At 35.6% G+C, this 72,089-nt stretch overlaps 1 protein-coding gene across 2 annotated transcripts; it reads right to left on the reverse strand.

Annotated features, from left to right (window-relative positions):
• Nucleotides 1-3,111: 3,111 nt before the first annotated feature.
• Nucleotides 3,112-41,889, reverse strand: LOC125650950 (limbic system-associated membrane protein-like). Of its 2 annotated transcripts, none has more exons than XM_048879529.2 (9): nt 41,482-41,889; nt 22,210-22,313; nt 12,347-12,551; nt 11,172-11,321; nt 6,549-6,677; nt 6,144-6,327; nt 4,902-5,011; nt 4,507-4,680; nt 3,112-4,276 (listed from the first exon to the last, which is right to left on the reverse strand). In XM_048879529.2, the coding sequence occupies exons 1-9, from the start codon at nt 41,525-41,527 to the stop codon at nt 4,161-4,163; spliced, it is 1,218 nt and encodes a 405-aa protein (XP_048735486.1). In that variant the 5' UTR covers nt 41,528-41,889; the 3' UTR covers nt 3,112-4,160. The 2 variants fall into 2 exon arrangements, with proteins under 2 accessions (XP_048735486.1, XP_048735487.1); XM_048879530.2 differs by having other exon boundaries at nt 4,528-4,680; nt 41,482-41,825.
• Nucleotides 41,890-72,089: the final 30,200 nt, after the last annotated feature.

Raw genomic sequence — 72,089 nt, forward strand, 5'->3', positions numbered from 1 at the left:
CTGGATATGTAATTTTGTAAAGGTGAGTCTTTATACACTTTTTAAAACGAGCTTGATTTGTTTGAAAACAGTGTTTCGAGAATTATTTGCTTATGTACATAGAAAATTTTATAGCAAGTTTTATGCAAATGTTCTACCAAGCCCCTATATTTGCTCCTAACCAAATTATTAATCAAGTTGAAGGAGAAACTTCAAACGTATTGCACCACAACATATGCGGGAAGTGGTGTAAATTAAATGTGGATTCTTAGAAATTTCAAAGAACTTTTAGTAATGACAAAAAATTTCCAAATTCTACAACATCAAAACGTCTGTCTTTTCGACACTTTGCACGACCATTCCTTACAATAAATTAAAGACTATGTGTTTTGAGATCACGGACAACTGCTTCTTCTATAAAAATGGAACACAGAAAATTCTTGTCTGGTGATTAGACATCTGACAAACAATAATATTGTTATAAAACTACTCTGATTCTACGCACAAGTACTCTGAAATTGGTATTAAAAAGGTGCTGGATTTCCTCATTGAAAATATCTACATTATCTTTGGTGATCAGGTATTCCAACAGTGTGTTGGAATTCTCATGGACACGAATTGTGCTCCTTTATTGGCTGACCGCTTTTTATATTCTTACGAGGCAGAATTTATTTAAAATCTTCCACGTGAGAAGAAAAAACGTCTTTCTGTGACCTGCAACTTGACATTTAGATATATCGACGACGTCTTATATTATGATAATAATCGTTTTCACCCATATGTCGAACTCGAAATAAAAGACACCACAATCTTCAACGATTGCTTTATACCTGGGTATCTTATTGAATTTAGATGTTAATGGCAAATTAACAACTCAATTTTATGACAAATGGGATGAATTCATCTTCTCCATCGATCGTCAACATATTTATGTGGCAATATACCATTATCACCTGCATGTGGTACTTATGTTTTTCAACTGATTCAATACGCACAAGCCTGTTCTGCGTACAAGTTTTTAAATCCAGGTAGGTTAATGACAATACATTGATGTTATAAGGGTTTCCACAGGTCTCGTTTAAAGTCAGAATTTTGCAAACTCTATGGTTGTTATAACGATCTAATTTACAAATACAACACGTTATTAGCTGGAGTGCTGTCTGACGTGTTTCATGCGAAGTTTTAAACCGCTCTTAACATACTGATTTTGACTACGGATTACTCCGTTTACCTGATCAATATATGGGGCTTACGGTGGGTGTTTACATGGGATGCTTATTCCTTCTAATCACCCGATCCCACCTCTGATGTGTTTGTCTGATGTTCTTAATTTTGCATTCTTTATAGGAATCATGAGATTGTTCACTATTTGTTATCATCACTTTTTCATGCTATGGAAATTCTAGCCAGTTTAAGTTATCAATATCCTCTTTCTTGCCGAAGATCAGGAACAGTGAGATACCGTATCATTTTTTGTCTTGATCTAACGACGTTCATATCTATTAATTAAATCTTTTTTCACATTTACATTTTTTGTTGTTGATGTTGAAGATGATTTTAAATGGTTACATAAAAACTTTCAGAAGGATGTATGATGATTCTAAACATAGTGCCATCCAAATGAAAGGTGAAGATAACGAACAGCGATCAATCTCAAAACTCCTATAAGAAATACAAAATAAAGAGTTGGGCAAACGCGGACCAATGGAAATACCAGAGATGGGATCAGGTGTCTAGGAGGAGTAAGCATCCCCTGTCGACAAGTCACACCCGCCTTGAGCCCTACGTCTTGATCAAGTAAACGGAGTGAACTGTAGTCAGATTCAGTGTGCCAAGTACGGCTTAACAATCGGTATGAAACAGTCAGACAGCATTTGACCCAATGGTAGGTTGTATTGACGAACTAGATCGTTATAACGACCATTGAATTTGCGAAATACTGACTTTAAACGAGACTGTTGAAACCCATGTAACATCAACTTGTTTGTCAGTAGCCTAACATATATCAAAATATAGCATGGATATAGATATTAGAATTCTTTGTCAATTTGATCACGTCACAATGGAAAATACAAAACAATTCCATCTTCTGCTTGAGATAATTGCAACCTTTGCTGAAGAGGAATGAAATGCTATAATATTGCTTAAAATGGCGCCTAAAACTGAAATAGTCCAATACATGTGTATTTCCTTAGATCAACCCACAGCGAAAAGGTTTATCGTGTTTTGATGCATTCTGGGACGTGACCTTCATAATAACTTTTGACAAAGGATCATGTGTCCATAGCTTTATACTAAGTTACTGTATGAAAATCTTTGTTTACAAATTTTCATCATATTTTGTAATGTCTGGCATTTTCTTAACACAAAACGAAGCAGCGTGTTTCAGATATTCTGGTTTGCTTTTGGTTTGTGTGTGTGATTGTGTTTGTTTTTGATTGTTTGATTTAGAAGTGATTCTGTCAATACAATTTCCAATTCGATGTTCGATAGAAAGTGGATTGTTGCAATGATGCATGTGCTCTTGATTAATTAATTGAACTGAAACAAGATAAAGGTCTCTACATGCATATATGTCATACAATTAATATGAGCTGTGTGCGTTTGTTTTACTCACCCTTGGCAAATTTTGAAAAGAATACAAGTATAGTTTGAAAATAAGTATTGCACTGTCCCGACATTTTTCACTCGTAATATTCAAAGTATGTCATTTTTAAGAAAAAAGAAAGAAAATGTATCAGTATAAACAAAAAACAATAGTTGATCATCTTATTGACTCACTTGCTCTTTATTCCACTATGTCACAATGAATTTGGCTTGATTTGCCTTTCATACAAAAGGAGCATCGATAAGAAATGGTTTCCAGGATGGGGACGTACGGTTAACTTAATTTATCATCCTTTACTTAGAAATTTGAGCAATTTATCAATTATTTGATGCACCAAATATCATGGTTAAAACGTAACATTGATCAAAAGGAATCCGTGCTGCCGGCCAATTTGACTGTTGTTGTGAACAAATTTTACTGCACTAAGAGCAATCAACTGATGAACAAGGGTTATCAAGACCACATGGCCATGAAATGGTGGGGGGAATCAAGCTCTTGTCGTAATATAAACCATCAACTTTAAATTCTCATTCAGGACCATTTATTCATCATGTTAACAAACCACCACTATATTGAAAATGTACGTGTACAAAAAAGCTGTTTTACACATTGTTATATTGTACATGTAAAATATAAGTTCACACTGTGAACGGACACAGAAAACAAGGATAAAGTTTACCATGCTGCAAAAATATCATGAAATAAGACCTGTATAGCTTTCATTTTAGTTCTTACATATACTCGTCAAAATCAGTTTACATACATATAAGATATACATTTATGATATGGATCGGCAGTAATTAATTGGTATAACACATAATCTAATATCAGGACGATTACTAGTAATTCTATATCTAATTTGTTATCTTAATCTATCAGCGACGAACTACAATATTTTATTTCATAATTCATGTTACAATTTTGATTATGTATTACTAGATGTATCATTCAGGATAATAACTAAACAAAGTAAATATGTAGACATATACATACATGAACTATATATTGTATGACTAAACGTGCTTCTAATGCCCGTACCTGTAACTGGACATCATACTGAGAAATATACATGTAGATATAAGTATTCAACAGTTGTATAGATATCCTCAGATAACTTATCGGAGGCTTCAAAATATTCAAGCAGGATATAGACATGTATATTGATACAAGTTATAACAGGTCACTGGAATGTAAATACAGTAGCGAAGCGTATAACCGCCTCAAACACTTCTTATTCATCCGCGAAGAGTATAATCCCACCAAACTCTTCTTATTCATCCGCAACACTTTTCCTGACATGTGTTAACAGAAATCTAAAATGCTGGATACGCCGCACTAAGTTTTCTATTATTAACTTACTATAAATTTCCGAGGTTTTAAAGTTGATGCATACGGACTGTCTTTTATGCATTTTTCTATGACATAATTTTTAATCATTTAATTGATATCAAATCGGCTTATTTTCCAAAATAAACAGTTAATATTCGTTGATCATGTCAGATAGGAAGTTGAACTTCAAACAAGTTCCTAATTTTGGCTGTTTCACTTTCATAAATATCCACAGCAGTTCTTCTTAATCAATTCCGCTCAAATTTGACACAACCTTCAGTAACAAAATGACCACTACTTCTGTCCACAAAGCCGCACGCACGGTTCCTTGGCTATTTGCTTCACCGCTGGCTCTCAAACCTTCAATAACAGAAATCAGTTTGAAATGAACGGGAGTTACAAGTGATGGGACATACATATTGTGTTGACCGAAACATATAGGTACAGATTGTGTTACTGTCGAGTTTACATGTAGTCTGAAGTTAATAAAGAAAAAAAGAGAGAAAGAGAGAGAGAAAGAGAGGAAGAGAGAGAAAGAAAGAGAGGGAGAGAGAAAGAAAGAGAGGGAGAGGGAGGGAATAAAACCTGACCATTTTGGGGGCCCTGCTTACGGAAGTCAAATATTAATATTTCCGGATCCTCGCCCTCGCGGACTCGGGACACTGTTTCTGGGTGCGTTCTTTTCATGGAATCCGAAAACGTGAGGATGTGCGCCGTTGTACTGGAACTATGGAAACTTGGCTTTTGGGTAGGCACTGTGTATTCTACAATTACATAAAGATCAAATCAATTAATTAATTAATGCTTACATTATTTAATTTAAGACGATAGAAAGAAAATATATAACCTACCAATACGATAGTTTAAAACAGATACAGAAAATAAAGAGTGTATTTTCAAACAGACGTTAGATTACCTACATGTATGGGTAAGTGTATAGCTGCTGATATTTTTTTCAAATTTATAAATTACACGTAAAACATACCGTGCAGTAGCATCGTCTTTTCACTATGGCCATAGTTATTTTTAGCTTCACATGTATAATTCCCAAAGTCCTCTTTACCAACACTTAAAATTCTCAACAATAGAATGAGTCTGTAAAACAAAAGAGCATTACATTATTACTCGTAAAAGAACAATTACTTCAGAACAAATATTCCATATATATTTCACAAAGAGATTACATTAATCAACAACGATAAACATCAAAGAACTCTATATTACGACATGCATTAATCGATGTCAGAAAATATTACGGACTGGACATCTTTAGATAGTGTATCTCTGAATAATTGCTAACTTAATCTTAGTTCAAAAATACTTAAAAGTGTTCAAACGATGACGGTCATATTTCAGTCTTGCAGAGACACAATTTGGAGTTAGTGATTCTCCATTCAAGATTATTTATCGCTTTATGTCATTCCAAAAGTTCTTTACTTAGAAAAGATTGCTCTTAATCAAACTGAAAACATTGTAAATATATGCATGACAGTCCGTGTAATTAAATGTACAGTACAAAAGTAGCAGATCAGTAAAGTGACAATTAAAATGTGAGAATTGCAAGGAGTTGGATTCCCCTTTTGTCTGAAAATATTTCAGTTTTTTTTAACTTAGTAGATTTTTGGAAAATATTTCAAACACAGAGCTGTGGTTGGTCTATCTACCTTCTGTCACAGTTTATAAGTGAGGGCCTTTTATTCATTCGTTGCAAAAGAAAGTATTAATGGCTGTAAAGTTCTACAACTCGTTGCATATTTGCCGTGTTTGCCACTCAATGTCATAAAAACAAATTCTTTATTAAAAACTGCCTGCATCACGGACGTGTTATGTACCGTTTCCGGTGCTTTTGTTATTTAAGATTACTTTGTGAATTAAAAGAATGTTAACTAGCTGTAGAATATTTTAATGCACGGTTTTCCTCGCGTCAGTAGACATTGATTTAGCAAGTTGACATAATATTCATAACTGGGTCAAGTCACCTTTAATTTATAATGAATATCTCATGCTTTTGAGATTGGCTTTGGCCAATTTCTTTGGTTCTGACTAGGGCACCCGGCAGAAATACAGTTGTATTCATGTGTGCGCAATGTCCTGCAACATTTTGCACTATGGTCTCGATTAATTTCCATTTTTTGTAATGAATGATCATGCTACAAGCATTCTGTTATAAAATCCCCTTTTCAGTAAAATGATTTCACTTGAGTGTATATCAATAAATATATGGCACCTCATTTTGTCATCCTTGAACATTTCAGTCCTGTAGTTTTCTCCACTCGGTTGGTCAAACTCACGCTTCCCGAACCTCCAGCCATGGACTCCGAGAGGTGACGCGGACACATTACACTGTAGCATTGTCTCGCGCCCTATCGTCTGCGACTGTTTGTAGTTTATCAATTTCACCTCAGGGGGAACTGTAACATGGACGTACAAAATTACAACGTCTTGCTATATCGCATTACATTCTGTGCTCTTGGCTACTCTCTTCAGAAGTGGACATGATTATTAAATTTATTTTCTTTAACATTTCAAAAATATCATGTGCTAAGGATTAAGAAAATCAGAAACGTTATTATTTTCTTTGGTGGCACTAGTGCAAAGCTGTAAAAATAGTTGCTAATATACTTGGCCTTACAATGTACTTCCACTTTGATGGTGTGTTGTACAGCTCCCCGCACGCCGTTATCCGCCATGCACTCGTATTCACCGCCACAGTGACGAGAAATGTTCTTGATGATCAGCGTGTCTCCTACATCGCCTACCCCTAAAAAAGCAATATTTTATTTCTTACAAAAATACATCGTGTACATTTAATGGGTGGGATAGAAATACATGAAAGGTGAAGATAGCGAACAGTGACCAATCTCATAAATCCCATAAGCAATACAAAATAGATAGTTGGGCAAACACGGATATGCAATTTCATACAAATTCACAAATTACACTAAGCAAGTGAATTATATAAAAAGAATAACGGCAGGCCTACATGTAACTATTATAACTAATGGAACGTGTTTCATAGATTTTCGAGTTCAAAGGTCAGAGTAAAGGTCTGATAGCAAAATAGGATGACAAGAGGACAAAGTTGTTCTATATCAACCATTTTCTTCGTATTTATTGCAGAAGTTGTGGATTAAATATTGTTGGTCTTAGAATTACATACATGTACAGTGCAAATTCATCCAAGAAATCAAAATAGCTCAACAATAGATAAATGTTACAAGACAGAATTAAAACCATTCAAAATAAAGTCTGCAGACACTCTGGCCTAAAATTGAATGGTGGAAGAAACTTACAATTTTTTTTTTTATTGTTGTGTCATATTGTATTTTTTTTTTTAATTTACTGGATGGATGTAAATACAACAATTTCAAAAAGACAAGAATATTTGTATTTACAACCACCCAGTAAATTTTAAAAAAATACAATATGACAGATGTATCAAAGTTCTTAGCATTATCAAATTTGGTTTATACCACCGGTGGTGGTGGCCAAGTGATTAGGTTGCTCGCTTCTAAACCGGAAGTCCTGGGTTCGAGTCTCGATCCCTGCGCCGCGTGCAACCTAGAACATTTAACATAGTGAATGTTCCTTCGCCAAGCGAAAGGTGTTTAAAGTGAAAGTCACGGGTCTTCCGGATATGACCTTTAAAATGGTGGTCACGTTAGGCGTTAGCACTATCAAAATAGCATTGCTACGGTCGTAAGCGCTAAGCAGGGATCAAAATTTGTGGTACTTCACCTATAGCTGATGATGTCTCTACGTAAAATATTTCCGAATGGGACATAAAAGACATACAAACAAAACATTATTACCGATCCCCATTGCTATCTCGGGGGTACCAACAATGCGATTTTCAACTTTATCAGAAATAGAAGGGATATACTGGTTATTATGGGAAATACATTAATTCCCAAGGGGATATTACAGATGGACGCCTTCATGTTATAGATTCAAATGCTAATTTGGATGATTTACAAGCGAGTTTTTTTGGTCAGATTGTTTTTGAAAATGTTGCAAGTTTTAATTACAAATTAATAAAATATCCTCTGAGTAACGCAACCATATAAACGGAGACATGATTCAGACGAAACATTGCCGTGATAATAATCTGTTTCGCAATAAAAAAAAAATATTGATTTATAAATGACATAATGTTATTCTTGAAGGTACATATATCAAATTTAAGAATCGGATGGAAACATATTTTTGGATACATTTATGAAAAAAGTCCAACGGTAACTAATTTCTTATACTGCATACAGGATTAAACGGTGACTAATTTTTTATATGTAAAACTTATATTGTAAAACGGTAGTATGATAATATTGTTTATCATTTTATAGGTATTTTTCTGTGATAAAATTTTCCTGAATTTTAGCGCGCAACACCTGTGCCATTATTGCACGCCAACTAAACATGAAATAATAAGATTCACATCGAAACGTTCCGGATACAAGTTAACGTTATTTCACCCTTGCTATAAACAAAAACGGTTTGTTGAACTCTGGTAGCCGGTTCTAAAATTTTATCCCCTCGCAATGAATTGCGAGAGATGCTCGTGCGCATGCGTGCGTATGGCGTGTACCACTGAGCTTGTAAACACTACAGAGGTTGCATTGTTTACTTGATTAAATTAATACTTCACATATGGCTTTGTTATCAAGAGAGGGAGAACTCTATCGACTTAAAGGTCCAAAGGGTAAGGCCACTAGGGGGACTTAAAAACGCTTTTAGAGACTTTAGAGGCCACCTGATTTGATACTTCACATGTTAACAAAGTAGAAAGTTTGGGATCAAAATGTCTAAGTTCAAGGTCAATAGGTCAGACATTGGGAAACCAAAACAACGTTTAGAGGCTGCATTTTCAAAAAATCTGTATTTAGCTAGATACGTACATTTACTGATTGCCTGCATTATCTTGCAAGGATCTTATATCTATTAAGTTTCAATCATTTTTGTATATTAACCCCGATTTACAGAGCCACCATACATCATTCTTCATAATTTGAAACATTTCACTAGCTTTGATGGATGCTATTGGATGAACATTGAAAATATGCTCAGCTGTCATATTGCACTCATTCATATCAGTGCCAAGGATAGTCGGTTTCTATACTTCACGAAAAAGGTAATAAAATTATCGACATAAATCAACTGCAATATGATTTAGCTATATGATAAAAGGATTTATTGAACTTGTATGGGTGAATATTGAAATTCATTGCGTGTAACAATTCGCTCACAAGTTTACAATATTATATCCTCCAATATGCATGTAAGTTCAAACATGTAAGTTCAAAACATGTAAGTTCAAAACATCCTTTATTATATAGCTAAACCCTATACAATCATTTCCTAGAGAATCATGTATTCAGATATGAAGACCTGTTGAATATGAGGGGCAAGTGAATCTTGGAACAGTGATTTGTGACCCCTTTGTTTCAATGAAATACAATTACTATATAGTGGATTATTAATGTATATTTTCTAGTGACTAGAGTTACAATTACGATTTTATGTCAAAACATCTTCGTCTATTCTAGGAGGGGGGTCCTGGTTGAGAATTTTCCTAGGTTATCATACAGTACGGTAGTAATAGGGAAAATGTGGTGTGTTTTGTATGACACTATATTTTATAACTATATAATCTACATAATTACATTGTATGCAATCTAAGTTAGATTAAAGATGTCAATTTCATGTAATTTTACCATGGCAATACGTTTATGATATTATTTAGAAAAGCTTTTAGTAGTTTTAAATAATAAGAAATACATTTGCATTCTCCCTTTCTTACAAGACAATGTTTTATTTCCATAAGCATAATGATTTTGATAATGGATTCAGAGAAGGCTTGTTACGAATTGACTATATAATGACACTTCAGTAAAACATTGCTTGTGACTCGAAGATTAGAAAAAGTAAAACTCCTTAAGACTCTGCTATCATTGTAAGCCGTTTTTAATCTAGGAAGATAAAACAAAGGATTTTAAAAGCCTTTGATACACACGAACTTTGGGTCTATGACGTGGCCACAATAGGGTTTCTATATTTAGAAATTTTCTTTGAAGATTTTCTTCTCCAGAACCACACAGCGGCTTCAGTTCGAGAAATTAATGTGAAAACATCGTTATGAAATGTAGCTACATTTAATTGTTCACACCATGATAGGAATTTGAAGTTTTACTAGGAATACATGTATAGGATACCTCTTTAAAAATATTTTCAAGAACCACAACGGTAATAATTACAAGCATCCACATGAAGTGCAGATTCATATTTGTTTACATGACCGCGGTCTTAGCGGCGCCTCAAGAGGAATTCAAAGGGATTCAGGTCGGGTCTAAAGAAGGGACGTAACTGGAATTGAATGTGTTACGTGGTAAAATACATTAGATTTACTTGAGCGATGTGACCCATGGGCCTCTTGTATTATACAATTCATAAAGTTTCCAAAACAAGTTAAAAACAACTTCAGAAGTGACATTGAACGTGGTAAAAATCACTTTGGTTCAAGGGCATGACACCATACAGAGGCTGCCTAAATGGCCCGTATCAGAAGAATTATACATGTGCATGTACATCATATTTTATCATTAGGACATCCATTTTGCATAATTTTAAAGATACACTTACAGACAGCGATTCTAATTTATATCTGAAGTTGATATTCAGGAAATACATTTCCTGTTTCCTATGTGACATGTCGTTATATAACATGTACATGTAGGCTAAAGCATTTTTTGTTAGGGGAAGGGGGCGACAGAAAATTTGTGGGAAATTGATACTTCGATTCTAACGTTGGCGAGTAAGTTGGAGCGAGTTAGTATGGGACGGGTGGGCCGTAGAGGAAGTTTACTGGTCACCGCTGCAAAACCCATTGTCCAAAGAACAAATAATCGATATCAATATGTCATTTACTTTCGCATTCATCAATCAAATGACAGATTCGAACTGGTATCTATCTAGATCGATGTTGTGACGAAACAAATACAATGTGTCAGGCTTGTTAGCGGCAGGGAATTTATAAAATTCGTATTTAAAAAGAAAATGTTGATATTATCTACATGTGTATGTATAGACAACAATATACCCAGTATTTCCCTTCCCTTTGGATGTCCATCTTAGTGGAACCACCACCCATATTAATTTCAAAAGGAGCCGAGTGAGTTTTTATGTACTATGTAACTTAATAAGAGTGAAAACCTTTAATCTGTCAGTCTATGTGTTATTACGTATATATGTATCAACTTACGTATTCTGGAGGGAGAATGATTTTGATAAATTCGAAACCAAGTGATGTTGGGTTCTGGAATCCCTGTTGCATTGCACCATAATGTGACGTCACGTCCTTCTTTTACGCTCATGTCCTTACTGGAGGCATAATCTAATATCCGGGCAGGAACTACAGAGATAAAAATGTGAATTATCACACTCTTTTCTGAATAAAGCTATGTATGTGTTTAAAACACATTCTGTCTGTCTGTCTGTCTGTCTGTCTGTCTCTCTCTCAATCTGCGAAGCATAAGGACACTAAGTTACTCTATCTTTTTGTCATATTCCAGATCTTTGTAATAGCAAGAGGTGGGACTTTGATATTTGGCATGTATTTTCTATGTTGAACCATTTAATACATACTATTGATTGTAAACACGTGTACATGTATTTCTTATATAAGGGTTGTAAGTCATTCCAGGCGACAATTATGAAAAATCGATCCGCTTCACTGTCCATAATCATATTTTTACCTGATTAGTCATTCGCTACATCATTGGCCTTTTTATCCATTTAAAGCAACACCTGGTATTTTACAATTCAAATATATTTGTTAATTACACGTAGTATTTTCCCGGAAACATCACTCATCGTCCCATTAACCGACACACGGGAAGTTATTATAACTTAACTGCGGGCTAGAATCCGTAACACGTATGAGAACATACAGGCATGCGCATTTTATCTTTGATTTCCTGCATAATTGTCTTCGTTCGACTAAAACGATGAAACTGCATGTTAATTGATAATTTTTTGGTTTAAAATTGATTTTGACAGTATATGAGATAGAAATCAGCAATTTGGGTGACGTTGTTTTTTCTGATTTTGTTTTTAAATTATTACAACATGAATTTTCTATGAATGTTGTCATTTGATAGTGGTTACTGTATTAGAAATTGTGCTGTTGATACATGTATGGTACAATAATCGTAAATCTCTAATTCTTCCAAACACCTTCATAGTCTGTAGTGTTTGAACTATACTATAATATTTACAGAGCTAATAAAAAAAATCAAAAGTTCCAGCAGTGAGTATACCTATAGTACACCATGTTCTCTGTTGAAGCATCTTATTCCCTCAAGATGTCTAACTATTATCCACATATTGCTATTCGTTTATGATTTATTTGAATCGAGCACAGACTCCTTTACTTACCGTACACCATAAGATTTATCCTGGTGATTTGTACTGGACTTGTGTTGACGGTGCATGTGTACTCCCCTCTATCCTCGTATTTGATTTGTCTAATGTGAAGGTTCCAGTATGCAATGTATGTGTGCTCGATTGATATTCTCGGATCATCCATAAATCTCCTCTGATTTTTGCCGATTAATATTTTTTTAGGACTCATCCATACGACCTATAAAGACAACATCAACAGGAGAAATAAAGTATAGTAAGTGTGCGCTGACTTCAATATGCTAGTTACACTTTAGTAAAATGTCCCAATGAATGCAATAAAAAAAATCATTTGAATTGTATTCATTTTCTGACAGACATTCATTTTACATGGAGGTATAATTTACCAGGTCGTCAAATTAAAAGAACAATCGCCCATTGATAACAAGCAATATTAATGTAACTTAATTAAGGCTTGGCTCGCTTACCAGAGGAACATGCTGCTTTTATTAATGTGACTTAATACTTAGCTCGCTTACCAGAGGACCATGCTGCTTTTATTAATGTAACTTAAGACTTAGCTCGCTTACCAGAGGACCATGCTGTTTTTATTAATGTAACTTAAGGCTTAGCTCGCTTACCAGAGGACCATGCTGTTTTTATTAATGTAACTTAAGGCTTAGCTCGCTTACCAGAGGACCATGCTGCTTTTATTAATGTAACTTAAGGCTTAGCTCGCTTACCAGAGGACCATGCTGCTTTTATTAATGTAACTTAAGGCTTAGCTCGCTTACCAGAGGACCATGCTGCTTTTAGTGGGTAATATTTCCATTTCCATTGTTTTTTTTACCTTTGATATATTTAGTAAAAAATGTAATGATGGTCATTTCTTCATGAATACGATGCAGTTGTGATCAATCTTTATAAATATCTATTTTAATGACTGGGAATTCAAACAGAAATGAAATTTAGAATTTAAATATAAGAACTATTAATAAATATCGTTTTGGACAATAGATGAAGGTATGGACTACTGTACAGCGGCTTCACATACCCTCATGTATTCTAAAAATTAATTGCCTTGCGATGTTACAACATTATCACTGATTATAATGCAGTTTGGCGTTATAACTGTTTGTTTTTGTCAATAACACTATCTCGTATTCCAAATTCCCCCATCTGCGCAGCATCGACATGGACTTACACACATACACGCAAGCGCACACACAAACACGTATGTACATATATGATGTATGTAAAAGGTTTTCGCATTTATATCAATCTATAATATTTATTCAATAACAGTTGACGTATCAATATTTAAGAAATGAATTTCATTTTGAAAATATATTCATGAGGATATGAATTGCGACGCTTTACGCCGGCGTACTTCACGTACAGTGTAGGACTTTTTTTTTTAAAGAAATTTATTATTTCATTCCTGTTGGAATCCCCAGCCATTCAAATAGACGTACTATACATATATATGCTCATTGTTTACAACCGCAGCGCATTCATGAAGAAATGGCTATCATTGCAATTTGTAATGCAAAGATATTAAAAGCATGAAAATGTCAATATTTTTACATGCGTACATGTATGTCAAGTGTGTGAAGTTAGCGCTATGAAAATTTCATGATAAAACGCTTTTGCTTAAAAAGGTTCACTTCAAATAAGGTAAAAAGTCGTATCTGCTAAATACAATTTTAAACAAGATGCGGAGTTACTGGGCTTGTAATTCATAACGTTTTTACCCTCTTTCACAGTTCATTTCACTTCACTGCAATTGCGTGATGGTAATTTCGATAATTTTCATTTCCAATCATTGAAACGTAAGAGTGGGTATTTATTTAACAGTTAATCAAGTGGTGTTATGTATACTTTTTTCTTTACATCAAGATGATGCGCTAAATCTCCGATGAGGATTGTGTGTTTGGAGAACCGTCACGTCTGTGTCAAATAACCCTCAATATCAATCTTTTTCACTCTCCTCGTGATAGCTAACATAGTTTGTGATGGATTGGCCACGAACACAGAGAGCTCCATTGATAAATAAACTTACTTTCTCGATTAGCAAGTATCTGAAATGCTCTCTCTCTCTCTCTCTCTCTCTCTCTCTCTCTCTCTCTGTGTGTGTGTGTGTGTGTGTGTGTGTGTGTGTGTGTGTGTGTGTGTGAAACCCTTCTTTAGAAACACTATATATGTTTTAGACTCGATCTATTACAGTATCACATTCGAATTAATGATTCAACGATTAGTCATCCTGTGTTTGTTACATTTGTAGCGCAAGGCAAAATGTTGCGTTTCTATCTGAACAAACCTGTTTATTTTTTATGTTTCAATTCTTCTTTGTGCTTATTCAAATGTATTTAATATACTGGTATTGCTGATATAAAATGATAGCATCTGTACCAGTCATTAAAATTTTTATTAAGAAAAATAACATCTTGAAAATTGTTCTAAACTTTGAACCAAAACCTTTCACAATATTCCGTTTTCTACACGTAAAAGTGTTGTTTTGCAATCTGAATGTTCCTAGTTCAGCCTTTATAACCGTCTGGAGTATTCGATATACCTCTTGTATCAATGTTGACGCATCACTACACTTATCTTTACTGCAAAATAACCAAGTTTTGTTATGGTTCTGTTTGTGTGACCATATTATGTAAAATCCATTTGACAATGATATTTGACGTTTTTGCCGCCTCTGTAACATGACACAAATGTTTCTGTTACCCAATCGCTAATGCATTAACACCCAATGGCTATCCCATCCAAATGACTGTCCTCTGGTGATTTCAAGATATTTTTTTAACGGATTTTCCTCTACCTGACCGCCAGACGAGACAATAAATTCCTGAATACGATACAGCTATTTACGCTAAAAAAGTTAATTATGAAAAGAACACATTGCTTTGCATATTGGATTATGGCTGATTTCCACTTTACGCGATCTATTACGTGTAGTTTTATAATGACAAATGTTTCAGGCCTTTTATATTTCAAAGCCACGATTTCCCGTTTTCCGCCTTGCAATTTTATAGCCAAGTGAAACGAATTTCCATTTTATACCTTTTCGTAAGGGATGCAAATTAAAAGAAATATTTTCCACCTCATAAGACGTTTGTCACACCGAATTACCTTTAATGAAATCACGTTCATGCTTTGCTAGCAAAATATTCCGGAATATGCTGCGATTGTGGGGTCTTGGGAGAAATTATATGTATTAAGTAAATTGTCCACGACGGTATTTTTCCCTTCATTTACTTGTTTTTTTAAAATGCAGACAAGAGAAAACGTGAAATCGTTGAATACCGGTATTCTGCATCAATATGCACACTGGCATCTTTCGCATTTGCACCCATGATCATACATGTAAAACTATTGTTTTCATACATATATTTTGTTTCACCTTTTTTTTTTTTTTTTTTTTGGAGCTAACACTGTACAGAATTTTGCTGTTCGCGTTTGAACGTGTAGTTGCAGGAATGACTGGCAAGCATATATATACACTGTACATGTATCTTGATTGATACTTACCACATACCACGAAGTACACATGTAATACCTATTTACCTTTAATCAATATACACTTGTTTTACCTTGCCCAAGACAAGACGCAAGTTAGATTTTTTTTCCATCGCCTGTCATTGCCATTGTTAATGTAACTTTCCACATTTTAGCTACTTTTTCAGAGCTACTAGACCAATATCAACCACATGACACATTGTAAGAACTGGGTTTAGCTTTAGTCAAGTTAAAGAACATGTTCTTATCCAAATGGATATAATTAGATAGTGAAAATGGGGTTCGGTGTTTAAAAAAAATAATCTTTATAAGAACCATCTGACCAGTAAACCACAATTCGCATGTAAGCTTCCTTTGATAATGTACAGACGCTATGCAGGGTTCACAACCGTGATTAAAAATTTAATGCATGTATTCATGTACGTGAAAGGTGAAGATAACGAACTATGATGAATCCTATAACTCCTATAAGAAATACAAAATAGAGCGTTGGGCAAACACGGACCCCTGGGTATACTAGAGGTGGGAGCAGGTGCCTAGGAGGAATAAGCAATAAGCATCCCCTGTCGACTGGTCACACCCACCGTGAACCCTATATCTTGATCAGGTAAACGGAGTTATCCGTAGTCAAAACAGTGTGTCGAGAACGACCTAACAATCGGTATGAAACACGTCAGACAGCATTTGACCCAATGACAGGTTGTAATGGCAAACTAGATGATTATAATGACCATAGAATTTGCGAAATGCTGACATTGAAATATCGTCAAAAGCCACGCCTATTGTCTCCGTCTACACTACGTCAAATGCCGTGACTGTATTATTAAAAAAATTCTCGACTTCATGAATATATATGTTCATTAGTCAACTAATCGCTGAGCTTCCATTGGGGGGGGGGGGGGGGGTGCAAAGAAAATCATTCGGAGATCTTTGTGTGCTTGCAGCGGAATAATCCGAAGATTGCTGATTGAGAACAAACTGGACACTTTTAAGCTGATGTAACGAATGGACGCTTCTTTGTTGACTTTACCGATGTGATAAATTTACCATATAACATGCGTAACCACGCCCCTCTCTTTAGATAATTGTCCGATCAACTCTAGTCTTTCAGATTTCTAACATATTCACTTTAACCCGAATTTCCTCATCTAGTTTGAGACTACGATTATCTTTATTTACACAGACTTTACAAGCGTATAATCACTGCTGTTATTTACCTGCGTCTATAAACAGGAATATGTAGTCTTTTTTGTGTGTGTCCGTTATTACTTTGTTTGTCTGAGCGCTGTTTTAGAGTTTTACAGGATTGCCGGTGTTGTAGAATGAGCCTTCCCCCATAATGAGACTTCCCCTGGAAGTCTGGCTCTAGAGTGAGCCTTTCCCCCGGAAGATAGAGCCAGACTTCACCGTGGGTAGACCTACTCTATCACTAGTTGTAAAGTCAGACCCCCTCCCCCCCATAGCAGGACTTGCCCCTTTATTTATTCCTGGTAAACTACTATCACTTTATGGAGATTGTTTAGACCCACACAATACCTATGCCTTGGCTAGTTTTAGAAGTTTGAAAAATGAAATGAGGAAATTTCGAATTTATGTTTCTTCTCATCTGCGTACAAATATCGGTTATGCTTTTAAACTTGTACAACTTCAGGTACATGTAGGTAGGTAGGTAGGTAAGTAATTCCCTGTCCGATAAACTAAGATTTATTTCATAGTTTGCGCAGGAGGGAATGAAAGCGGGGGTGTCCCTCTAGAGCGAGACTTCAAGAGGGTGTTATGGCTCTAGAGTGAGTCTTCCTCCTGGGGGTAGGTTTATTCTACAGTAAGTCTGCTGGGGGAAAGGCTCATTCCAGAGCGAGACTACCGGGGGAAGGCTCACTCTAGAGCCAGACTTCCGGGGGGAAGGCTCACTCTAGAGCCAGACGTCCGCAGGGGGAAGGCTCACTCTAGAGCCAGACTTCCGCGGGGGGAAGGCTCACTCTAGAGCCAGACTTCCACGGGGGGAAGGCTGGCTCTGGGGGAAGTCTGGCTCTAGAGGGAAGTCTCACTATGGGGGAAAATCTGGCTCTATAACACCGGTAGCTTTTTCTCGAATAATGTCAAGTATGATGTTTGTCTGATTAAGCAACAACCTCCTAGGCCAGTTGTGTAACTCCCATTGTCTCTCACCAATAATGACAAAATGATCAGCCATTACTCTAAAATTACTCTCAATCTGGACTCTTACGTGTGAATATTTCAATGTCAGAAGAGACAATCACAGATAGTAGGTCTCCAAATATTATAATGGACAAAGTGTTTCTTAATAGTCCTCCATTGCACAGCTACAATTCCCCCCTCCACCCCAATTCTTCTCATAATACGCCAGTTTCGAGATACGAACTCTTCTGTATAGGAGGTGCATTTAGTGGAACTTTGAATGTCTAAGTGGGACAGAGTGGATATACAGTCAACGAGGAAGACGATGAAATGTATTAAAAGCGGCTTCTCTATAAATATGTAAATGTGGGAAATACTAAATACTATCGAAAGAAATGTTTTACCGAAGTGGAAACATACAAACAATGTCATATTTGCAAGAAATATCTTGGATATGGTACTTATGACCAGCAAAATAACGTGATAGGATAAGAATTCTATGTATTTAAATACTCTCTAAATACTTATCACTTACTTTGTTTGTGTATCAATCGAATTCGGGTTATCAAACAGCATATGAGAAACTTACTGAGTACATTCACTTATCCTGTGATGAATATCTGTCCCACCCCCGCGTGTAAACAAATTCTTTCGCGCCTTACTATGTACGAGAGTTCTCCAAAGGGAAATAACTCGGACGTATCTCGAAACCGGCGTATTGAAAGGTACCAAGAGGAAAATCATAAGTATTAGTATATCATATATACCGATATTTGTGTATATTATCAAAAAACTACATGTTTTAAAAGACATGGATGAAACAATGATGAATTCATTTTGTAGTTCCTAGGGTGAAGTTTTGTTAAGTATAAACATATCCTTTCAGTGCCTCACAGATCCAGCAGAGTGGTAGAAAAATGCGGGGAAACTTTCGTTTATTTTGATATAATAATGCCAGTCTCCCTGTTTAAAATATCATCTGCTACAGAGCACGTGTAGAGTCAAGCATCAGACTGCTGCTTCTTCAGATTGTATGTTTCTAGGTTACTCACGCCTTTAATGTTATCATATACCATATTTATTCCTTTGTACCATATTTATTCCTTTGTACCATATTTATACATTTGTACCATATTCATTCCTTTATTCCTTTGTACCATATTTATTCCTTTGTACCATATTTATTCCTTTGTACCATATTTATTCTTTTGTACCATATTCATTCCTTTATACCATATTTATTCCTTTGTACCATATTTATACATTTGTACCATATTCATTCCTTTATTCCTTTGTACCATATTTATTCCTTTGTACCAAATTTATTCCTTTGTACCATATTTATTCCTTTGTACCATATTTATACATTTGTACCATATTCATTCCTTTATTCCTTTGTACCATATTTATTCCTTTGTACCATATTCATTCCTTTGTACCATATTTATACATTTGTACCATATTTATTCCTTTGTACCATATTCATTCCTTTGCACCATATTTATTCCTTTATTCCTGTGTACCATATTTATTTATCTGTACCATAGTTATTCCTTTGTACGATATTTATTCCTTTGTACCATATTCATTCCTTTGTACCACATTTATTCCTTTGTACCATATTTATACATTTGTACCATATTCATTCCTTTGTACCATATTCATTCCTTTGAGTCTTTGAACTCTTCTTACAACTCCACCCAGACTTCATGTTGAGGGAAATTCCAATTTTCATAAGGGTACTTGGAAAATGATTTATAGATATAAATTTACTTATGTTTCTTAAGAAGTCTTATCTAACATCCCTGTTGTGCCCCACCGCCCCCCATTGACAATTTGAAATGCTGTAAACAAATGTGAATCTACATGTACGTTACACAAGAATCCTTACATATTCATTTGAGAAATCATAATTCCTTGAGGAATTTTTTAAACCCTATATTTCCCTTTATGAATTTAACGTTCCCCGTGAGGCACCCCTAAGACCCAGGGGGTCATGGTGTAAATTAAGTTCAGTAATTGGAAAGGCCCTGCGCCTGAAGTACACTTGCATATTAAATATTGTATGTATGTGGTTCTGGGGAAGATTTAAAAGAGATTCCTTGTACATATTATCCCAATATGAAAATGTTTAAATCCCTCTTGTGGCCCCAACAATATCCTAAAGGTCAAGGTCACGGTGTGAACAAACGTGTATCTCCACGTCATCTGGATTCATTCATATTAATTTGACGTATTGTATCCTCGTGGATATTGAGAAGATTGTCGAGGAATTTTCCTATATATCCTCCGTAAACATTAAAAGACCAATTTAGGTTACATTGTGGACTCCAATACTCATTCTCTTCAAGTTAACGGGGAATTACATGTAGCTGTTATTTTGTCACACAAAAATTTAATTCAATGAAAATAATCCCATTTTATATATTTCAGTAATAACACCACTATATAATGATTTCAAACACTTTTTATCCTCAAAACAGGCACGTGAATATGTGATTTTATTGATAAATAATTATTGTCTTGCAAGACAATAAGAATTCTTTCTTATACATTTATTTACACTAAAGACGGTTATCTAACGTAGTTTTATTATGTTTCTCTTCTTTGTGTACAAAGTAAATGTTTTTATCAGTCATTAATACATGTTTATATCCTCATGCCATTAAGAGATTTTGAAGAAACAAAATGGTAGCCTTTCACTTTCACAGCTAATGCGGCTACCTGTAAAGTGCGAAACGAAACAAAATCTACCGAAACGAAACCCACCGAAACGAAACAGATTGTATGAACGAACTCTTTAAATCCTTATAATTAAAATGGTATCTTAGGTCCCTGTGAAAGTTACCACATCTAAATAAAATTCGCCTTTCCTTTGATGTAGGATTTCGGCTTGACTGATACAAAGTTTTAAAAGTTGGAAAGATGGAGGGAGGTGAGTAAGCACAAAGTACATATTCGAAGTTGATTAAATACCACGTGCAATTAGTTTCGGATCCATAAATTTCAGAACGGAGGGTTAGTCTCACAGGTCTGGGGAAACACACTAAACGAGGGGTAGGGTCGCCGGCGTTGGATCCGCCTTTGGGCATAAATACATGTTTCAATATTTTTTGCTCTAAAGACAAATCTCTGTTTACATGTGGATATTGTGTATTTGTATGTAGAGTGGATTCTGAGTATGTCCTCCCGTTCTTTTTGTAATTTCTGCTTCCCTTGTTCATTAGCCTTTTGATTTTACTTAAATGCTGACCTCCGTCACCTCTTTCTGATATTATTGCATTAAAAAATACAGTTTTCCGTCCCGTTTTCAATTCCCCGTCTTAGCAACACCCCAAATGTACAGAGTTATCTTTAGACTCACTGCATATCAATAATAATTTTTAATAATACATGTATATATATCTTACCGAATTGCGTTCATATAATGTGGTATGCCATTTATTTTTTTCCATTATTGAAAGTACTCGCACCTCAGCAGTTAGAGACAAAATATGAGGTTAAGAGCTCTTCCTGCTTTCAACTTTCTCAAACACCAGCTTCTTCAAGCAATGTATCTATGCCCAAAGGCGGATCCAACGCCGGCGACCCCACCCCTCGTTTAGTGTGTTTCCCCAGACCTCTGAGACTGTAACCCTCCGTTCTGAAATTTATGGATCCGAAACTAATTGCACATGGTATCTATGTACTTTTAGCTTACTCACACACACACCCTTCCAACTTTTAAAACTTTGTATCAGTCAAGCCGAAAGCCTACATCAAAGGGGAGACAAATTGTATTTATATGTGCATGGTAACTTTCACAGGGGCCTAAGATACCATTTTCAATTATTATAATTGAAAGAGTTCGGTTATACAATCTGTTTCGTTTCGTTTCGGTGGGTTTCGTTTATATTTCAATTCGTTTCGCACTTTACAGGTACCCCAGCTAATGCCCCTTTAAAGTTTTTCCCGTCCAGCTCTTGAGAAGATTTTTTTTAATTACTATTACTATTTTCATAAGTAGGGGGTTATTCTTCATCATAACAAACTTGAATGCCTTTCACCCAAAAATGTTTTGTGCCAAGTTGTGATTGTAATTGTAAAAAGTGTATATATAGCTGACAGATAAATTAAAGCTCATGGCCAGGGATGGCGATCATTATTAGATACACGTATTGCAGAGGAGAAACGAACAGCAATGGGTTTTACACATTCAGACACATGTATTTTATGTTGTAAGAATAGCTCACCTGATATTTGTTTCCCTCGTCGTGTGCCTCACATGGTAAAATTGCGATATCTCCTTCAGTTATCGTGATATTTCTTTGAATGTCCGTTGCAACAGATTTGGACACTGAAATGATATTTTGAAATATCATTTTAAATTTTCAACAAATGCGAGAAGATCGGTATTACTACATATAAGTACAAAATAACGATCTGCAAGCGTGGTGTTACTACATATAAATACAATGTACCTACTTCCACCAAAGTCAACTGTCACTAGAAATTCTTTGCTAGTTAAAATTTATATACATGTAGGTTAATTCTAACATCGGCTGAAATTTGAATAGTTGGACTAACGCCTCCACTGAATCTCAGAGCAGTCCTTCATAATTCATGATTGGAAATTCGCTCTCAACTTCGGCCGGTTCTAGTAATTAATTTACACGAGGGTGACACTTTGACCCATACTTTTGCCCCACCCTGGCCTCAGGGGTGTATGAATAAATCTGAAACTACATCAGACGAGGATACCTGCATATTAGTTTAACTATCTGTTTCCCTGTGGTTCCTGAGAATATGTTCCCGATATATAACCAATGATGAATTTTAAACCCGTACTGTGGCCTAACCCTTGCTCCTAGGGTCATGATATGAACAAATTTGACAATCCGAACCCATGTGATTCTTGACAAGATTTTTAAAGAGTTTTCTTGTACATATTACCAATGTTAAACTTCAAACCCCTACTGCCCTAGTCCATGGGCCCGGGGGTCATGGTATGAGTAAATCGTCAGTATATATGCAATCTTCTTGCAGGTTTCGTGTGGATCCGGATTAAAATAGGTCCTCAGCACCCCTTACTTGTCGTAAGAGGCGACTAAATGTGGCGGTTCTTCGGATGAGACCGCCAAAACCAAGACCCCGTGTCGCAGTAGATGTAGCAGATGCCCCCCCCCCCCCCCTATTCCTAGACTCGCTTCTAAAACTTGTTTAATTAAGGGTGTATAGTTTTTATACATTTTCTTTTTTACTATTTACGAAAATTCACACCTATGCAATTTGTAGGTTGGCTGTCATTCATTAAAATGTCAAACCTTCACTGGATGAAACCTGACACTCGACATTTTCTGCTTAAATTATGTAACAGGGATGCTATATGCTGATAAAAACCACCAAAAAAAAATATGTATGTTGTCGAATGTAATTAAGATTGACAAACCATATTGAATCCGAATCAGTAAAGTAGTTTTGTATGCAAAAGATGTTTGAGAAAGATATGTAACATCTCCACAAAGCTCATGAGAATGACGAGAAAAAGGGCAGAGCCCCCTAGTTATGTCATTTACATGTTAAAGAATTATGCTATCCATTTGAATCAAGAAGTCAAATACAAAGTTCTAAATCCGGAGTCAATGTCATCAATACAACAACACCTTAGTAGGGATAGGGGTCAATTACTCCAACAAGTTAGAGGCTCGGATAACGTCCCTTATATACAATGATAAAGACAATAATCAATATAATAATGTTGGCTCCACCCTGGAACCAAAATCCTTACCCCTAGGATAATGAAATTTACAATTTTGGTCAGGAATGCCTACTCCTTCTAAATATCCATTTAGTTTCAATTTAGTATCAATAGCATTTTTAAATGTTTTACACGCATACATTATATATATTAAGTTTGGTCCCGCCCTGTAGTCAGAAGTTCTAGCCCAGAAGAGGTATTCCTGCTCTACATCACTGTATTTAGTTTTTCTTAGAGATGTGCGATTGTATAGAAGAAATTGTTTGAAAATTGGTCAATTTTTGCCCCGCCCCTAAGGCTCCAGGGATGAAAGAGTCCTGAAATCTACAACTTATGTCACCCTTGTTTAAAAGATGCTTCATACCAAATCTGAAAAGAATTGAGATGGCAGTTATCAAGAAGAAGTTAAAAATGTTCAATTGTTAACACATTCAATCACTGACTATTTTGGCCCCACCCTAATACTAAAACCCCTACTCCTGGGATCATGAAATTTACAAATTTGGTAAACGGCTGCCTGATCATTCTAAACATTTATTTAGTTTCAATTTAATATCAATATTATTAAAGAAAATGTTTTCAAATGTTTTACACATAAATACTGCATACGAAGTTTGGCCCCGCCCTAGAGTCATAACCTCTATCCCGGGGATTATGAAATTTACAATTTTGGTTGAGGCCTTCCTGCTCTACATCAAAATGCATTTGATTTTTCTTACGCGTGTGCGGTTGTAGAGATGTTTGAAAACACTGGGGTTGCGAAATTCACAATTTTAGTTCATCCTTTTCTGTTTACCTGGTATTAATTTCCAAAATATGCATTTACTTTTTAGGGATGCAAGAATCCTGAAATTTACAATTCATTTCCCCCTCGTCCCAAAGATGCTTCATACAAAATTTGAAAAGAATTTGAATGGTAGCTATCAAGATGAAGTTAAAAATATTCAATTTTTAACACACGACGGCGGACGCAAACCAATTGCAATAGGTCACCTGAGTTACTCAGGTGACCTAAAAATTGGTACTCTTTAATCTTATAGTTAAACAATTCTGGGATTCATTTACCCCCCCCCCCCCCAATTCCCTAGAGATATATTACTGGCAGTGATATTTCTTCTGATTAATTTAAATCTTTTATTTGTTTTATTTTTCCTTCTTGTGTTAAATAATTCATATACAAGGATGCTATGCTGTACTGCAGAATATTGTTTCTGACTTTTATCCATGCATTATAACGGTCTTCTTTTACACCCATGTGAAGCTGCATGAAGTACATGTCCATCATTCACACACACACACACACACATACACACATATATATAAAATTTCGGTATTCTTTTATGGTTGGATTTATTCTCTGTCATAGAAACTGTTAATATACAATGTGAAGTCATCACCAAGGAAAATGTATGTTTCTGTCCTCCATAATACATATGATCACCCGGCAATCTAATTAAAATTAGATGTTAGATCCGCTCACATACTCGCTACACAAACGTGTTTGTGTAGCGAGTATGTGAGCGGATCTAACATCTAATTTTAATTTGATTGGATCACCCGGTGGTTTGACAGGTGTCATGTAAGACGGTTATAGCAGAATTGTATTTGTTTTGTTGTAACACGCAATACATAAATACATTGCCCTCCCCCCAAATACTTATAACGGTGTGTCCCACCGTTATAAGTATCTTGCACCGAGCGAAGCATGGAGTGATCATTGGCATGCCCCAAGTGATAATCATTATATTCAGTAAAGTACGGTAAATTAAGAATGGAAATATTTTCTCACTTTCATATTATTTATGAAAGGTCTCAGAGTCTAAACGCTCAGTAACATCCAAATATTAAAGAATGTCCACATGAAATTGGAAGAGGGTCCACTGAGGCTTGGGGATGTTAAACCATGTGATGCTACAGTTTGAAATAGCTTGTTCAGATGTTACGAGTATTTGCATACGCATAATAAAAATATATTTTACACTTTCGGCATTTGATCCGCCTATTCATTTAACGCGGAAAATGTAAATAACGCAGTGGACGTAAACCTACTAAACCAGTGTGGTGTGACGTCATAAGTCATACATGTAACAACAAATACAAATGGAAGTATGAGAAAACGTGTCTGCTTATCAACAATGTTTGTGGAACTTTCCAACAATTTATTTACTTTATCTACGGGTTTTCCAATAAGTACCCCAATCTTATATTAACTCATGAACTCGTTCATCTACTTAGTCGTACTACTGATATATTATATATATTTCATTTTGAAGAAATTGAGTGTTTAGATTACAAATTGCACGTCAAGAGTCTTGTATGTTTGGCAATCAAATTTAAAATCGAATAACTGTTGAAAAAACTAATAAGTCGATTAATCGGAACTCCTTGACAATGTGTGGCTTCGTACGAATTAAAACGAATACACCCAAGGAAGTAGGTAGTTGAACAAAATGGCGGCGCCTATACGGCTCACAGAATTTTCAGTGATCGTGCAGTTGGAGATTATCTCTTTTGCCGATGTTGTCTTCTTCTTCACATACGTGTTTCCTTTAAAACCTTGTTTCGCGGACGGGCTTTCGCTCGGTAATATATTCGGTAAATGTTTCATAGCTGAATAGATAGTTATGTGTATAATTATTTAAATCAAGACTGGCACTGAACAGCCAAGGTGACAACACAGTGGAAGTCTATGATACAAAAGTTCTGTAAATATAATTAATTTGATTTTACTCGTAACGCACAACAGGGTATTTTTGAGTTCTTCCGTTCTGTGCATATTTTGTGATTTATAAACTACCTAAGTCACGTGATTTGGCGATCTTTTTTAAGGTATGCTTTCTTCCGGTTTAGCTAACAATCAGACGATTTCGTTCATTTATTTTACTCGTTGGTTTTAATACCGAATTTAAGAAGCAGTGGCATTGATGTGTGGCTGAGGGATGTAATACGGATTTACGTAAGAGGGGAAAACAGGCACGTAGTCGTAAGAGGCGACTAAATGGGGCGGTTCTTCGGATGAGACCGCAAAAACCGAAGTCCCGTGTCACAGCAGATGTGGCACGATAAAGATCCCTCCCTGCTCAATGGCCATAAGCGCCGAGCATAGGCCGAAATTTTGCAGCCCTTCACCAGCAGTGGTAACGTCTCCATATGAGTGAAATATTTTCGATAGGGACGTTAAACAATATTAAATTAATCAATCAGGGAAAAGGGGGGGGGGTGTAACAAGAGAAGATGCCTTCACACTATTTTGTCTATCTATATCAAATCAAACAAAACCTAGCATGTTCTTTTGACTAATATTCAAAATCTTTCAAATTTAAAATGCATGGATGAAGGTTAAGTAGTGACATACGACTTATTATACCTCAATATATATATTTTCACACCTTTTAAAATTCAGGAGGGGAAGTGTATTTATGTTAACTACGATAAACCGGAAATGACCCTGTCGGAAAAAAAGTATGACGTAATAGTGACTAAATGCAGAATAAACACGGACATGGAAGAACTCGAAAATCCCGTTATTTTATTTCGTTCATGTCAGTTTATGAACATTCTGTAAATTGTATAAACAAACGTGCCGTTTAGTCCCGCTATGATATCCCATTTATGACGTTACAGCAGTTTTGGCTTTCCGTTTGGTTGTCCTGTCTCCATTTCATTGCTACGACAATGTATTAGTCCGCGTCATATTATCATATTTTCTTTAGAATTATTCATAAAAAGATACCGAATTGAATTATAAAGAATGAAAGTAATTTTTTTCTCATGATTTCTATACGATGTAAAGTAAGTTGGGACAGTTTACACATTATAAAACGGTCCTACAGTACAATATAGTACGGACCTTGACCTGATTGAAATGTGCTTGATGAAGGACATGACACGCTAACTAACGTATTTGTACACATTGTTCTAATTTCTGTTCTAACCACACACTGTCTGGTCGTACACATTTTTTTTTTACAGATACACCGTAATTACATTTCCCCATTGAACAGGCATAAAAACTACAAACGTAACTGTAATTAAAATAGGATCCTTTGATCCGCTCCGATCTCACATAGTTCACAATACACAAAGCATTCAGGGTCAGATTATGGTGACCCGAGGAAACGATTGATTGATTGATTGAATATTGTTTTACGTCCAGCTCGAGAATATTTCACTCATATGGAGACGTCACCACTGTCGATGAAGGGCTGCAAAATTTCGGCCTATGCTGGGCACTTATGGCCATTGAGCAGGGGGGGGGGGGGGGGGGTCTTTATCGTGTCACACCTGCTGCGACACGGGACTTCGGTTTTTGCAAGTATAGCTCAAACACTGGGGATTTTAGCAGTCCTGTTACAGGTCGCAGTTATAAAATACTGGGAAACTTTTCCTGCAAAACCAATAACTGCATCCATCTCATCAGTTGCGATGTCTGCCAGAAGCAATATACTGCATAGGAGAAACAACAGACCTTCGCAGACGGGTCAACAACCACCGGGTCCTCTATCAGAACCAAAAAAGATTTGCCAGTAGCGACACATTTCAATGGCAATAACCACCGCTGGGAGGACATGACAGTAGTGGTTATTGATCATGACCCTAGTTGGTCAGATACCGAAAGAAAGCAGAAGGAAAAATTCTGGATGCACAGGTTGAGTCATTCGAACCGCATGGTATCAACAAACGTACTGACTTCACCAGGATGAATACGGGCTAAACCCTTACTAGATTTTAAGCTTCATCTAGACCTACTCGTCTGATCATGTCCCTAACAGTGGTACTATGACCATTTTAAACACATTTTTTCTTTTCAAATCTGTTTACAAACAGTCACCCCCCACCCCCCTTTTAATTAATTTGACCTTCATAACCGATTGCTTACATGTAAAACCCATTTATCGGTTTCCGCGATTCTGTTTTTTTGCACGTCTACCCTAGACATAATCAGTACGGGAATGGCTGGTGTTGATTCAATTTCCTAGGCTGCTTATTTTTTGTTTTTATTTGGAGTTGGTCCACTTTGTTTACTTATTCAAACTTATTTACATTATTTTTCTCTCAAATGTACATGTAGCTAAAGTTTTCATGATCACCTACATTTCACAGTTTATTGGCTTGGTTAAAGGCCTAAACCTAATTATAAATTTGTCTTTTTCCCTGGTCTAGTCTCTGCTCGAATAGTAGTTGATTTCCAACCATCCCTTCCTGGTTTTCAAATTTTCCCTCTTACCATAACCTACATAATGAAGTTTGAATATTGTTGTGGTACAGTAATTATTGCAAACGGTAGGGGACTATGTATTGTCATGCAATACTCTCAGAATGTTTGTTGATAAGACTATTTTAACGGCTATCCCTATATAAACTAGAATCTACACTATAATATCAGATATGAATACTTTCTTTATATACATGTATAATGAGAGAGAAAGAGAGATAGAGACCTTATTGTGACCTCAGTTTGGTCCTGTTGTTTACACTAACCTGAATCTACACTACCTCAAAATCACAGGCACTCGACCTTTTAAATATCTATGATAAAAAAGATTGGCTTCCTATAAATAAAATATTCACAAGATATATCAAGACGCCATCTTGTTTTTCTTTTTTACCACCCGCATCGCTTGCAATTTTCGACGAAAAGTTCGATATAATATGATAATTAGACCCCTACCGTTTAGAAGAAATTCTGTTAGGGTTTTACCTCTCGAATCATCATGGTGAACTGGAAATAAAAGTCCATTTATCGGCTATAATCAACTGTCAAACATCGTCTACTGCTTCTCAAATGCGGGAAATCGGCAAAGGGAGGACGAAAGTTGACATAATTTTGAGATAGCCCCTTTTCATTGGTCGATAAAATTAAAATTAATAAATATTGCAACGAGCAGTAAATATGTTAGATAGCGAGGTTATGGATCTTGAACACTCTATCTTACTTTATTTTTTTTTATTTTTTTACGTTAAACATGGTAACTTCACTTATTCATACATTCATTGTATTAAAATTAGTTGAAAGTAAATGTCATAAGTATAATATTTAAGAACACACACAGGTACACGTGGGCAAACTTTCAAACTTGCACAGTGATATTTATACAGCCAAATGTCTGTAAATTTTCAGATTTGTCACAATGAGTGACAAAACTTAGTGGGTTGTAGCCGAAGCAAACAAAAATGGGGGGTGTCATGAGCATTTCCAATGTTGTTTTGGTATTGCCATAGATTTACTAAACTTCCCGTGCCAGCCTGTCCCAAAATCACCCGAATTGTATTGTTTGCAGGGCTATACACTACCCTGCATCAGTGCCACCCCCTTTTTCTCCCGCATAATCATCAGAGGGTACATCAGCAAGGGTATTCTCATTTGCATAATTATGTCAACTTTCGTCCTCCCTTTGCCGATTTGTCGCAATTGAGAAAAGTAGATGATGTTTGACGGTTGATTATAGCCGATAAATTGACTTAATTTCCAGTTCACCATGACGATGCGAGAGGTAAGACCTTGACATAATTCCTTCTAAACGTTATGGGTCTAATTATCATATTATATAGACATTTTCGCCGAAAATTGCAAGTGATGCAGCTGGTAAAAAAAACCAAGATGGTGTCGTGATATACGTTGTACCTTGTGAATATTTTGTTTATAGGAAGACATTCTTTTTTATTATAAATATCTAAAACCTCGATTGCCTGTGCAATGTTCCGGTCTATTGACTGGTTAGACATTAAGGACATACGCGACGTTTTATGACATTTTTTTAAAATTATTTTTTCATCTCGCTAGTTCTTGAACGATTTCCCAAATAGGTTTAGATTTTATATGATAGTAATATTACCATACTTTGTATATTGGTCTTGGTGGTTCAGTGGTTAGATCATTCAACTAGTAATGCATGGGTCTCGAGGTCGATACCCGATTGTTCCAAAGATTTTTTGCTCTCTCCTTTACTACAGTAATGTTCATTTATACAACTTACTGTAACACACGATAGCTGACTTACATTTTTACTTGCAACAATCAGGAACTATCAAAATATGCTTACTCTAAAACTAACATGGGAATATAACCCAAGATTTTTAAAAAAAGAAACTAGTGCAAGTGAACTGTACGAATTGAAAAACGTCGCATATGCCTTTAATAATTGTTTCATTACCTAATGTAAATGCATATGAATAGTGTTTTAATTTCATCAAAGGAAAGTGCGCGCCCCCCCACCCCTAAAATTTTAAAATTGAAGGTAAATGTGGTATCTTGTTTAGGAAAATGTTCTAAATGATAAAAGAAGCAATATTTTCTTCCACTCCCGAAGAAATAAATGACAAAATCTTTTGATTTCTTGAATTACTTTATTGGGAGAACTTATTTTCTTTTCAAAAATCCCTTAAAATTTGCGTCATTTTATTAATTTCATCTCATTAAAAATGATACAAAATAGTGCAAATGACTAAATAGGAGACATATTTGAAGCCCTATGAAATCTGTAAAATCCAGGAGCTTCCGGGGGCTGCACCCCCCCCCCCGGTGGCCCCTAGACCCCCTGCCTCACAAAGCGGCGCCTCCCCCCGTAACCGCAATTCCTGGATCCGTCCCTGCATTTGTTTAAAAATTGTGGATATTATTATATTTAATAGAATGCATGAATATAGAGAGGACTTCCTATCTTTTCTAAATATGGTAACTTTTCGAAATTGGAGAAAATGATATATTCCGTCATCAATGACGTTTTGACTGAATCCGTTGTATCTTTTATATTATTTATTTTCCAGCAGATTAAGCAGATATCCTCCCCATAGAGCTCTGGGAATCTTACTAAAGCTGGCATGTTTGTCGTCATCTGAACACAAGTCTATAAACTCAAACCGAATACATTTTCCGGAATAGGTTGCCGGTCCAACAGACAGCCGGTCAAAAATTCACAGAAACTGTTGACCATCAGTCCAATAGATCGCTTTCAGGCGCGTAGCTGCCTATACGCAACTACGTACACATCACTTACGAGAGAGAAATTGAGATCTTTGTTATTAAAGTATTTGTGCCTCAAAATTAATTGCATTATATGGTACCGGTTTATAATTTAATCAGCATTATAATGTCCATTCAATAAATTTTATAAAGTCCATTTTTAATTTCAAATCAATAACATCATGTCGAATATCACCTTAATGTACATCTTATATGTATAGGTAGTAGACGGATTATGACACAGTGTATTCTTGGTTACCAGTAGCATTTATCACATATATCAGTCGAATACAACAGGGGAAAATCGTAAAACGAATGTCAAGTCAGTCCAAATACAGTGAGTTGGCATAATAAAACATTTTAGAAAATAATTTTGTGAATTCTTTTGGGTTTGAAAATTGACAAGAAACCCTGTTTCTATGCACAAAAATATGGGTGATGTCATTGGTAAAACCCAAGAGATTCCGGGGCTAGGTCCCCGCCAGAGCTTTGTTCTGGGCCCACTTGCCATACTTTGGGTACACTTTATTTTTTTTTCTGGCTACGCGCCTGGCTTTCTTGTGACTTAAGTATATGACAGACAGATGAATATACAAAACAATAGTATTTAATAAAACAACATCTGTCCTGATATGTAAGAAGTGGGGACTATCGTGGTAAACTTTGCCGTTCTGGTGTAATGGTTCTTGAGAAAATCTTATGAAATACTCCACCCGATTTCTTGATTATCTCCCAATGGATAAGAGTGTGGTCCTTCAAAGTTGAATCTCCTATACACAAGAAAATGTTAAAAAAATCCAATTTTTCTTGAGAATAAGCGACATTTTTACAGAGATGACAGAGAATTGGAGAAAGAGTCTGATACAGTCCGTGCTTTAACAATCACCACTTAGATACCATGTCCAATATAAACTCCTGGACGTGTGTGGTATCGACATGATGATTTAACTATCCAAGGACGGTATTTACTGAGCCCAAAGGGTGAGGCGAATACTGTTCATCGAAGGTAATTTAATCATCATATTAACCTCATAAACGTCAATAATTATCTTATCACATATATGAAAAATGATTCATATTAATCTAAATTTTAGTAATTACGGATTCCCTTTTTACATATGCATCTATTCTTTAGTTAAATGCAGAAGTAAAACCGAGGCCTAGGTTTCTATTTCACGTTAAAAAATTGAAATTGATGCTAATTAGGCATATGGTAGGGAAACTGGAGACGTTAACAAAACCCAGTTTGAACTGATGCTATTAAAGTAAGCATATTGACCTAGTAGGGAAACTGGATAGTTATACATTGTATTGACCTCACGTACAGGTCAATATCATGGCTTATAATTGGTTGTTCACAGCATTGACCTTGATCTTCGTCATTATATTCTTTAGTTTCAAGCAAAGACATCCAGGTATCTCAATAATCTCAACTCTGCTAATCGGTTTTGACTTACGACAAATTGCAAAGGAAGTGCACTACGTTCGCAAACCAAACCGGTTCTAACCCAGTGTTAGAGGGGGAACTACACACAATGAGGCCCTCGAATTGTAAAATAATTCTATATCGCACTACAAGACACGATCTAAAACGGTAGAATGGTATCATTCACAATTTAAAGCATTCTACAGATGGCTTCACGTAGTAAACGTTGCCCTAAACAATAAATGGATAACAGGTATAATACACGAAGGATGCGGTTTAACCTCACAGAACACTACATTATTCTTGATAATATCATTCTGCATGCAAAAAATGATATGCTTCTGTCTCTTTCTCTCTCTGAGCGTTGTTACATGTAAAACTTTACGTGGCTGTCCATCGTAAAACCGTATTCAATTAACAGAAGCGTAGATTTTATCATCTTGTTACTCGCGAATTAATCACTGTACAATCGCCGAACGATTCTCGGCGGGATAAGTGAATACAAGCAATCAGGGGAGCTGTCTCTCCACAATTACTGCCCCATATAAGTAAAGAAAGGAGTAATTAGACGAAGGACCCTTGTGACTCGCGAAGAAAGTGTTTGGTGTAAATTAAATCCAAGTTTTGAGCTTAAAGATGCTGTCAATTTCTAGCTGACAAAAGAACAGCGTGTGGCCATATTAGACGGGAATTAATTAAGAATGAATTTAAATCGTCTTGACAAGTATTATCATGACGAAAAATTATTAGTTGATTTAATTTTGATTTGCAGGTGAATGCAATCACAGAATGCAACGCTCTTTTTTTTCCAGCTGGCATTAATGAAAAAAGTCTGTTTGCACTCCATGTATGTTACATCCACGATTAAATCTTCAATCAGTTCTTTTTCTTCGATTATTTACGGTTCAGGGATTAAAGTACCAATAAACACATGTTTCAAAACTTTGGAAGACAACAACTTTCCTGACACAATCCGGAAGTGTTGTATGATAATCAGGTGTGACATTAAGTCATTTTTGTTTTGAAAACTGTACTTAATTAATATTGACGCACGTAAAGCGTGTCATTGAATATAAAAAAAAATGGCACGTACTCTGACAATTACAACACATATTGCAAACATGCAGAGTATAGAAGATTAGTTACAAATTCTTTGAAGCTGGGTTAATTAAGACAGAGAGTAAACAGAAACTAGTTCAAAGAGGATCTCAAGAGCAAATGCTCGCTTGGCTTGAATAACGTTTTGGTATACAAATTGTTCCAAAAAGTAACAACTCCTGTAAGGGACCGCTAAAGAAGCTATTGTATAAAGTATGGTGACTGTCAACATATACAGTCGTTCTTGAGAAGAAATGATCTTGTCTCAGCCAATTTAAACCTCAGGTGGCCATATTGTACATGTACTAGTTCATGTATATAGGGGTTAAATTTACACAGTACCAACTATGTAGCTCAATCTCACCACTAGGGGAACATTGTACCAAGTATTTAGCCCAATCTCACCACTAGGGGAACATTGTACCAAGTATTTAGCTCAATCTCACTACTAGGGGAACATTGTACCAAGTATTTAGCCCAATCTCACCATTAAGGGAACACTGTACCAAGTATTTAGCTCAATCTCACTACTAGGGGAACATTGTACCAAGTATTTAGCCCAATCTCACCACTAAGGGAACACTGTACCAAGTATTTAGCTCAATCTCACCACTAGGGGAACATTGTACCAAGTATTTAGCCCAATCTCACCACTAAGGGAACACTGTACCAAGTATTTAGCTCAATCTCACCACTAAGGGAACACTGTACCACGTATTTAGCTCAATCTCACCACTAGGGGAACATTGTACCAAGTATTTAGCTCAATCTCACCACTAAGGGAACACTGTACCAAGTATTTAGCTCAATCTCACTACTAAGGGAACACTGTACCACGTATTTAGCTCAATCTCACCACTAGGGGAACATTGTACCACGTATTTAGCTCAATCTCACCACTAGGGGAACATTGTACCACGTATTTAGCTCAATCTCACCACTAGGGGAACATTGTACCAAGTATTTAGCCCAATCTCACCACTAAGGGAACACTGTACCAAGTATTTAGCTCAATCTCACCACTAAGGGAACACTGTACCACGTATTTAACTCAATCTCACCACTAGGGGAACATTGTACCAACTATGTAGCTCACACTGGCCTTTTGGCAAGTGTGCTGAAAAGTGGACCATCATAAAATTGTATTGCTGAAAAAGTTTGACGTGACCATAACGTCCCCCGTGCCAGTGATTTGAAGTCAGACGCTTTCGCCCGAGATTGCCGTACTCACTTCTTCCACTGTTTATAGTATGGCTTGTAACCGCCTTCTGGTCGGTTGTTACAATAAATATGTGCAACAGCCCAATTTCAAACAGATGCTATTATGATATGGTTAATAAAGCGTCCCTTAAGACCAAATGCAGAAAGTCGATCGCTCTCGGAAGAATAATAAATATCATGTTTCCTCCATCAATTTGATAGAAACCCAGATTTATTAAATTAATTTTCTTGAAATCGTTTATCAGCAATACTGGTTCATAATAGATTGCCATTTTTTTTATTATAAATAATGCATCGCCCTGAAAAAGGATATTTGAATCATGATACATCGTTTTCTAAAAAAAGGTTTTAAAATAAGTTTATAAAGTCCATTCTCTTTCTACCGTTAATTGTCTAAATGTTACATTTTATAGGGGTGAAAAATCATTGAAATTTTGGTCACATCGCTATTAACTCACTGGTCTTCAATCATAACCGAAGAAATCTAATGCTTCAAGTTGTTAAAGTCGAGATGTCATATCGACAGGAACCGCGACAGACCATGAATTTGCCAGGTTTTATACAGTTTAGTTCTATCAGCTCTTTGTGATAACAATTCTTTCAGATGATATAACGAATATGATATTTATTACATAGCAATCTGCTAAAAGGCGTGATCATTTTTCAGTTGATTAGCTGAAAAACGCACAGAGATATTCTACATTCATGGTGATATTGTGGGCGGAAACAATATTTTCAGGGAAACGATCCTTTTCTCGTATAAAATTCATCAGACAATCGTTCCTCGTTTACGTTACTACTGTCATGCAGTGCAATCCTTCTGACCGTTAACTATTTGTAGAGTGCCTCAACAAAGCACAAAACAGGGGTAAACCGAATGATGATTCTACTAACCAGCTAATGTTATCAATGAGAAGGTTACATGTATGTGTTTTAAACAACTCAATAATGAACCACTTCGGAGTTCTACAAAATTTATGTTATAGGCCCGAGCAATACACATGTATATGACCTCTAAAATAAATATTTGACCTTGATCATTAATAGTCAGACGTATTTGACATTGTCCTTTCAATACAAGGAGTCTCTAGAATAGTTTTATAAAGTGCTATACACAAACTTAAAAGTTACGGACAGAAAAAAGTCCGACAGACGAAAAACAATACTTCCACCCCGATCTTGCAGGGAGAGGGTTACAGATTCCATGTACTGAGGGATATAATTCTCCTCTGATCCGGGTTAGAATAGGTCCTCAGTAACCCTTGCTTGTCGTAAGAGGCGACTAAATGGGGCGGTCCTTCGGATGAGACCGCAAAAACGAGGCTCCGTGTCACAGCAGGTGTAGCACGATAAAGATCCTTCCCTGCTCAAAGGCCGTAAGCGCCGAGCATATATGCCTAAATTTTGCAGCCCTTTACCAGCAATGGTGACGTCTCCATAGGAGTGAAAAATTCTCGAAAGGGATGTTAAACAATAATCAATCAATCAATCAACAACCTCGGCTTCACTGGTGTGTGATTGATTGATTGATTGATTGATGTTCTCCGCCACACTCAACAATTTTTCAGTTATCTGGTGGCGCCCAGTTTTTATTGGTGGAAGAAGAACCCAGATACAATGTACCTGGGAAGAGACCACCGACCTTCCGAAAGTAAACTGGGAAACTTTCTCACTTACCAGCGCGAGCGGGATTCGAGCCCGCGCCGACCAGAGGTGGGAGGCCGTGTGATTTTGAGCGCAATGCTCTAACCACTTGGCCCTCACTGGTGTGTGTGTGTCACTGCTTCCTTTCCTTTTGACAAGCTCACTGTGGGAACTGGAAGCTGACTGAGAGTCATGATATACATGTAATCTTAGTGTGGGCTTAAAAAAGCTTCCTCAATGAAATTGTTCAATTCTTCCAAGGCAGATTACTTCAATGCATGGACTGAAATGCTCCCAATTTATGATAACCAAATAACATTGAATGTTTGTGTTACAGGGACAATCATATTTATATGAAATAGATATCGCCAGAAGCAAGGACAAATCCACGGAAAGTGTCACAAGGTCATTTCAAAAGTGACAGTCACAAGGATTGAGCTTTGTACTAGAATGCATTACATTGACTATGTCGAGCTAAGTACGATCACAGTTTGTCGTGACCTTACCCAAGGTCAATTAAACAATGTTAAAGGACAACATAAATTATCAGGAACGTCTTCCTGACAAGAAAACTGCAAGTAAATAAAAGGGTTTCAAACATGTAAGCATTGGGTTCGGGGATGCGAGTTTGAGTAGTTGTTGCGTATGTAGTATAATTTTAACATTTGGAATGGCTTAACGTTTATGTTGTCATTTTAAAGCATATGTGACATCTTTAGGTAAGAAAAGAAAGGGATGAAAAAAATCATTTCAGACGGAGCATCCGAGACAAAAGCATTATGTCTCAGTTTTTCCTATATCCAGTAATTGCGTGCATTAACTTTGAGAAATCGTTTTTCATATTGAACAAGGCCGCTTAAGATGGCTGCTGTATCATTTTCGATATACATATTGGATATGGGTGCTTATTGAATTCCTTATTATGTCTACAAATATCTTAGATCTAGATAATTAAGCCCCTCCAACCGAACTCCTTTCACACACCAAGTGTCAAATCAAATCTGCCAATTATACCACCGGATCAATAGCAGGTCAAAAGAAAATTATTAATCATCTCTCTCTCTCTCTCTCTCTCTCTCTCTCTCTCCCTCTCTCTCTCTCTCTCTCTCTCTCTCTCTCTCTCTCTCTCTCTCTCTCTCTCTCTTATTAAACCATAGATCAAGAATTCTGTCAGATATTTTTGTGTCTATGTTAATGTCTTCAAAAGGTTTTATCGACATCTTGACAATATATCGAGTTTTAATACTGTTTTACATCTGTTTTACCACTTCGTCTCTTCATAAACATGAGTCAAAGTCTCGTAAACCAATCCTTAACTCCATTAATTACCCGTGCAAATAAAATAATTCACTGGAAAGTTGCAATTATATTCCCAAGAAAAGTGTATTCTAAACATGAGAGAGGGCAAAGCACAATAATTAAGAAGAAGGAGGCTGCACGTTCAGCCATCGGCGGAGCGACTTTTAAGCGGATGATCATTACCAAAGATGTAAAATCAATACCTGTCACAAGGTGAAAAAATACAGGTATTCTACAAAAACTAAAGTTAAACACCTTGATCATTGTCTTTATTTTCAGGTTCATTTACATAGATCTACAGTAATGTTAATTGTATTGAAATAATTATACTATACAGGTTTTTTTTAAAATTAGGTTTTTAAAAGTTCCATGCATGGAAGCTGGTATAAAAGATTTACTGGACTTGAATGACAAAAAAGAAATCCAAGATGCTGCAGAAATAGTACAGGTACAGGTTATATTGTAGAAAGTCATGGATCGTAGGTTGTTTGATAAGAAATGATCATATTCAATATGGATATATAAATCGTTAAAGAAACTTTATAAAAAGCTATGTATCATGAATCAGAACTAGCTTTGTTACAAGCTCTAATACAAAGCGTGAAAAATCCTCAAGAGTGGTTTGGGGCCTATGGATTGAACTATTATCTATTTACGTCACAGATGTTATACTCAAGCTGAGACGTATGGCCAAGATTAATTGTTTGCTGTTAAAGTACAGATTTCAATTAAAATTGATAGTGATGGTGTCGATTTTTAAACTGGCAAAAATGTTGATTCTTAGATATTCTGGCCGTTCGTGTATCTTATAATAACGGAAACGAGAAAGATATACGTGCATAGCGCCATTGTAACCTTTAGTGTGACATTTGGATTTAGACAAGAGGTAGTAGTTCCGGTCCGAGGATCAAACTTCAGTATCAACATTCATTCTGAACTATGCAGACCTTTTCATTTAAGGTTGACGTTGCATTTTATAGGAAAAACATCGAAAAAGCGGTTTACTAGGAAAATAAGCATTATACAAACTATAGCTAAAAGCATATTAGATTTTATTAAAACACTTCTTAGAGTCAAGCTTTAGTATAGTTGTGATGTACTACCGGTTGTCATGTGGGTCACATTGCCTTGAAATATAATTCAACTATGATTCTCTAGGAATGTATGCCATAAAAAGTCATTACACTTTTGGAAAAACACGTCAGCATTTTGAACGTTAAAAAACTACGTGACTAACACCATCATTAAACGGAAAATATAAAGCTCAAAATACCATAACTTGGATTCAAATCAATACGGAGCTATCCTGTCCTAGAACTTACATGTATGTTTCATTGGACTATTCCCATTAAAATATATTCTCAGACACAATGCGTATAAAACCATTTTTCTCCATTATGTTCAGTCAAACCCCTACAGCAAGCAATCTATGAACTCTTTGATCGTATTTCTAACAATGTTAAGACCTACTGTACAAAATAACCACACTGTACATAATCTGGATATTTATCCCGGCGATTGTTGTTTTAAAAAATTGAAAACGGTAGAAAATTCATCTTTTATCATAAAACTTTGATTGAAATTCACGTGCCCATTGATTATTTGACCTCTTTTTATATATGATTCTTGTTTTCCATGGAGAAGCTACGTTGTATGAAGGCGACAAAACCCCGCATTTAAAAAAGAATAAACAAATTCTAGAAAAAGAGGGACCCCTTCCCCTGGAATTTTCCGTCTGGTGATTTTTCGTTACAAGTATAAAACTCCTCCGAAGACTCCGGTAAAAGGAAAGTATCTTACTTTTTTTTTTAAATTCGATGAATACATACATGATTATAGACATAAAATGGTTTCAATATTTTTTTTAACAACGAAGGATGGGAAATCGAAAACTTAAAATTTTGTGTGAATCGGCTACATATATTCCGACAAGCTTTCTTAAAAATCTTTCAATAGCAATATGGTCACTTGATTTTATGGTAAAACTCAAACTTTAAATCGATTCCCTGGTATCGCTACGCGTATGAGAGTAAGCTCATAATCTCGGTGTCCGAAGTACATATATACGCAAACAGTATTCGGATGTCACCCAACGCTCACTACATGTGGGACATCATTGCCATTATAGAATTATTCCCAAGTTCCCTTAGTACTAAAATAGGAATAAACAATTTCCTGTCAGCGGTAGATGATTATTACGATAAATAATAAATTAAGTCACATAAGATTTATGGGATGTTGATAACCACCATATCACACTTTTGTTTTTCAACACTAATCGTATTTCAAGAGGAACAAATTAGACTGCAGCAGAGCCGTTGGTAAATGATTTGCTCTCAAAATTGAGAGAATATAACCAACAAAAAAAAACCCAGCACAGACGTCATATAACGAAGCTTATTACGGGGAAGTACGGGAAAAACGACAGTGCTGGATAGCTGGCAATGGTGGGTTATTTCCACGTTACCAACAGGATAGACCAAACGTGTTGTCGGGGGATCACGATGAGGTTGCCGGACTAAATAAGCACATCCAGGCTCCAATTTCCTTCCCTGTTAGGTATACGGTGATTGCCGTCCATTGATTTATGTCTAGAAATATTATTTGTGACCCAATCCGGTCGGTGTTCTTCAGCCATAGCAATCTTCGGTAATCTTTCTGAGATGAAGGCCTAGAGACAATTACCTCCTGACAGTGATATGTACCGCCAAGTCTGATTTTATACCACGCAAAGAAAGAGGGGGAAATAGGTCCTTGCTAAACAGGTCATTCATAGAACGCAAGTATTTTCTGCCGGAGTGAAATACATACAATTGCGATAACAATACATGTCAACCTCCGATTACGTAATCTCTATGTGCGTTTTGTATATGTGCATATAAATTTCTTTTAATTTTTTTCTCGAATTTGTTTCGTAAATTTGAATAGAATGTTATTTAAGGATATTTCAGAGTGTATTACAAAGATTAAAACAGAAATCCGGTTTGTAACATACAGAAAACTTTTTATTAGATGAGTTTGATGTTTATAGGCTGATGCTGGGGTTTCCGGACTGGAAAGTACGTAAATTTCTTTCACTCTTGCTAGAATATGTTGTAGAATCTCTAAATACTCACCATATGCTATCTTGTAAATTAGCAGAGTAAATATCCAGTACAACATTCTCCGCTCTGTTAGTAAATCTGTGACTAAAAACTCCACAACTCAAAGCACCATGGTAATCCTTTACTAATTTACTAAGTAAGTTGGTCTTGTCACAGCTGTCTTGAAGCAATAGACATATCCTAAGTTGAAACTTTATCACAAATCATGAGTAGGAAATTACAAAAACGTTCTTAAAGTATCTTTGTAAAAGTCAAGTTTAGAGAATGTTGAGATTTTGTTTGGTGTTTGTCAATCATGCTGCAGCGGGTTTCCGCGTGTGGTAGGCGGAGCGTCATCAGCTAATCTCCAATCGATGAGGGCCAACGAGCACTTTCACTTTCCTTATGGCAAAGCTTCGGCAACTTCAAAGACACTGTCCCATGATGCAGTCAAATCGTGATAATAACGTTATTTAAAGCAATTATTGGATTTAGATTGGCTCTATGACGGAAGATTCATCAATATCAGTGGCCGACAGACCCCTCATAGAACAATGGTTGTCCTCTTCGGACAAACTGTTTGCAAATCACAGACACCAAACTGAAAACATTGAGTAATGCTATCAAATCGTTTCATGCCCTAACTTGGTTAACTTATTTTATCCTCATTCAACTTCCAGACTTTTTGTCCATGAGCAAGAACACAATATGTATTAAAAACAAAAATAAAATCAATTAGTAATAGAAATGCGATGGAATTGGTCCTATTTTTAAACCGCCAAATTCTCTCAATTTTGCCATAAACAAAATATTTGGGACTGTGGACACAACAGGCATGTTTGTTTTAAACATTGTGTTTATCCTAAATAATCGATTATATTAACTCCAGTAACTACATTATCGAAATATATGATTAGCTGAAAGATCAAAGATGCCAACAGCATTTTATTGATTCCATAAAATTCATAAAAATTATTTTCATTTCCTTTCGTTGATGGGTATAAGTGATGTTATTGATTCGGTATTAAATGTTTGGGTGCGTCCTTTCATTTACCATAACAACAAGTTTGCCCTATAACGTAACGACTAATAAAAGGAGTCAGGGGCAAATAACCGCCATTGAGACTATGTCAGGTACCCAAACAGACAACTGTTACACACGTATATTCGTTTTCTACCTTTTCTTTAACCCGCGGTCTTGATTCTACGCATTAAGAACCGGAAATATCACAGGTGAGGCTTAATATCTCCCAATCCAATGGTTCTCCGCGACCTTTAGTGTTTATCTTGTTAAACCCTTAATAGGGATATATATTTATCAGAGACGAATCTCCGTTGATTCAGATTAGTTGACCTCATCAAAGAGAGTAGGGAATATTTCAATGAGTCTTTCTTCAAAATGTCAGTGGAAATTGATAGCTTTCTTGTCTTGGAATCGTACAGATTCTTAATCTTCAAAAACTGACATTTTGTAGGCATTTCTTTGAAAAATTAATTTGATTGTCTTCAAAAAGATATATATAATAGCAAAATGTTATTTGAGACAAGACATATAACCTACTAATTTGTCAAAAAGTCACTGCTTTGATTCTGAAATTGTGTTGACTGATTAAAATAATTCACCGTACTTGTACGGTGTTGATAGTGTCAAATATACGAAAGACCCCAGTATCTTTTTTCAGACGGTATTCAAGATGCCTAGAAAACAATGGTAAATTCAGACGATTGCCAACGGTTTTAACAACATTTTATCACAAAATTTGTAAACGTCACATTCTCTGATTATTTTCAATATAAACATTCATGCTATAGTCGTTGAAAATGGCAACAGATTGTCCTAAAATTAACATGAATTGTGATTTGTGGGGCCAAATTCAGACACTTGTTATGTCTGACATTTCGAAGATATTGATTGGGGTCAAGCTGAATTGGGTAAAACGGGCGGGTAAAGGGTGCTGTTTTAATTTGCATACCCCTCTGCATATTATGTCAAAAAAATCAAAGTTACTTTGTTCAAATGCCCTCTTGTCTTTATATTAGATTCCACTCGATCTTGGTTTTCCTCTAGAAACTATGTATGTAATATGAAACTCAAAATTTCAAATCCCTTAATTCATAAAGGACGTCATGAATAAAACAGCTTCACTTAATTTGTTTGTTATTTATACAATGTAGATATTTGAATGAAGCTGATGCTATGTCCCAATTTTACGAAATTCAGTTGAAATGTTAAATTTTGTGAATGGTTCTCTTTCATGAAACATAAAGCGCAGCTTTGGACAACAATTGTTTACAATCGCATAATCATTTGCACTAATCAAAGATAAATACTAATTTTCTGGGGAAATCACGTTAGGGTGTTGCTTGGTATGTCTCATATGTTATGTTGAAACCTGCTCTTGATGTTGTCTAGAAGAAATAGTCATTTTATGTCAAAGGACTATATATGGCCGCAAGCGTCATATTTATGATGCCATAACCCGGGCTCTATGTCATTTCGATGAAAATGTATCGGGATTCTTGCACAAAATACATTTCATTTTAAAATTTGGGTGGACAAATAAATCTCTTATTCATACTATGAATCTAAATGCAATCAGTCGAATATAACTATTGCATGACATCATAATACCAAACTAACCAATCACATTTAACGTAAAACTGGGGGGGGGGGGGGGGGGGCTGTTAGACCTTCCACCATGTTGAATGGGGAATATACCGAGTGTTCTGCGAATGAAAAAGTAATGTAAATATGAATTCACGTGGTAAGAGTGCCAAGAATGCATACGCTCATCACATCATCAGAAATTATATCATGTACACGAGCTGCTCGAGAGATTTGGTTGATTCTGTCTAAAATAAAAAAAACCGGAAAAGATTTTTATTGCGATCAGGTTGATATAAACTAAAATCTTCTGTAAACAGTAATATCACGTAGGTAAATTACTGCATTATTATGAATACCTGGTCAATGTAGAACCCCTGCCTCTCTAGAAGACTAATGGTCCCCTAATCTCTAAGACTTACACCAATTATGAATGTCAGCGACGGGAAATTAAACGATCAATTTTGAAGATATAAATTACATTTCGCTTTAAAACAAAGCAATATTTGACGTAATTCTCCTTTTCTAATACCTGGCTATTGGTTTAATCGATCCTATAAAAGGTTACTAATATTTTAGTAAAACACTTTCGCGGAATTTTCACTTAGCCAATGCTTTTATAGTCGTATTTAATGAGTGTTACCTGACCGAGAGAGTTGGAATTCTTGATTAACATCTGTCAACAAGAGATAGAAACACAAACAAGAATTATGTCAACAGACAACATGGTTATTATTTATTTGGGATACCCATTTACAATGCAATATTCTTGTACTTTACGGAATAGTAAAATGAAGAACAACAGTATTTGAAAAACAAGATCAGGTAATACACATATTCCCTGCTTGTAAAACTGCAAGTTAGGTTTCTCGCAGTATATATTTAAAAACAAACGTGCAGGTGATACATGTTAAGCCTGCTGGTCTGTGCATGTGTCCGGAGAACTTTCATGGCGGCTATGGCTATCAGACTTGCAGAGAATAAGCACACTGCTGTTGACATCATATGAAGTACATTCCAGATATTGATATGAACATGACAGTGGAGAAGCAGGAACGTACACGGGATTCTTTGGGTCAGAAGTCATAGGTTACATTCAAGGTCAATAAACGAAGAACATGCGTAGCCACCATATAACGAATAAAATTGTAGTTGCTATTCTCATACTGCAGAAGAAATGGTAGGTGGGGAGAAAAGGATTCCTATTGACTTATACATGTAGACTTATAATTACACGTGGTAGTGGAATGTATCACAGTGAACATCACGTGATCAGTATCTGTGCAGTTTTAGCCTCGAAGTACGCACATGTAAATTGTTAGTGGAAACGACCATCATTTGTCTTCCTGAATCTGTAATCCATACGTCGGGTCATAATTTCATGTACTTAATAAGTAATTACTTGTAACAATGTCGAGAAACCAATAAAATGATTATCATTTGATCTTTCAGTCTCTTACCGGCTACAGAGATTGGAGGTGCCGCGAGGGGGGATAAATCAGGTATTGATTTCAAGGTCATATCAATCGGATATAATTTTGAAAACGGTACTCATTCAATAATGATATGTTGCGAGAATATATTCCGCTTTGAAGTGATGTTTATGTATTTATTAAAGAATATCTTGACATATTTTGAAAAAAACACCGTGGCAGTGGGCATAGCTCTTGTGTGCGGAAGGGCCGGGTCCTCTCTCAGGCTGCAACGAACCCGAGCCGTCAAAACCGGTAGAAACGCGACAACCTTCGCAAGTGCTCGGCATTGGAAGTGAAAATTGCGGGACTTTCGGATGATACCTCAAACAATGAGGACCCGTATCACGGTTGGCGTTGGCACCTCTGGAATTCTCGTATTCCTGAACGCATAGCTTATAAATCATTTCAAAAGGATTATTCAGGTTAACTAAAGTAAAAAAAAAAATATTCGTCCGGGTTTAACAAATGCACAGCCATAACCGAGCTAGATTGTCACCTAAGGCTAAATAAATGTAATCATTGTTTTTTAATGTCTTTAGTATGTGGACATAGACGTAAACTATAAATATACCTCATAACGATGACGCCTGGAAATCTCTTGTCGGCGGATTATGGGTAGCAGGCATACGTAAATAACTTATAACGATGTACTAGCATGGTGCAGGTATTGTTTACGCATTGGGAGCTATATATGATATGGTAAAAAGTGAAGATAACGAACAGTGATCAATCTCTTAACTCCTAAAAACAATACAAAATAGAGAGTTGGGCAAACACGGACCCCTGATACATGATATTTCATATTTTTAATGATAATTGTCCGTGGGTATTACTTTCCGGCTAACTCCCTTGATATACATTATTTTACAAGACATTTATTTTTGACAACAATAAGACATGTCACTGATGCATATCGTTAAAACAGATAGTAACTGCTCTTTTATAGACCATCGGCATTAAGGAGGGATGCTACACCAGAGAAATTTGATATGGTGAAAAGTGAAGATAACGAACAGTGATCAATCTCATAACTTCTACAAACAATACAAAATAGAGAGTTGGGCAAACACGAACCCCTGGACAAACCAGAGGTGGGATCAGGTGCCTAGGAGATCAAGCATCCCCTGTCACACCCGCTGCGAGCCCGATATATTGATCAGATCGGATGATAAGTGGAGGATATATACATTTTGAAATTGAAATCTTTTACATGTACTTTATTTAGTCAATAAATGCAGTTTTAGTAGATAGCAATCTGAAAATAAAACCCCTGCTGGACTCGAACCCGCGATCTACAGTTCAGCAGTCAACTTATTAACCTACTGGGCTACCCGGCTAGGAAATGATATTGGAAATGAATAGACAAATATTGCTGATATTTATATTTTCATTCATGTTTTAAAAGGAAGTCAGTTATTATGACGATGTAGAGTACCTCTTTCTAAATGTGAATGTCACGGGTCTTTGATTTAGATACGACCTTCAAAATCGAGTTGTCGCAGTTGCAGTAGGCATCACATGTTAAAGAATCAGACTGGTTCCCGGAAACATTAAGCAGGAATATACAATATCTGGATTTCCTATGCGTATGACAAGCTTTTTTCGTCGCAAATGTGCTTCATCGACCACTTCGAGAAAAGTTCCACTTGACTGCGTTTGTATGTAGAGAATTTACAATCCCCATTCTCTTTTAATGCCTTTTAAATGAAGAAGGATATGCCTATTAAAGGAAAATATACACTCAATTATATATTATGTGACAAAACTGTTGAAAATGCGAAATAAACAATAAAAATGTGGCGTGAGCCGGATTCGAACCATGGTAATAAAAAAAAGCAATAATAATCACAGCATATACTGCCATCTATGCAGCTGACTGAGCTATTATAAGCATGCGCACAAGTAATACTAGTGTAAATACATTTATGAACCAAGTTTTCAAAAAGAGTTCCCCTAAAAAAATTTCGTGAATTTAGACCCCAAGGTAGGGGTGCCCCTAAATAGATACTATTGTAACCTATAAAAAATAAATCTTAGAGGCAAGCCTGCCTTGGAGGACTTAATAGTAATATATCAAAAATTAATCTTAGAGGCAGGCCTGCGTTGGAGGACTTCAAGTCAAAATTCAGTTCAAAATCGGTGTTTGAATGTTTGTGTCAACTCCGATAGTTAATTTCAACATTATAAATGATAAATTATATACTCGAAACCATAGGCTCCTGGGTCAAGGATATTGCACTATAACCTATATGTAAACTAAGGAAGAAATTCGAACCACGAATAAAATTTCTCTCCGATCTATGGTGTCTCTTTTTTACATTGTTTTTTATATTTCAGAAAGCTGAACTACATGTGTCATCACCACAGAACACTAATTTATCTACGTTTTTAAAAAATGTTAGAACATTTTTGTTACGCAATCCTTTGTCTTTTTAGGCTTTTATATAGAAGAAAGTCCACTTGTAGTGAAAAGGTTACCTGACAATTGCATGCTGTCCAACTTATTAGACGTCTACAGGTAGGCTGAAAATAAGAGAAAGACATTACATTTGTCAAAGAGATACAAATTTAATTTTAAATTCCCTACAAGTAAGAATCAACACAGATATCGGAAAAAATCACTGAAACACTTAAAAACGATAGTAGAATTCTCTGCTTCAACTCACAATTTTTAAATTCCATTGGTCATTACTACCGTATATACTCGCCTATAAGTCGGATTTTTGGGAGTCAATTTTTGGTCCAAAACTCTATGTCCGACTTATAGGCGCGTCCTAAGAAGATTGGTATTTTTCTGGGAAGCGTAATGTAGTGGGTTTTTTTTTTAAACAACTCCGACGATTATCATGGACTACCACACAAATGATTATTGTTCACAAATATCTAGACATAGTGTATTGTTTATGTATTTTAAAATCATGTATAAAGTACAAGTATTTACCTATTTTTGTTTAGTTAAACATTATTTACCCGTAACTAATACTTTCAATACAACTCATCTATCGTTTATCGGTAAAATTGAATCACGAACCCGATTTAATATTGAAATATTCATATGTATACCGACTGAAATATATTTCATAAAAAAATGAATATTGTTAACAGATAATTTAGATCATCATTCTTGACTCTTAAAAACTGTATTGTTGATACAATGAATTATACCGGAATCCCACAGTAACAGTTTTCGCGAGGCGCGTGCCACTAAGTAAACACGGTGTCAGGTAATGGTAATTAGGAGACCATAGTTGCTTAGATAAACAAGGGATCATTGCCCATAACAGATCAAGGGTTGCGTTTTAACCCCTAACACATATGGCTTGGATATTGAGCACCCCATAATTATCAATTTCTCAAAATATTTGTTGAAACATAGGTAAAAACACTAAAGCATTGACTTGAAATTGTCAACCGATTCTGACAAAAAATTGTACCGACTTATAGCTTTATTCATAATTATCTTCGTCAATGGGTTTACCTGAGTCTGTCCATTCTTAGAACAAAAGATGTAATGTTTTAAGTAGGGTATAAGCCTCAAACTGTCCATTCTACAGGCCTCGATCAGTTCTTTCTCTCACAGAATGGACAGTTTTTGACTTATATCCTTTACATAATATCCTCCTAGGCACCTAATCCCACCTCTGGTATATCCAGGGTTCTGTCTTTGCCCAACTACCTATTTTGTATTGCTTATGGGAGTTATTAGATTGATCCCTGTTCGTTATCTTCACATTACATGTACAGTCTTTTGCCCAGTTCCGGATCATTGCCAGTTCCGCATTACTTTGTAATTATTCTTCAAAAATACTATAAGTTATTGAAATTATTTCTGAAAAGAAAGGTTAATCACAGTAGAATGATGGCCGAGGGATACACAGCCGCTATAATCTCGATCCAATCCAAGTTTATTTACCCGTCATACTCCGTCGATACACATCGACCTCGACATCTTTGTCACTTACGCGTTTGAAAAAAAAGTAGTGCTGGAGGGAAAAGTTGTCAGCAGCGTAAATACAAACAGGTGTTTTGAACAAAAGGTAAGTGTATCTAATTAATAAATATTTCAGCAATAGTTTCCATAATTTTTTCTTCAGTGAATGTATTATTGTTGTCAAAGTGCCTTATTAAAAAAACACCACCCGGTTGGCCAATTTCGGATCAGTCATGTCAGCTGCAGCGTGTTGAACTCTTGTTAACTTGCAGCAATTCCAGTTCCTATTAAAGACTCTTTCGGATTAATAGAAATATTACCAGCTATATTAAAGGGACTGACTCACGATTTTACCCAAAATTTTGTTTTTCACTTTTAATGATCAAAATCTACTGTCTAATGTGTTTGAAAGATTTCATATGAAAATTAAGGTTATACATCATCACAGAAGCTCATTTTAGAGAGTTTATTATCTGTTTTGTAAACAAAGATTTGCGGTATACTATTGTTTACGAAATTTCAAAAGAAATGGATATCGATCTAAGTATTATTATATCTTTCACATTTCAAGCATTTTTGGGCTGAAATGTGTCATCTAAAAGTTAAAATTTGTTACTATGCAAAATTAAGATACATTATATTGCAAAATCAATATTTCACTTGTTTGTTTGTTTACATAAAAAGACTCGAGTCTTTGTTTACATAACACATATTCAAGGCTAAAATATTACTTTTATTCTTGCATTCAGAAGGTCAAAATTTGGCTGTCAACATTAAATGAGCTATATTTCTAATGTTTAACATCAAAAATGAAAAATATTTTTATCAAAAATCGTGAACCAGTCCCATTTTTATTAACACAACACATGACTTTTCGCCCTTAATTATTTAAAATGGATAACACCCCCCCCCCCCCGAAAAAAAACAACATTGACATAATGGAGCAGTAAAAATACTGCTCAATGCAACTAGGTGTGCTTTTTGAAGTTTATATTTAAAAAGTAAAAAGTGTAGTTGATGCATTTTTGCCGGTTATTTCCCCAGTCTTAGAGTAATCATTACATTGTATCGACCAAGTGTCAGTGTTACATGTAGATGTTTTTAAACAAAATTGAAATTTAATGCAGGTTTTGCTATCCATATTCAACTTTCATATACATACTGAGGGCTTTACATTTAGGCTTGAATCCAGAGATGGCACCAAGGAAGAGAAAGGGGACAAACATTGAGAATAGCCCAGTGTGTCGCAGACATATGGAAAAGGAACTCGAGTGAGAAGAGCACTGGATTTAGTTAGCCAGAAAAAGGTATATATCAGGAAAGCTGCCAGGGATTGTCAATAGTCATATGGTTAATATTTACATAGAAGGGTACCAGGGAACATAAATGTAGATAGAAGAAATGGACCGGGACCTGTATTTACGAAAGAAGAAGAGAAAACCTTTGCCAACTGGTTGCCGAGATGGCCAAACGAGGGATGGGTCTAATGCCAAAACAATTCTTGGATTTTTTTAAAGACGTTATTTAGAAGGAAGACACTATTCAAGGACAATCAACCTGGATACAATTGGTACTATGGATTCTTATAACGGAACAGACATATAATTGATACCAGAATTGAAGTTGCTCTTGAATATTCCAGAAGCAAATTAACAACTGAACAGCTTGACAATTAGTACAGGGATTTTAGGGATTTCTTGGTTGAAAAAGAGTTGATTAGTAAGCCATGCACAATACGGAATGCAAAAGAAACGGAGTTTAGCATGGGTAGCACAGTAAACAAGGTGATTGGTCCAGTCAAGAAGGGGAATAATTCATGTTACTGGCAGTTCCAGCAAGGAGAGATTAACAGCCATGTATTGTACAAGTGCGGATGGGGTAGTTATGCCTCCGCTTCTGGTGTATCCTTTGCCCAAACCACAAGGATGCAGCCCTCTGAATGGGTCAATGACAGGGACAACTATAGAGTATACCAAGAAAGGGTGGATGGATGCATCAACTTTTGGAAATTCCTAGATCACTCTGATAGGCATGCCGGGAATGAGATCAGTTGTGTTACTTTTGGACAACAGGAGCAGTCATATTGATATGACAGTTTTTCAATCAGCAGCACAGAAAGGGATTGAGCTTTACCGCATCATTCCAGATGCAACACATTTGCTGCAGCCCCTGGATAGAAGTATATTTGGCCCCCTGAAGGTGAAGTAGAACCTAATAACCCGGAAATACTACAGAGAAAATCAAATATGTAGAATTAGTAAATTCAATTTTGCAGAAAAATTGTAGGAGGCTCATTTAGAATTTTAAAAAACCCTTACAGTTATCAACAGCTTCAAAGCAACTGAGGTGTATCCAGTCGATCGAAGCAAATTACTGACAATGATTTTAAACCTGGTCAGACGCACACCAATACCAACACAGGAAATGACGACCCTTCCATTGTTCCTCCTCAATTTGCCTCAGGTACAGATGATGCATGTACTTGTAGGAACGAACCTTCCAGTGCTGGCCTACACATTCTTGGGGAGGCATCTATAACTGTTGAGCCTAGCTGTAACATTGACTGTAGACTTTCTGGTAGACCTGGGAACAGTACTGTACCAACTGTGAAAAACATTTCTCCTGTTATTGCAAAATCTCTTGTTTTGCCAAAGGCTACAGTAAAGAAGTCTTTTTAGTGGTAGCCACTAAAAAGACTTGTTTATTCTCTGCCTGACAATCTAACCTCACCAGATTGCATAAGGCAAATGTCCCTGAAGCAGATAGAGAAAGTACGGATATTGCCAGCAAATCAAAGGACACAAAATTTAAGCATAGAGAAGGGTCCAAACCTTCATCGACTGCAGCTGGGAGTGTGGCTGATTCTATAAAATGTTGTATGGTTTGTGATGGAAGGGAGGAGGAGGATGCTTTACTTACTGACAGTAAGAGTGGGTTGAGTGTGGTGTTTGTCAAAAGTGGATTTACGAGGAATGTATTCCTTCTGGAGTTGATAAGACTGCATTAGAAAACAATGATGATTTTGTGTGCCATACATGTAAGTGTTTAGCCTAATTCCTTGTTTGATTTACACTGAACACTGATGGTTCTGGAATTGTATTAAATATTAATTAGAAAAAAAATGTGCTGTCACTCAGTACAAATTTACCATGTTTGTTTACAAGTTAAAAATCATACAAGTTTCAATATTTATATATTATATTATTAGTACTTTTTATTGATACTAGTAACACGTAAAATGTGGAGGAAGCTTTGTAATTAAAAATTGTGAGATGTTTATCATTAATATTACAATACTATATTTTTTTTTCATTTGTAATATTTAGTCAACTATCACATTTTATATCAAATTAATATATCATATATTCATCTACATACAAATACACATCTCCATACATATACATACATGTACATACACTGTATATACACCAACACAGCTATAGAAGATATGTACACTCGTTAATGTGAAAGTCGTTTTAAATATAGAAGAAAAAAAGAAGAGAGGAGAGAAAGTTAAATGAAGAAAAAAATACATAATAATAATATAATATAAATGGGACACATGTTCAGGGGGTGGGGGTAGTAAGCAAAATTAGTTTTCTAATAGAAATATCAATGGATACATATAAATTATAACATATCACATATATACTGCCAGTTGTTTTTAAACTCTGTATATTTACATTGTTTTAACAATAAAAAAAATTCTATCATGATTCTTTCTTCAATAATTGTTTTTAGAGCCCTTGTACTTAGCAAAGGGTGGCTTTTGTACTTACTCGAAAATATATAATTCTTAATTATCAAAGTTATAAAATACTATATCTATCATATAACTTTAAACTCACTGAAAATATATTTCACATGCAGGTAAATTTAATCATGATTGAGGATGCAGTGATCAAAGGCTTCCATGAATTTAAAATTAGACCCCCGGTAACAATTCCTCCCATAGAGCTGACAGTTGACCGGGGATATTCCAACATTAAAGACATTAACGATCCCTGCACTCAACACTTCTCCAGAAAATGTACATGAACCAGTGACTGATGACAAAAGCTGAGAGATGTTGCAGGCTTACCTATTTATTGGTCATGTACCAAGAGGACTAGCGGGGGCATTTAGGCAAATCCTGGATATACACAACTACAAAATACTATGCTAAGCAATTAGTGACCCTGGCCAGCGCCACATGAAAATGTAGGGGGTTGGTTGTTGTTTTCCCTTGCAAATCTATACTTATAACTTAACAAATTTTGCCAATGAAAGGTGAAGATAACGAACAGTGATCAATCTCATAACTCCTACAAGCAATACAAAATAGATAGTTGGGCAAATACGGACCACTGGACACATCAGAGGTGGGATCAGGTGCCTAGGAGGAGTAAGCATCCCCTGTTGACCGGTCACACCCGCCGTGAGCCCTATATCCTGTTCAGGTAAACGGAGTTATCCGCAGTCAAAATCAGTGTGCCAAGAACGGCTTAACAATCGGTATGAAACACATTTGACCCAATGCTAGGTTGTATTGACGAACTAGATCGTTATAACGACCATAAAATTTGCGAAATGCTGACTTCAATCGAGACTGTTGAAACCCCAATAAACTCCGAAACGCTTGCTCCAGAGTTACTGCTTCATATGTGAGGTGAAGTCCGGAAGCTATAACAGAATCTTACTTGATTAATGAATATCGTAAAATTAATTAAAGCCCTACTTTCATTTTCGATAAATGAGAGTAAAGTGGCGGATCTTTTTTTTTTAATATCTCTCATGGGGTACGGAAATGGGTAGATTGAGTTGCAAGCCTTGTTATATATTAATAAATCAGTTGAATAAGACATTTTTTAAAACATGGGTAAATTAGTGTTCTGTGGTAAGGACACATGTATTTAAGGTTCCTGAAACATAAAAAAAAAATCTTAAAAGGGACACCATAAATCGGAGAGAAATATTTATTCATGGTTCGAATTTCCTCCATTGTTTACATAGGTTATAGTGCAATATCCTTGACCCAGGCGCTTCTGCTCGAAATAAAAGTATGAAAACTTCATATATAAACAATGTAACTAAAGGAACTTGATATAACATTCATGTGACTTTTCCCAGAAAATTATTCTCCCCTATCTGTCTTTCCTTTTGTTCCTTTGTGTCACCTCACGTCGCTTTGGATAAAAGGGAGGTAAAAACTACAAACTACCAACCTACATAATTTGAAAAAAATAGCTTACATTCAATTTTGTAAGTAATATGGTTAGTGGCATGTTTTTCTACTCTGTATCACCTTGGGTCAATCTTCTCAATTCTTTATTACTGTCTTCTTCTTTTTTTCTTGCAAAATTTAAAAAAAGAGGAATTTTTATAAAAACACAAAACTAAATTCGCAAGCTTGTTGTTGCTTTTGGTACATGTATTGTTGTTTGCAGTGGTTGCTGTCTGTTTTTATATCATCGTCTATTATGGTACAGCTGTGAACGTCTCTCGCTCTCTATCCGTGTTGGTGTTCTGCACTACCTCGCTTATGACCTGAACCTTGGTGTGTACCTTCCTTGTAGAAACCTATAAACCAAAGTAAAAGGTAAAAAAGGTATGCCTCTTTATGTGCAGTTTGTTTGTATATTAGATGGTGCATGGTTTGTCCTTTGAAATCGTCTCAAATTTTGGCATCTAACAGTGTATGTATGGGCATTAAAGATGTGTATATTACTTGAATTTTCTTTAATATTATTATTATTTTACGGAAGTTACCGGTTGATTGCTTAACCATATCATTTTCAGGGAAATTCTTCTATAACGTTATAGATGGTACACGGTTTTCAGTCTCATCTCACAGGTTTTAGACCTTGGACAGGTTCTAACCTTTCGATACAATACTAGGGATATTGAGGATTATCGTATTGCGTAGATTTTGATGTGTCTTAAAACATTTCATGGAAACTAGCTAACAAGAGGTCCACGGGCCTTATCGGGCACCGGAGTATTAGTTAATTATTAGTAGTGACAGGAGCTATGAAAGTCTGTTCTGCATATAAGCTTAATTCTTATATTCAGCAACAATATAAAACAAGATGTGTTCTTAAACTTAAATCCCCTCGAAAGTGCCTATACTGATGAAAGGAATTTGATAAGGATCACTAGGTTATATGTGTGTAATTTACCACTAATATAACAAAAGACATAAATGTTAACGGACGACGGACCCAGACCAATTGCAATACGTCACCTGAGTTTACTCAGGTGACCTAAAAATGTACATGTTGCTGAAGTTCATTTGAACAACTCTGATGAGATTCCCCTACGATTAGAAAGCACGTGCCTTCCCTAACTCCTCTCACAATGTTCTCTAGCTATAACCATATAATTCCATAGACATGTATTTTTGTACCGATAAGAAAGATGTCCATGTAGTATCGTCAGAGAAAGTGCAGGCTGTTGAACTTGGTCAAGTTGCGTTTGTTTTACGTCGCTTCAGGAATTTAATTTCACTCGCATTCAAACGTCACCAGCTTAAGGGGGAAATTTTCGTGTAGTGTTAAAGAGGATAAATGATATGCCCATTTACCTCTTCTCTCCGTTTACACGGACGTGATCATTTCACACTCTGTACATGTAAGGGTACGGTTCTCTCACATTTTTCAAGCGATTGTATCAATTCTTCACATTATGTTCGGAGGTTGAAATCGAAATTGCAGGTTGTGAACTTAGTCATTTTCTAAGAAAATCTTTAAATGTGTCTAGGTATGAAAATCAAATATGTTTTAATTTTTATGATGCTTTTCAAAAACCAAATTTTGACACTAGATATTGCAGTAGAAGTTTAACTCTCAAGGAATTTTGCCCATATTTTCTAAGTCATGACCTATTTGAAAATTTACTCCGTTATCTTTTAGGATGTATCCTTGATGAGGAGAGGCATATTTTGCAGCACTTGTGATACTCTTTTTTTGTCGTTTTGTGACACAATCGTTTTATGTTTTCCCGTTATATATTTCACGGTGACTGAAAATAAAACTTATCGACAAAGACACTGATAAAATTAATCTTTATTTTTTATGGGTCACCAATAAATTTTCTCCATCACTGACGGTGTGACTGACCCCTATCCTCCTCTAATCTTATAATGATTAAGTCTCCCTCTCCCGTGTCGAAAAACTTTCACAACCTCACGCATCCATGATAACAGACTTCTTTTTTATTGTCTTGTAATATACAGCATTTGTCACATTGGAAATAATAATGTTGATTTAAGTGGCATTGACCGCGGGGCGGCTTAGCGCAACTGTTGGCACTTTGCACTTTCATACGTAAAAAAAGAGGATTTCTTCAATTTGAGAAGCAACACGCGTCGAAATAATGAGGGTTTTACTGATGCTCAAACTTTCATTATGCTATAATGAAATCCATTTAATTTTTTCTTAAAACCAAAATTGCCAACACGAAGCGGCTGGGTGCCTTTCGGATGTGTTTTTTTTTTTTTAGTTTCAACGTAATTAAACAAATTCGAATTATCGAATCCGAATCATTCACCCCTAGTTAATGTGTAGATGATAAAACAGTGGAAGAAAAGCACGTTGAAGAGACACTTTGATTTAGTGTTGTTGTGGTTAATTTTCTTATTATTGATGGATTAATTCCGTCTTGAGCTTCCATTGATCGATGTCCGTCTTCCAATCATAGTTATTATAAGCCAATGTGGCGGGAACGATCGTCTGCAGAACTCGTATCCTCAATATCAGAATTAACGGCCCTGGATGAACCTATCACATGAAAATAACCCATACGCGCCTTAATGTCAGTCTTCAAACAGTGTAGCACGGCGATTCATTGGCCCTGTTTGTACCTATGTTCATATGTGTGTTTATGAGTAGGCAAGCTTATACATCCTGTTTAAGAAAAAATCACGAAAGATAGCTATGAAGTACCAGTTGGTTAGAATTTGAGAGCGATCTGTGGATGAGAACGGTTGCGGGTGAACATGTTATGATTAGATTGTACATGTTTCCAGTCTCTGAACATTCACGTTAAACACATGTAATCATAGTCCACATGTAATTTTAATGATGCAAATATCAAACAAGTTAATCATGTTTCAATCTTGATTGCTTAGTTTCATTACTGTAGATATAGTGATCAACAAAGATTTCCTGTTTCATGCCATCTGAAAATTTGGCAGCCCTTGATAATCTAAGGGGTATATTTGACACTCTTCCTACAACTGTATATTTATTCTTATTATTTAAGAAATAAATTTCATTTTCGAAAATACACGAGAACAGGAACTGTAACGCCAGCATACTTCGTGAAGCGCATTGCTTCGTGAAAAGTATCCCTCGTGAAGCGTTGCAGTTCATACCCTCGTGAAGCGTTGCAGTTCATACCCTCGTGAAGCGTTGCAGTTCATACCCTCGTGAAGCGTTGCAGTTCATACCCTCGTGAAGCGTTGCAGTTCATACCCTCGTGTAGTCTATTTCTTATATTTACATTCTACTTTCATTTCTGTCGGATTTCCCAGGACAACTACGCATTTTGAATATGTGTCTGTCCTTATTCAGATAAACATTTCAACTGCATAAAGTAAGAAATCGGTGGATTCTTTTTTTCTATCCGGAATCGCAGATAAACAGGAGAAATTTTCATATTCCTTGTGCTCCCAGATCAGAAATCATCTTATTGTCTGGATCCGCCCTCGAAATTTCATTGTTCTTAATCTTTACCCAGACATCCTTCAAACAGATTACTACATTGTGAATTTAAAATGGCATATATTGTATTTACTGTCTGAAAAACAGAATTATTGGGCTAATAAGGCATTCCTGGAGCATAAGACATCGTGACGATCGATTGAAGGCAGGTTCGGGAAAATAAATCTTGTCAATTGATACCAAAATCAAGGTGTTTGTCTCGGAGGATAACAGAGTGTACGTCTTTAAGAGACTCTTAGTCTACTTTATACCACGAAGATGGCACACACGACCAAAATGTCAAAGCAGAAGATTGAAAGCGACAGGAATAAGTATCATAAGCACATGTTGTATTTAGGATAAGTATAATAGAATCAGAAAGTTCTGCTTGTGCATGAATGATTCCTCTCTCCAATTTCGATTTTATAATTATAATCCGCCTCTGATGACATAAATCCTTCTTGCTGGAATCGACTGGAAGCGGACACTTCTGACTGGTGTACCCTAGTCGTAAATTCCACTGATGCACTGGCAAAGTGACGGGGAAGAAATTGATCCCGATTTCTCCGCAGCCCTTACCAAATGCGAGACTGACTTACTCAGAGGAACAAAATGAAGGTGGCATTCCGTGACGTGATTCGTCACTTTCGGAATGTCGAGACGATTTACGGACAATTGTCCGACTTCTCCTAGAGTTCTCTGAGGGTGCCAACAGCAGTCTGATTTTCAAATATCTGAATGCTTCAGAAATTATTGAATAAATAAATGACTAGGTTGTTTGTGCATTTCAAATGTCTCATCCATGCAACAACATTCAAATACCAATACAGAGCAATCGGCTAAAATATAAGTATCCCAGAATCAATGTATGCAATCTCATGTACATGTACATGTAGTTGTCGTACTTGGTCTTCTAGGCATCACAGATAGAAAGAACTTATATTCGTCCCTTATCCTGATATTTGTGTGAGTCTTCCTTTGCTTGTTGGTTTAGTGACAAGGCATGAACCTTATGTATATGAATGGTGTCAACACAGTCTGGCCTCAAGACCATAACTGAAAATAGACTTAGTCAAAATTTTGATTACTAATATATCTATAGCCCAGATGTTTTTTTATGGTTTTTGTTTAAACTGCTGGTTTTTAAAAAATCAATTTGCGAACGTATACTGAAAATTTTACTTGTTTATGAAAATCATTTCAAAAGTTAGTTGGGTTCGAAATTTAGACTTGAGGCCTGCACTTCCTGTTCAACATATAGTCTATGGATTGTAATGCCGGTAATTGCGCTGTAGAGCTGTTGACGCCCTAAATGCCGCCGTAAGGAAGTTTTGTTCCCTTGTGTAAAAATCACATGATAGATTCAAAAGCATTGGGTAATTTTACCTCCAAGACTGTGCATTAATTTACGTCGTAATCATGGATTGCTGATCATATCACCGATTTCTCTTGATAACTTTGATTGGAAAATATTTCAATTGAGAACAAAAGATGTAATCACGCAAAGCAAGGCATTTGGAATAAAATGTGCTACCTCTCCCATATTTATACAACCAACAGTTCAGAGAAAATGTTTATTCGTGACATTATCAGGAGAAAATGTTTCGAAATACACTATGTATTGTGTGTTTGATTATGAAATGGTTTTGGTGCGACGTTGCAGTACAGGGCAAGATATTCAAAGGGTCGGTAAAATGAAATAATTTTATATGCCATGTAAATTTTCCATTTACTACCTTGCATCGAGTTACTTAAAATTTGCAGCAAACAAGTAATTTATAAATTGTTTTGGTTTTCACTCTATGGAGAATGGAGTTCATAAGTTCAAATTCTAACAAAATAGATGAACGTTAATTTGCAATTTAATCATCATTATTTACAAGGTAGTTTCGGCGAATTTCATTTCTTAACAAACGTGAGTTACTTCAACCATTGTTTACATACAAACTGTAGGCCTACGTGTATATGTACATATATTTCATGCCCCCCCCCCCCTTCCCCCTGTGCTCAACACGAGAGCTGCATTTTGAGCACAGTGTACATGTATGTATAAAATTATTACAACAGTTATTATGATTTGCAAAATTGTCCCTGGGTATGTTCCAATAACAGTTTACCAGAGCAACAATATGCGAAAGTGAAAAGTATGAACAACTTCGTTATTGAAAATGAAACATGGCAGTTATTAAAGAAATGGGCCAGGTATTTTAGTAGTTTAACTTGTACGGAATTGAATAAACAGAATCTATAGTTCATTGATAATTTGAATAGCAATGATTTAGGACGAGAGAGAGACCTCCTCATTAAACAGACGCTGAATCTTGATTAGCAATGTTAACGGGAAGTTCAGAGAAATAATTAGATCAAGTTAGCTTCAATTTAGCTCGATCTGCTAGCATGATGATGAAGACACTCTTTTCACTTGTCGTAAAATTGATTTTGCATTCAATAATTTATTCTGTCTTTTGTATGAAATATGAGGTGGCGGGTAAACCAAATCTTGTTTGCGCCTCGTTTTCATTAATGGTGTAAAAACGCCCCCTATATCCGTCTCCTGTCACATCTCGGGGACACAGTGCGTCATTTAATCATGGAATACTACGACATTGTTGATCATGTTGAAAAGTGTTCTGTTAATGTATTCTTAATTTACAATTCCAATGAATTGAAATATAAAGGAAACTAATGCATTTTTATACAATTAGAAAAAGGCATTACTACAGAAATGGGAAACCTTAGCAAATGTTGTAAAATAAGATTAGTTCATGAAAATAAAGTTTGCTTGTTTATTCTATTTTAAGAAAAAAAATAGATGACATTCTATAGATTATCCCCCCTATAAAATCCTGCTGATTATGGAGGAATCGTAGTTTCTCCATCATTTCTTGTAGTGGTCGAAAGCGATTTCCAATAAATGATTCGCCAGTCTCATTACGAATTCTCAATTGTTCTTGTCAAATTCCTGAAAACTGCCCTCCGCTCATCCCCGCACTGACCAAGTCCGTAGAAATTAATATTGGATAAAGGTTAACCCTCAGAATTCTACATTAGCAGATGTCCACTAATTTATTTAACACCACTTGTCTCATTGTAAAATTCATTAATACACGTCATTAAGTCCGTCGCCTCTCCATCCATGTTTATTTCTATATGAAGATTCTGTTGAAGATTCGGTTTGGTTTGCGTCCATGAGAAATGACCACCTTGTTAGTTTCTCTTTACAGCATGTACTACCATACAACATGTAAATACAAAATTAGTTACCGCCGTCAAAAATCGAAATTGATTAACTTTAAGTCAGATGTTTTCGTTCGATAAATAATAATGCAATCACTCAGCACATCAATATCAGCCTAGACACAGTTTTGTGATATGAAATACAATAAAGATTGCCACAAGTAATATAAATAATATTCCTTCAACTGTCAAATTATGGAATGACTTACCCGACAACATATAACAGCAATTAATCGTGTTATAGTATCATTTTGGGTTATTAATCATGGTCAAGCAAGAAACAAATGGAATCAATCAGAATGCATATTTGTATTTAAAAAATAAATGAATAAATAAAAAATTATCATATATCTGATACAGCTACTTACTAGATATGTTATCATATCATATCATATTCAGGCCTCAAGCCCATAAACTGAGAATAGACTTAAATCAAAATTTTGATTACCTATTTAGCACAGATGTTTTAAAAATCTGCTGGCTTATTAAAAAAAATTGAATACAAACATGAATTGAAAATTTTGTTTATAAAAATTATTTCAAGTTCGTTGGATTCGAAATTTAGACTTTTAAAAGTCTGTTCTCAGTTTATGGTCATGAGGTTTGTATGCCGAAATATGATAGATCTTACTATTTTTGTTGTCGATAATATTTTTTGAATGTTGTAGCTCCGATGATTGAGAATAGAATTCCTATATAGCGTGAGTTAATTTTTTTTTGTATGGGAGTTTTGACTTAAATGAATATTATGATTTTGAATGTAGTCCTACTGTTTAATACGAGAGTACAAAATCACAGTGTGCAAACAATGACCATAGTTTATATTTCTCTTGACCAGCACGATATATGTCTAGGTTAGTTGCGTTATGTTGGCATATTGGACTTTGTGTAATCAGCTTATTAAGAATTAACCCCCCACCCCACCCCAATACAAACAACGTAGTCAAATATTCCTTAGATATATATTTTGTAATCTAAAATGTTTCTGTATAAAAATGTATTATAACGGCAAAATGTTTATATCAAGAAATACATTACATCGATAAGGACATGTTACAATGATTTCGTTTAAATATTTACATTTATTACACATAACTATTCATTTTTCTATTCATTTCAGTTGTTTTTCTTGTACAAGAAATATATATACTCATTGTTCAATTTGTTTAACCTCGTAAGAATGTTCAAACACAAGTGGACAAGCGCCTCTTGCCGGATCCTGTGTGTGTTTAACGTTAAGACATTGTTTGTAAAACGGTAACAAATCTATGTGACGTCTGGGTGTCCACCACCTTAATTAGTTTACGTCTTGAAAGCACAACAAATATGTTGATATCTAGATACATGCATCATATCCAAATTCTCTGTCGTCTGTAATAGAAATAATCAGTCTCTTAGATCTTTCCTTTGAACCGACGAACTTATTGTGACCACAAGTCGTACTCCAAATAGCGTGATTCTTGTATGTTCTTTACAGGACCTCGAGCCGTTGGAAAGGAAACAAGCCAGAGCTCCGTGGTACAGTGTGCAGTATTATCTGTTTATTTGCTCTAGACAAATTGGTGAGATAACGAGGATGTATTTCGTATTGAAATGTTTGACATTTAAGTGTAGTTCATCGACAAATTCCCGTCAATTACTGGTCTGTATCGTGTAAAGAAGTGTGTTTTGTTTCAAATTAACGACCAGCATCGGGTGTAAAGGACCATCTATCTTCTCAACCCCTTCGTGAAAATAAATAAACCCACAGCCCCAAAGTCAAGTTGACTTAAATAAATTCATTCCATTGTTTATCGGTGCCACATCTGAAATGGATTGCCGTTATCGGATCCTAAGCCACTGTCTAAATCCTTTACTCCATTTTTCTCTCCCTCCCTCCGATTCCCTCAGTATCCCGGCACAAGCTTGCCACACGAGAGATTATCTTCCACTTCAAAAACATTTTTAATTATGAATAAATTATTCATTATGTTTGATAGAGATTATGATACGGCTGTTGCTGTAACAATCAAATTACATTCATAAGCGGTCCACTCGGAACTCTATTTTTACAGCGAATTGACGCGAGATGAGTCACATGGTGAAACTCGATTGCTCATTTCATCGGTCACAAAATATCAGCTTTATCAGTGATGTATATTGCTATTTGATGTGGATTTATGGAAGTGTGATGTTCATGTGGTATAATGGAGAAATCAGGCATTTTGTTTCAAAGAGAACATGTCTGTTTCAACGTTCACTCGACCTGCTTGGGAGAGACGCATGGAAAGAGAAATTAACTGCAATGTGCCTTTTAAAAAGAAATTAATGTTACATTGCTACACCTGTTGGTTTTTAAAAAAAAAAATAAGCACAAGCTACTACCCTATAGAATTAAAAATTGTTGAATTTTGTTTATGAAATACAAAATATTCTCTAGATTGATACTTTCCACCGATCTATATATATAGTTTATTCACCAATCAAGGGCCCTCGGGGGGCATGTACATGTTAAGAGGCAATTAATTATAACAATGAAAATAAATAACAATCATTTAGAAGTACTACCGGTAATACTGACAGAGTTCACACTTCTGCACTGCACATATCTATAATTATATATGAAATACTGATTACAGACAAGGTTTAAATTAACAACATGATAAATAAAATAACCCAACTGCTTCACACATCAGTTTCTGGGATAGCAGATAATGATAGTGTCGTGTGAATACTTATATAAAAGAGAATAATAGCATTATATGAAAGAATAAAACACAATATGTTGACCTGATTACAGGGAGCACCAAGGGACAGTGCCTGTTAACAGTCTGGTAATAAATTTATTGTACCAGACTGTTGATCTTGTACTCCCAGTAACCAAGACAGCTTACAAGTGTAAAGTGAAGGAAATGTGTAGAATGCAACGACATGTACTTGCAGTATCACATTACACTGTTCAAAATCATCTTACTGAATACAGCATTGAAGTATATTACATATTTACACGCAGGATATATGATTTAAAGTTTACCGTCTAGAAAAGATCAGCAGACGAATAAGGCTTTAGTCCTGTATCATGATACAAATGTATTATGATACATGTATTCTACATTGCTCGCGCTAGTTTAATGCCGCTAGTCCAAAGTCCAACGTTACGATCAAAATTTCCGGTATTTCATCTATTCGAGTGATCCTCAAATAACATCAACTAGCCACATCAAACCCAAAGCAGTGAGGTTCCAAACTTTGATAGCAACTCCACGATTGTACATTATTCAAAGAAAGACAACCGCGGTTGTTAAAAGTATTTATAATGTATCAAATCTGATTGCGCTTAGCTGCACAACAAGGCGTGAAGTACGACTTGCATGTACACTGTACCAATGACCATGCGTGTATTTATGTACTAAATGTGACGAAAATTTTAAAGTAGATTTCAGAAATTAACGTTCGACATTATTTAGAGGGGGGAGGGGGTGCAGTTTTATACTGTATTTCTCCATCTTAATTATACAAATATTATAAGTAATATTAAAAGAATATTGAATCACAAGTGTTACAGTTGTCACTTGACCTAAGAAAGGAGAGAGTCAGAGTGAAATTAGATACACTTTAGTTACTACAAGACTCTGCAAAATTTACAAAATTTATGTTTAGTGGAGGAACTACGGTAATTTTAGAACCGCATGACATAACGATATGACATTTATAAGACTATATGCTGTAATTCCAAAATTCATCCATAAAAGTGTATATACAATAACGAAACAAATACTTATAATTGAATGACATGATATTCAATGGAATTTGAGGTTAAATGCTGAATTTATATTTGAGTTGATAAAAAAAGAAAAATACAACTGGCGAGAACATGCATGACCCATATGTTAGGCCGAACCAAGTCATCTTCATAAATACATAATCTAAATTATTATGACAAGGCACATATGAAATGAATCTCAAATTATATCCAACACAATGGAAATGTCACACAAGTGTTATATCAAATGATTACCTGACAACAGGTTCCTTGGGGGTCGGGGTTAGAATAGGTTCTTTGTACCCTTTACTTGTCGTAAGCACAGGGGCTTGTCTTCCGGATTGTGGAAAATGAAAATAAAATAAAATTATGAATCCTCTTGAAAACCCCCTTTGAAGTCGTTTTGATAAAGATGCCTACACGTTTCGTCGATTACTACATCGTTTAAATCACCTCCCCTGCATGTAGTATCGATACAAGAGACGAAAGTCGCCATCTTGGAAAAAATACCCCCACTCAGTTCAACACCCGATTCTGTACCCTAAACTACCTATTTATTGGATTGGGGTTTTTTAAAGACCGATTTGACGAGATGGTCCTCAAAATAGTTGAAATCGTGTGTGTTTTCCTTTGATGGAACGCGTGTCAACCGGCAACAGGTAAATCATCATTTAGAAAAATCAGCGCTGCAGCGAATTTTGCCACGATAATCCAATAAATTGTTAGTTTAGAGTACAGAAACGGGTGTTGAACTGAGTGGGGGTATTTTTTCCAAGATGACGACTTGATATGATATTACTTGCACAGGGGTGTAATTCAAACGACGTATTAATTGCCGAAACGTGTCGGCATCTTTATCAAAACGACTTTGAACAAAGGGGATTTTCAAGAGGATTCATAATTTTATCAATTTTTTTTATTTCCCACAATCCGGAATACAAGCCCCTGTGGGCGCAAAAACCAAGTTCCCGTGTCACAGCAGGTTGGTACGACAAAGATCCTTCCACCGTGCCCAAAGGCCGTAAGCGCCGAGAATAGGCCTAACCTGTAATTCTCGGGCCGGACGGGAAGAAGAAAATTAGAGTTATCGCCCTTCGCCCATATTAAAAATGGTACTCCCTCTCCTAATTCCACACCTAACACTATCACGGTGCCGAATCACGTGACTTTGGCATGGCCAATTACCCGGAAAAGGGACGACGAAAGTCAAAGGAAAATTCAAACGAATAAGTAACACCTTTATCAATAACGAATTGTCACATAACTTATATCAACATTTGTACAAGTACACTTATGTGCAGCTAGAATTGTTACTGTTTTGCATCTAGAGAATCCCTTTATTCAAAAACAGGCTGGCAAACTTTACAAAGTAGACGTTATATTGCAAAAATGACTACCATGTTTAAAATTTTCAATGGTAGCGCCCCCGACTATTTAAATGAAAGTATTCTACATAAACATGAAAATATATCCCTTTATAATCATCAATTTTATATTCCAAAATGCAGACCCGACTCTGTAAAACAGTGGAATGTGTTAAATGTAGAAGCCAGAGAAGCCATCACAATCAATTCATTCCGCAAAAATATAATAACACACATCACAAGACCACCATCGTATTACTCATTTGGAAAACGATATATAAACATTATTCATAAAAAGCTAAGACACAACTGTATATTTAATTATGATCTTCATAAATGAAATATTACAAATTCTCCGTTTTGTACATGTGGACATATTAATGAAGATGCATATCATCTCTTTTTCGCTTGTAATAATTACTCTAGAGCTAGAAATAATCCTTTTAATCGCCTTTTCACGCTTGACTTGGTCAATATTGATACAAAATTGTTATTATGCGGTGATGTTAACTTGCATTCAACAGTTAAAACTGCTCTCGTTATGAAAGTAATAGTATCATAGTATTAAAAGTACCTTTCCATTTACATACATTCAACGAATGGGAGAAAAATTACAAATAGCTAGCCAAGCATTTGTGGTCCTTAAAGCTGACATGAATTAATAAATATAGTATAATTCTATATGTCCGCCATATTTCTCTGCTAATCCGCCATATTAGTTGGAATTTCTATTGTTATATGTATCGGGGTTCGCATGGTATATAAGGGGACGAGCTTTGCTACGCTTCACTTCACATCAGTGTCTTCGATTTACCTGTGCGGGTAGCTTCGACAGGTAACACGTACATCTCCGATACTAATTTATAGGACATCAAGAAATGAAATCACGTTTTGGAACACCACGCAGTGCTCAAAATTATAATAAACATATCATACAGTAGTAAATCATTCTAAATATATATATTTGGAAAAATATATATAGAATGCCTTTACTTTACGTGAACGTGCGTACATTTGCAGTAAATATGTCAAAACTATACAAAAATGCGGAGACATATTTCATCTTTTATCTATTGATAAAATGGAATAAGCAAAGAGTATACAATCTATACCATTCACAATTACTTCAAGTAAAAGGCAAAGACATAAATACTACTGTACTTATAAAAATGGCATGTATGCTCGCCATGAAAACGCATCGAATGCGGACGACTATTTACCTGGGCCTACTCGTAATATCTGTAAAGGACCGCAGATGTACGTGTACACTTGTAGAAAATACTCTAAGTAGTAGTAAAACTCCCTTTATTTGCATAATCCATGAAACAAAACGATAAACTCCATTTGCATTCCAACAGTAAACAACATTGTCCATTGTACAGACTGCGACACACTTAGCCCGTGCCGATCAGCTATCTTCAATCAGGGGAAGTATCAGAGTATAATATTTACCCTGTATTGTGCATGAATCCTTATGATTTATTGGTCAAAGTATTGCAGATTTATAAATCAGGAAATCATTTAGGTACATAAATTTGCATATACAACACTGTACGAGTGTATGGGATGAGAGAGAGAGAGAGAGAGAGAGAGAGAGAGAGAGAGAGAGAGATAACAACGAGAGAGATAATGACGAGAGAGAAAGAGAACCGATGATCTTGTAATAATCGTGCTCTTATTAAGACAAATGATATCGTTAATTCAATAAAAAGAGAACAGTACTAGTAACTCAATATTGCTCTCATTAATTGATAATACAGATTTATTTGATTCATTTAATTAAAGCACGCATTAATTAAAAATTAAACATATTTTTAAATAATGTCATTTTCAATTCATTTTATGCTAATTTGGCGCTCAATAGATCTTATATATCTATGCCATTTTGCGTTATTACATTCTGCGTCGAACTCGACGCAAATTGTACTAATGCAAAATGTAATAATCGAGTTTATCATATTATGCGTCGTTATCAAACATCAAGGGGGAGAGGACAAGAGTGTCTGTCACCCACCTTTAATAACAATATCCATTTTTTGTTAGTTTGTAATGCAAATAAAAGATACATTGAGTGACAACCCCTCCCCCACTTACCCCAGCTTGAAAGTTCTGATATAATAGTAGAAGACATACACCACCACCAATTAAGAAAATGAAGATATGAGGCACTCATAGTAGAGGACTCTAACCACCCCATCCGACCCCCAACGACTGAAGAAAATGAAGTGTAGGGGGGGGGGGAAATTATAGAGGTAGTCAAAGTAAAAGACTCTTTAACCCTTCACCCCACATTAGGACTTTGAACATCGGACAAAACATCTTGGTTTGTTTGGGTGAATTGTTTTATTTTATTGCTGTTTTCGTTCATCTTTTTTAATTATTATTTTGAATGGCAAGAAATTTTGAAGAATCCAATTTTCCATTTTTTCCCCTGTTGTACCCCCCTCCCCCATGAAAAATGACGATACATGTCTGGTTATTACATGTACATTTTGTTTTGCAACACATGCATGTATACTAATTGTATGGTGCATGTAGAATTGCATCCTTTACCAAGTTTTCCTTCATTTACACAGTGTAAGGAATGGTAAACCAAAATCACAAAACAAAATGCATAAAGACCAAGATATTTTCAAGTGTAGGAACTTCATTCATGAATACATAAATACATGTATTCAGAAAAATCGCATGCATACATTACAGGACTATAGCATTTGTGTGTTTTAACGTTTCTGTAACATGCCATAATGATTACTTTGAGGCTTGAGTGTAATTTATTCATAAATATTTTCATTTCGTAGATCTGGCGCAATGGCCATACCGCTGTACGTAGAAATTTCAAATTCAAATGTATTCGATAAGATGTTAGTATGCATAAATCAGTAAAATTCGTGTTGAGCTTTTATTTGATATCATACAATGTCAATATACTGTAATGCATTAGTAGGATATGCAGAAGGCAAGAGTATAAACATTTTCTTTTTTTCATTATCAGTATCAATATCTATATGATCACGAAAAAACGTTATATAATTTATATCCGGATTCATTTATACCGATTTAGATATCAATAAAAACAAAGCTGCATAGTTTGGGAGAGGGGTTTCTAATGAGTCTGATGAAATTAAAAGAAGGAACCCAACATTTGCATTCAAACTAGATATACTTCAACATGAATTCATTTCTGCTCTGACTGAAAGCATGATTCTAAATTTGGGAACGAATCTCGCATACAAAATAATTAATAGGGGAACACATAAATTCGAGCTCCTTTGGAATTTAATGAAATGTAGATATGCACCTTTCTTTCAACACGAATTGATATGTTGTTTCAGGCACGAAAACAGGGGGTTGGGGTGGGCAGGAAGGCTGGTCTGCTTTCCCCACTTTTTTTTTTACAATTTACTTTTTTCCCGTTATTCTAACATACAAAGTCAGTATTTTCTACATGCACAGTTCAAATTAATTTTTTTTTTTATGAATTTGTAATGAATTCAATTATAAGCATCAACTCCTGTAAGTTTCCAATATATTGTCAATCACAAAATTTTAAATAGCTGGAAATTTTTAATGCTTGAAAGCCTACATTTATATAAGTGATCAATTTTCTTTCCTTCTGTGAAATGATATATTATAAATCGAAGTAGGACGGTCTCTCTCTCTCTCTCTCTCTCTCTCTCTCTCTCTCTCTCTCTCTCTCTCAATGAATATGGACATACAGAGACCGTAAATAATTATGTGGTTCCAAAAGAGACAACAAAATTATATTTTCGTTTATAAATTTCCTTTCATATGTGTCTTTGTGTAATGAACTGTTTATTATGGATTGCAAATGTAGTACACGCATTTGCACACAGATGTATATTTTCGATCATTATTCCCTTATTTGTATATCCAAGTTTGTATATGATCATCGAGAAATTTTGAATTGTGCACGCAATATACCCAACCAGATATTAGATTCACCATTTCTATAAACTGCAAAACCTCGACCAGACAAGCATTCAATACAGGAAAATTTTTCGACTCTGACATCTCCCCTGATTGAAGACACACTGTTTGGCACGAGTGAAGTGTGTCGCAGTCTGTATAATGGAATGAGAACGTGTTGTAAAGTTCTAACGAGATAAAAATGGAGTTTATCATTTTGTTTCGTGGATTTATCAGAATAAAGAGAATCTAATATTTTCGGTAAGTGCACATCTCCGATACCTGTTGAATAGACGCCCGTATTTGATACTTTTTTGGCGATTATGCCTTGTGCATTGCATATTATGCATATGGCATGCACCTTTATTTTGCAAGAATTGATATAAATAATATATTTTATGCTCTTTGCCTATTCCATTCTATCAGTATGTAATTGACAAATGATTTATCCGCATTTATTTTATTAGAAAATGCAAATACTTGAATGCACTTACAAGTAAGCAAGAAAAGCTTCTTTTTTCTTTTTTTTTGCATTTTTGTCTAACTTATCTAAACTTCCAGAATGTTGCATTAGTATACAATCAATATTTTGTAATTTTGAGCAAAGCATAATGTTTTAAAATGTTATTTTATTTGTTTCTCATTCCCTATATATTACTATCGGAGATGTGCACTGGTCGAGTCCACCTAGAAAAATCACTCAGGTGTGACAATCACATTTGGGGTATATACGGGTAGAGTAAATTAGGCTACCTGAAAGAAATATGGCGGATAAGATGAGAAAGGTGTACGTATTTATTAATTCATGTCAGCTTTAACAATATGTTAAGACAGTAAATACATGGGTTTTTTGTTTAGTGTTTTCCCTAATACTGCCAACAAAAGGTCCACAGAACTTAGTGGTCATCTGTGTACTAGTTCAAAGTATTGATCACTAGCGCAAAGGGCTATGAAGACTAGAAAAACGTTCCTATTCTGCATATCTAAAGTAAATTCTAATGTTCAGCAACATTTTAAAATGAAATATGTTCTTAAAACTTAAATGCCCCCAGCAAGTGCCTATACTGATGAAATACTTTACATAATATATGTAACATTAACGCGATGTGAATAATTTAGACCCGTCCTAGAGTTAAAACACCGGGGTTGCGAAATTCACAATTTTGGTACACCCTCTTCTGCTTTCCTAAGTATGCATTTAGTTTTTATATCGTGTCAGCAAACTTCAAGAAATCTTTCAAATGATAAATACAATAAACACTATAACAATTCTGGCCCCACCCTTTAACTAAAACCCTTTCCCCTGGGGTCATGAAATTTACAATTATGGTAAAGGACCGTCTACTCCTTCTAAATATCTATTTAGTTTCAACAGCATTAAAGAAGATACTTTCTAAATGTTTTACACATATACACTATATATATAAATGTACCAAGTTTGGCCCCGCCCTGGAGTCAGAACCCCTACCCCGGGGATCATTAAATTTACCATTTTGGTAGAGGCCAGTCCCCAGTAATGTACTCCCACAGGATGCTTCTTACCACAGTCTATCTAAACTAAAACAGAACTCTACAGAGTTCAATTCTATTCTATTCATTATAAACAGGTTTCTTATTTACATACCCAAACACCGTTCTATATGAATAGAACTTCCAGAATCTTATATCAAGTATCT

This window comes from Ostrea edulis, chromosome 5 (genome assembly GCF_947568905.1).
Source record: "Ostrea edulis chromosome 5, xbOstEdul1.1, whole genome shotgun sequence".
NCBI lineage: Eukaryota > Metazoa > Mollusca > Bivalvia > Ostreida > Ostreidae > Ostrea > Ostrea edulis.

Coding starts and splice junctions, on each gene's coding strand:
- LOC125650950 (XM_048879529.2), bottom strand. CDS start 41,527: ATGTTGTACTGGATATTTACTCTGCTAATTTACAAGATAGCATATG. Junction 11,322..12,346: donor GATAAATCTTATGGTGTACG/GTAAGTAAAGGA, acceptor TTATCTCTGTAG/TTCCTGCCCGGATATTAGAT. Junction 4,277..4,506: donor TAAGCAGGGCCCCCAAAATG/GTCAGGTTTTAT, acceptor CTGTTATTGAAG/GTTTGAGAGCCAGCGGTGAA.